Source organism: Mobula birostris, chromosome 6, assembly GCF_030028105.1.
Source record: "Mobula birostris isolate sMobBir1 chromosome 6, sMobBir1.hap1, whole genome shotgun sequence".
NCBI classification, from domain to species: Eukaryota; Metazoa; Chordata; class Chondrichthyes; order Myliobatiformes; family Myliobatidae; genus Mobula; species Mobula birostris.
Window position 1 is genome coordinate 186,125,844 of NC_092375.1, and position 72,089 is coordinate 186,197,932.

General features: G+C 43.0%; 2 protein-coding genes across 2 annotated transcripts in view; both read left to right on the forward strand.

The window, feature by feature from the left end:
- The window catches only part of LOC140198773 (dehydrogenase/reductase SDR family member 9-like), a 22,965-nt gene extending 20,133 nt beyond the window's left edge, over positions 1 to 2,832 (forward strand). Inside the window, exon 4 of the mRNA XM_072259783.1 lies at positions 2,339 to 2,832. Within this exon, the coding sequence (XP_072115884.1) occupies positions 2,339 to 2,562 (224 nt within the window). The 3' untranslated portion in view covers positions 2,563 to 2,832. The remainder of the gene's footprint in view (positions 1 to 2,338) is intronic.
- Positions 2,833 to 32,533: 29,701 nt separating this feature from the next.
- On the forward strand, positions 32,534 to 48,620 carry LOC140198666 (retinol dehydrogenase 7-like). Its single transcript, XM_072259684.1, has 5 exons — positions 32,534 to 32,591; positions 33,753 to 34,073; positions 42,173 to 42,431; positions 44,948 to 45,111; positions 48,114 to 48,620. Exons 2-5 carry the CDS (start codon positions 33,761 to 33,763, stop codon positions 48,335 to 48,337), a joined length of 960 nt encoding a protein of 319 aa, XP_072115785.1. The 5' UTR covers positions 32,534 to 32,591; positions 33,753 to 33,760; the 3' UTR covers positions 48,338 to 48,620.
- The last annotated feature ends 23,469 nt before the right edge of the window (positions 48,621 to 72,089 follow it).

The window sequence follows — 72,089 nt, forward strand, 5'->3', positions numbered from 1 at the left end:
GGGGGTGGAGGTTAGAGGATGAATCGAGTACAGGGGCCTTCTTCTGACAGCAGCACACACTGTTTGCCGTCCCAATATTTCAGTCTCCCATGACGTTTCCGTGGCGATATCAGGGAGGAACCTGGTCGTCTACGGGTCTGGACCCGAAGGTGCAAGTCTTGTAGGCAGCTCCTGGAGATAGGAAAGTGCCAGGCTGCACAGCCGGTTCAAAGGCCCACTGCTTGTGAAGAACCGTCGTTTGAGCAGTAGATCACAGGCTCTGACAGAACCCCAGACACCTCGAACAGAAAAGAAAGACACGAGAAGAAGCAAAAGCTATCTCCTGGACAAACTGGAAGGTCACCTGGGTCTGCAAAAACTGATGCTGCCATCTTTCCTGCTCATCCTCCCATACACAAAGCATGTATCTTTCAGCAGCACAACTGCAGTACTATATCTCTCCTTTGTAATCAACTATCTGTGTTAACCTTGTGAACCATGGTTTTCAATAAAAACTTGAAGGTACAAGATGCTAATTTTGAAGAAGGCCTCACATCCCACTTCAAGAATTTCATATTAGCATTTGCAGCTCAATAATTGCACAGTTGCCTACAACCTGTGGTCTCTTTTCCTCTTGCTCAGGAAGTTGTTCAAGTTCTAATCTCAAGTATGACCAACACAGCACTACAATCTCAAGCCAGGATCTGAAAGTTAAAAGATGAAAATACAAAATACTACCTGCATACAGATCCCATGTTTTGAATTTCATAATTAAATGAATCATAGAATTGTTACAGCAGAATTTTGCAAGAGAACTCAAATTGGCCCCATTTTGCTCTGTGCCCAGTACAACTGTGTAAGCCATACACAGATGTTGCCTCTGATTAACCAATTTCAATCGAGATCATATCAAATTGGTAAAAATATTAGAAAAATTTCAACATTTTTCCAAAGCATATTTTACTGTAACATACCAGAATCTAGCAACCTTATCAAAAGGTATAATTTTGTTGTATGTATTTTTCTTAAAAATTACTTGTGCTGACAGCTTGCTCCACACTTTTACAGCCCTCTGAGTGAAGAAGTTTCCCCTCAGGTTCCCTTTAAACTTTCCATCTTTCACTCTTAACCCATGACCTCTGGTTGCAAAGCCTGCTTGCATTTACCCGACCTATACCCCTCCTAATTTTGTATACCAAATCTCGTCTCAATCTTTTATGCTCCAAGGAATAAAGTCCTAACTCATTTAATACTTTCTTATAACTCAGGTCTTCGAAATCCAGCAACATCCTTGTAAATTTTCTCTGTACTCTTTCAACTTTATTTACTGCTGTGTCTGTAGACTTTAGACAACAGTAGATGTGTCTACAGTGACACTGATGTAAAATTTAATTTAAAAATCCCTTGCTTCCTGTATCATAGAAAATAGGCGACATTATCCCTTTTGGTGGTGTCAGTCAGGAATCTTGACTTTGAAAACTATCAAAGATTTCAGAGAATGGAACCACAATTTGGAGTGTTAATACACACAGTTTCAGTAATTCTATATATCATACTAATGCAAAATGAATGTGATAAGGAGTTCAGATGGTCCATTATTTCTAGATTGCATGGTTGCATCCCAGTTCCTCAGACCATCAGCCCACTAGCAGCAGCTCCATGCAGTCTCCTGGAAGAGAGGAAGCCGATATACCCAGCATCAATTGAAGAAAAAGAACACATTAAATTCTTCCTCAGTCATCTGGGTTACAAGAGACACGAGGAGTAATAAAATGGGATTCTATTTGTGGGGAGGGGTGGGAGATATAAAAATTGATGTCTGCTGGGGACTTCCTGTTTAACTTCAGGTAGCAAGAGCCATTACTTGGAGCAAGAGGCAGGAACTCCACCTGTTTTGTCTTCTGAGCGCATGCAGGTTGTGTATTTCAATAATATTTGAGTAATCTTATGTAAATATTGATTGATTGAACAGTTTTGTTCATTCATGAGGGGTAAAATGTAAAAATGTTAATTACAAATGTCATCATGCTACCATGTGATGCATGTGGGCCTTGCTGAAAGTAAACTCAAAGTTAAACCCTCATTTCGGATGTCCAGGTCTTCCTTTAAATCAATTAAATGGTTTGGAGTTACAAAACATAACACAAAGAGTGAGCCTCTATTGCACAAGTCAACAACTCGTCACAAAAATTAGCAGACTCCTAGGAAAATAAAATCAGCTTGAAAACTAACTTCACCTTTCCTTTGTGAAAACGATATATGTATCTCTAATACTCTGCTGTGTGTTATATATGGTGATTATCAATATCATAGATGAAAAACAATTTTCTTTAAATGTACTTTTCATATTGTTTTACAGTCTCTTTAAACATGACAACCAAAGTGGAGAAGCAATTCAACCCAGATTTGATGAAAGTGGTGTGGCGCATGAATCATGCTCTGACTTCTCTTCATCCTCGTACTCGGTACTCTGCTGGAATCGATGCAAAGATTTTTTGGATTCCTCTCTCCTACATGCCAACTGCTATCTCTGATTTTCTGTTCAGTATAGGTAAAATCAAGCCAGCAAAAGCTCTCTTTTAGCATTGTTTTGGGATTGAGTATGATGAAGAGGAATTAGTACTAGTGACACTAATGTGAAATATGATGTGATCCCTTTCTTTCTGTATCATAGAAAATAGTCAATGTTATTCCTTTCTCTGGTGTCAGTCAGTATCTTGACTTTCAAAACTATCAAAGACTTTGGAGAATCGAACCAAAATTTGGAGCAAATTTGAGGTGTGGATTTTGAGGTGTTATCAATTAAAAGGCTTTTATCACTGCTGAAGTTTCAATGTTCTGGTCAAGAATAAAAGGTCATAAATTGATTCATGCGTCTTTCTTGATTCTGTAGTTTGTTATATTGTATAAATATATATTTTGCAAATTTTGAGAAACGTTCCCCAGCCACCCAGTTGAATTTTTGGAAGGCAGTGAATGAATCCTTTCAAGGCTTTTTAGAGTTTACAGAGAATTGTGTAAAGAAAGCTCCCAGAAACATCCAGTAAGCAGCAGTTCTGTGGCTGAAAATGCCTGGTAATGAGCGAGGTCGGAGGAGAATGGCCAGACTGGTTCAAGTTTACAGGATGCTGACAGTAATTCAAGTTCAGCTGGAGGGGTAGCCAATCAGGACCGAGGCAAGCAATGGACTCCTACCTAAATGTGAGCAGTCCCAGAGAGAAACACCAAAAACTCTGCACTGAGAATGTTACCTCGACTGCTGATGAAATGCCTGCAGGCTAATTGCAAAGTGAAAACAGAACTCTACAAAACCAAAACTTCCAGGGTGGGCGAATACTTTTTATAGACCCTGTTTATGTGCCTAAGACCTTTGCACATTACTGTATGCTCATGGTATACTTCTACCAACATAACCTTTCTCTTTAAAGCATTATGTATTTCCTTCTTTTCATATTCTGATAGCAACCCAAAGTTCAGAAAATATTTGGTGCAAAGAAGACAGAGCAAATATTGATTTGTATCTTTGTAATTCAATGTTAAAACTAGTCAGAAGCAAATCCATAATGATGCTTTGTGATGTTCTCTGATGATCATTCCCGCTGAAAGGAAGTTTGTAGGCTCTGGAAAGTGATTGCACGCTGTAGCAAAAAAAAAGCAGCTCATTCGAATTTTAAACACAAGCGATTCTTTCTGCAGATGATGGATATCCAGAGTAGCACACACAAAATGCTGGAGGAACTCTGCAGGACAGGCAGCATCTATGGAAAAGGAATGAACGGTCAATTAACTTAACACTTTCAACATTCAAAATAATATGCAAAATTAAACATAGAAAAACCTGCAGTACAATAGAGGCCCTTTGGCCCACATTGCTGTGCCGAACATATCCTTACTTGAGAGATAACCTAGGGTTACCCATAGCCCTCTATTTTTCTGAGCTCCATATACCTGTCCAGGAGTCTCTTAAAGGACCCTATCGTATCCGCCCTCACCACTGTTGCCGACAGCCCATTCCACACACTCAGGACTCTCTGTGTAAAAAATTTACCCCTGACATCTCCTCTGTACCTACTTCTAAGCACCTTAAACCTGTGCCCTCTCATGCTAGCCATTTCAGCCCTGGGAAAAAGCTTCTGACTATCCACACGATAAATGCCTCTCATCATCTTATACACATTCAAAATTAAACGTTCAACATTAAAATACTGGGTCAGAACAATTTCACTAGAGATCACATTGATCCCACATTCACTGATGGCTTGTAATTCATCTCCAGTAAATCATTATAATGCCACTGTTAATAAGCACAATAAGGGTCTGTGATGGATGGAGAGACATGATCCAGAAACAAATGAAAACAGAAACAAATCCAAAGTTCAATGAGAGTATCCACCTCATCTTTTAGAGAACAAGATGAAAATAAATGTTTAAAAATCTGACATACTGAAGAGTTCAGGGATATGAAAAGAAAAGGCAACTGTTGGTCAGGAAAAGCAGAAAGCGGGAGAGTCAGTGTGGAGAGAAACACATTGGTATAGGTTGTGAGGAGAGAGAACGCAATGCAGAGAGTGGATAGTGATAACATAAAATACACAGAAGGCTGGGATATGGAGAGGAGGGAGAAATAGTTTAATTGACCAAAGGCGTAGATGAGATACAATATATTATAGGCATCCAGGAGTATTTCTTGAAACAGAATGTAGACAGTCCAACAAGGAAGAGCTAATACTAGACTTTGTATTTCAGAATCAGAATCAGATTTAATATCACTGGCATATAAGACCGAAGATGATAAGGTATAGGAGCAGAATTAGGCACATTTGGCCAATTGAGTCTGCTCCACCATTTCATCATGGCTGATCCATTTTCCTTCTAAGCTCCAGTCTTCTGCCTTCTCGCCGTATCCCATCATGCCCTGACCAATCAAGAAACTATCAACATATGCCTTAAATATACCCAATGACTTGATCTCCACAAACGTCTGTTGCAAGGAATTCCACAGATTCACCACTCTCAGGCTAAAGAAATTCCTCCTTATCTCAGTTCCAAAAGGACTCCTCACTATTCTTGAGCTGTGTCCTGTGGTCATAGGCTCTTCCACCATAGGAAATGTACTCTCCACATCCGCTCTATCTAGGCCTTTCGACATTCAATAGGCTTCAATTCCATCAGCCCTCATTCTTCTGAATTCCAGTGAATTCCTATGACAAGTCGTTCAATCCTGGAATCACTTTTGTAAATCTCCTTTGAACCCTCTCCAGTGTCAGCACCTCCTTTCCTAGATAAGGTACCCAAAACTACCCAACTCCAAATGAGGCCTCACCAGTGCTTCATAAAGCCTCAACATTACATCCTTGCTTTTATATTCTAGTCCTCTTGAAATGAATGCGAACATAACATTTGCCTTCCTCACCGAAGACTCAACCTGCAAATTAACCTCTGGGGCATCCTGACTGAGGACCCTCAAGTCCCTTTCTGCCTTTGATTTTTCTATTTTCTCTCCATTTAGAAAAGAGTCTCCTACCAAAGTGAATGACCATACACTTCCCAACACGATCCAATCTGCCACTTCTTTGTCCATTCTCTTAAATCTGTCCAAATCCTTCGGTAGCCTCTCATCTTCCTCAGAAGAACCTGCCCCTCCACCTGTCACCGATCAACAGTAAAAGACTCTTTTGTGTCAAAGTGAAAACAAATCTCTACAAGGTGATCTAAATTAATTACACTGCACAAATATAAACACAAACTGGATTGCAAATGTACGAGGGGTGATTGATAGGTTCGTGGCCTAAGGTAGAAGGAGTCAATTTTAGAAAACCTAGCACATTTATTTTTCAACATAGTCCCCTCCTACATTTACACACTTAGTCCAGCGGTCGTGGAGCATACGGATCTTGGACCTGTAGAAGGTGCCCACGGCAGGGATGATTGATAAGTTCATGGCCTAAGGTAGAAGGAAATGAGTTATACTACTCTCGTTATAGGCACAGGCAGTTTAACTCTTTGGGTGATTATGCAGAACGTTTGAAGTTAATAACTCATCTCCTTCCACTTTAGGCCACGAACTTATCAATCACCCCTGCTGTGGACCACTTTCTGGAGGTCCAAGACGCGACTTCTACAAAGAAGGGATCCGTATGCTCCACGACCACTGGACTAAGTGTGTAAATGTAGGAGGGGACTATGTTGAAAAATAAATGTGCTAGGTTTTCTAAAATTGACTCCTTCTACCTTAGGCCACGAACTTATCAATCACCCCTCATATTCAGTATCCTGGCAAAAACAACACCACGAAGACAAAAGGGACACTCCAAGCAAATCCACAAAAATATTATTGAAAAGTACAAGTCAGGAGATGGATACAAGAACATTTCAAAGTCACTTAATATCCCTTAGAGTACAGTTTAGTCAATCATCAGGAAATGGAAAGAATATGGCTCAGCTGTAAATCTGCCTAGAGCAGCCCATCCTCAAAAACTGAGTGACTGAGCAAGAAGGGGACCAGTGAGGGAGGCCACCAAGAGACCTACGGGAGCTCTGGAGGAGTTACAAGCTTCAATGCCTGAGATGGGTGAAATTGCACATACAACTGTTGCCTGGGTGCTTCACCAGTCACAGCTTTATGGGAAAGTGGTAAAGAGAAAGCCACTGTTGAAAAAAACTCACAAAATCTTGGCTAGAGTTTGTATGAAGGCATGTGGGAGACTCTGAAGTCTGCTGGAAGAAGGTGCTATTGGCTGATGAAACCAAAATTGAGCTTTTTGGCAATCAGACTAAGCGATATATTTGGGGTAAGCCAAACACCGCACATCATCAAAAACACACCATCCCTACCATGAAGCATGGCGGTGGCTGCATCATGCTGTGGGGATGCTTCACTGCAGCAGGCCCGGGAAGGCTGGTGAAAGTAAAGGGTAAAATGAATGCAGTAAATACAGGGAAATCCTGGAGGGAAACCTGATGCAGTCTGCAAGAGAACTGCGACTTGGGAGAAAATATGTTTCCCAGCAAGACAATAACCCCAAGCATAAAGGCAAAGCTACACTGGAATGGCTTAAAAACAACTAAGTTAATTTCCTGGAGTGGCCAAGTCAGAGTCCAGACCTCAGTCCAATTGACAATTTGTGGTTGTTCTTGAAAAGGGCTGTTCACTCACAATTTCCCTGCAATCTGACAGAGCTTGAACAGTTTTGTAAAGAAGAATGGGGAAAAATTGCAGTGTCCAGATGTGCAATGCAGATAGAGACCTATCCACACAGACTCGAGGCTGGAATTGGATGGACTAAATTCTGACGAAGGGTGCGAATTGAAGGGTGCAATCAATTATTTTGTTTTTAATATTTGTAATAAATTTAGACCAATTTGTTTTCACTTTGACACAAAAGAGTCTTTTCTGGTGCCCAGTGCCAAAAAAGCCCAATTTAAATCTACTGTCATTCAATCTTGTAAAACAATAAAAAGTGTAAACTAAGTTGTAAACCAGTCAAAAGGAAGGACAGTAAGTGTGGGGAGAGCCAGCCTTGGATAATTAAGGAAATAAAAGGTAGTATCAAATAAAAGGTCATGTGTACAAAGTCGCAAAGAGTAGTGGGAGACAGGAGAATTGGGAAAACTTTGAAAAGCAACAGAGGACAACTAAACAAGAAATAAGGAAAGGGAAGATAAAGTATGGAAGTAAATTAGAACAAAATAAAAAAACAGATAGCAAAAGTTTTTATAAATGTATAAAGCGGAAGAGGGTGGCTAAAGTCAATGTAGGTCCTTTGGAAGATGAGAAGGGAAAATTGTTATTGGGTGATAAGGAAGTGGCTGAGGCAGTGAACGGCTACTTTGTGTTGGTATTCACAGTGGAGGACACGTCTAGTATGCCAAAGAAGGATGTTATGGATGAAATGGGAGGTGAGGACCTCGATAAAATCACTGTCACTAATGAGACAGTGATGGGCAAACTAGAGGGCCTGAAGGTAGATAAGTCCCCTGGTCCTGATGGGATGCATCCCAGGGTGCTGAAGGAATTGGCGGAGGTTAAAGTAGTCGTGTTGGTAATCATTTATCAAAACTCTCTCGACTCTGGGCAGGTCCTGGCAGATTGGAAGATAGCAAATGTCTCACCATTTTTTAAAAAAGGATGTAGGCAGAAGACGGGCAACTATAGACCAGTTAGCTTAACGCCTGTAGTCAGGAAAATGCTTGAAGCTGTCATTAACGAAGAAATAGCGAAACATTTAGAAAGAAGTGGTTCCATTAGACAGACGCAGCATGGATTCAGAAAAGGCAGGTCCTGTTTGACAATTGTACTGGAGTTCTTTGAGGATATAGTGAGTGCAGTGGATTGAGGGGAACAGGTGGATGTCATATACTTGGATTTCCAGAAGGCGTTCGATAAGGTGCCACACAAGAGTTTTATAAATAAGATATGGATGCATGGAGTGGGAGGAAGTGTATTGGCATGTATAGTGGATTGGTTAACCAATAGAAGGCAGAGAGTTGGTATAAATGGGTGTTTCTTCGGTTGGCAGTCAGTGGTGAGTGGGGTGCCGCAGGGGTCAGTGCTGGGCGCGCAGCTGTTTACCATTTACATTGATGATCTGGAAGAGGGGACTGAGTGTAGCGTAGCAAAATTTGCTGATGACACTAAACTGAGTGGAAAAGCAAATTGTACAGAGGATGTGGAGGGTCTGCAGAGGGATATAGATAGGTTAAGTGAGTGGGCCAAGGTCTGGCAGATGGATTACAATGTTGGTAAATGCGAGATCATCCACTTTGGAAGGAATAATAGAAGAGCAGATTATTATTTAAATGGTGAAAGATTGCAGCATGCTGTTGTGCAGAGGGACTTGGGAGTGCTTGTTCATGAATTGCAAAAAGTTGGCTTGCAGGTACAACAGATTATTAAGAAGGCAAATGGAATGTTGGCCTTCATTGCTAGAGGGATTGAATTCAAGAGCAGGGAGGTCATGCTGCAACTATACAGGGTACTGGTGAGGCCGCACCTGGAGTACTGTGTGCAGTTCTGGTCTCCATACTTGAGGAAGGATATACTGGCTTTGGAGGCAGTGCAGAGGAGGTTCACCAGGTTGATTCCAGGGATGAAGGGGTTAACCTATGAGGAGAGATTGAGTTGCCTGGGACTATGCTCTCTGGAGTTCAGAAGAATGAGAGAGGATCTTATAGAAACATACAAAATTTTGAAAGGGATATATAACATAGAAGTAGGAAAGTACTTTCCATTGGTAGGCAAGACTAGAACTAGGGGACATTGCCTCAAGATTCAAGGGAGAAGATTTAGGATGGAGATGAGGAGAAACTGTTTTTCCCAGAGAGTGGTGAATCTGTGGAATTCTTTGCCCAGGGAAGCAGTTGAGGCTTCTTCACTAAATATATTTAAGAAACAGTTAGATAGGTTTTTACATAGTAGGGGAATTAAGGGTTATGGGGAAAAGGCAGGTAGATGGAGCTGAGTTTACAGATAGATCAGCTATGATCTTATTGAATGGCGGGGCAGGCTCAATAGGCCGGATGGCCTACTCCTGCTCCTATTCCTTATGTTCTTATGTTAGTTGGGAATGATGAGGGTGGAGCACCACGGGAGGTATGTATGGGACCAGTGGAAGAGAAGGACTGCCAGGGGCAGGTGCAGACACACCAGCCCAGAGACTCCAGGCAAAGTCATTTGAATTCAAACAATTGGTTTATTGATCATTACAGCGTGTCTCTCTGGTGTCTCTCCACTCCTCCTTTCCCTTTTCCCAACCATGATTCCCCTCTCCCTGCCCCTTCCCACTCTCAGTCTACAATATAGACCCATAGCAGAATCAGGTTTGTTCTCTGTCAATTATGTCAGGAAAATTGTTTCTTTTTTCAGTAGCATTGCAGTGCAATAAATAAAATAACTACAGTACCGTGCAAAAGCCTTGGGCACCCGATATATGTGTCTTCAGAGTTTTGCACAAAAGAACACTCCAAGCAACTCCGCAAAATTGTTATTGAAAGGTACAAGTCAGGAGATAGAAACAAGAAAATTTCCAAGTCATTGAATGTCCCTTGGATTACAGTTATGCCAATCAACAAGAAATGGAAAAAATATGGCAGAACTGTAAATCTACCTTTTGGAGGCCATCCTCAAAACCTGAGTGACTGAGCATGAAGGAGCCACCAAGTGGACTGCGACAACTCTGGAGGAGTTACAAGCTTCAGTGGCGGAGACGGGAGAGGCTGCACATACAACAACTGAAGTCTGCCGGAAGAAAGTTCTATTATTTGATGAAACCAAAAGCAAGCTCTTAGGGCCATCACACTAAATGCTGTGCTTGGCATAAGCACATCTTCAAAAACACAGCATCCCTCCCGTGAAGCATGGTGGTGGATGCATCATTTTGTGGGGATGCTTCATTGCAGCATGCCCTGGAAGGCTTGTGAAGGTAAAAGGTAAAATGAATACAGTAAAATACAAGGAAATTCCGGAGGAAAACCTGATGCAATCTGCAAGAGAACTGCGACTTGGGAGAAGATTTGTTTTCCCGCAAGACAACCACTCCAGGCTAAAAACAAAGCTACACAGGAATGGTTTAAAATCAACAAAGTTAATGTCCTGGAGTGGCCAAGTCAGAGTCCAGATCTCAATCCAATTGAGAATTTGTGGCTGGACTTGAAAGGGCTGTTCACTCATGATCCCCATGCCATCTGACAGAGCTTGAGCAGTTTTATAAAGAAGAATGGGGAAACATTGTATCATCCAGATGTGAAAAGCAGATATAGACCCATCCACATAGATTCAAGACTGCAATTGGATCGACTAAATACTGACTTGAAGGGGGTGAGTAATTATGCAATTATTTTGTGTTTAATAATTGTAATAAATTTAGACCAATTTGTTTTCACTTTGACACGAAAGAGTCTTTTTTGTTGAAGTGTCAAAAAAGCCAAATTTAAATCCCCTGTGATTCAATGTTGTAAAACAATAAAAAATGTAAACTTCCAAGAGGGAGTGAATACTTTTTATATGCACTGTTTATATAACTAGGGTGTCTAAGACTCTTGCATAGTACTGTATTTGTCAACATGGAGCACAGCGCGAATTTGTAAGTCGGAAGGGGCAAAAGAATTTGGGAATGGTGAGGGTGGAGCGCAATGGGAGGTGTGTTTGGGACAGGTGGAAGAGAAGGAGTGCCAGGAGCTGGGGGTGGCGCAGGTGCAGACACATCCAGCCCAGAGATACCAGACAAGGTCATTTGAATCCAAACAATTGGTTTAATGATCATTACAGAATGTCTCTCTGGTGCATCCTGCTCCCTCCCCTCTCCCTTTCCCTTTTCCCAACCATGATTCCTGTCTCCCTGCCCCTTCCCACTCTCGATCTACAATACAGACCCATAGCAGAATCAGGTTTGTCATCTCTGAATTATGTCAGGAAAATTGTTTTTTTTTTTGCAGTAGCATTGCAGTGCAATAAGTAAAATAACTACAGTACCGTGCAAAAGCCTTGGGCACCCGATATATGTGTCTTCAGAGTTTTAATCATAGTCATAGTCATACTTTATTGATCCCAGGGGGAAATTGGTTTTCGTTACAGTTGCACCATAAATAATAAATAGTAATAGAACCATAAATAGTTAAATAGTAATATGTAAATGATGCCAGTAAATTATGAAATAAGTCCAGGACCAGCCTATCGGCACAGGGTGTCTGACCCTCCAAGGGAGGAGTTGTAAAATTTGATGGCCACAGGCAGGAATGACTTCCTTTGCACAGTACTGTATGCTTACCGTGCTGCCTATCTTCACTTACATATGAACAGAGTAAAGACAGCACAGCCTATCTATCTACCTATCTGATATACCTGGCCTTCTGCACCCTCTAAGGATGAAAGGGCACAGATCTGAAATGTTACCTTTGGTTCCCTTTGCACAGAAGCTGCCTGTCCTATTGAATGTTTCCAGTATTTACTATTTTTATTTCATATTTTTATTATCTTGTCAGAAATTCTATTTCTGGTATATTCTGCTGCAGTACAGTTTACTAATGCTTTCACTTGTGATTCCCTGAATTCGTCCCTAAGTATGTTTTTGTAACCAGGAACATCACTGAATAAACCTTGTGCAATTGCTGATAGTTGTCACATCACCCTCTTTATGTTCATCCCTGTTACATTGCGCTTCTGCCAGCCGGTTTAGCGAGCAGAGAGGCGGACACCCCTGCTGAAATCTGGAGGAAAACACACAGAAGATGCAGAGGGGTATCACAAAGGTGAGGAAAGAGGACCGGGTCGAGACAACAGAGACTTATGGAGAAGAGGAGTTCGGTGGGTAATAAAATGGTCGAGTTGACGGCGCTAGCCAGGAGTCAGAGAATATTTCGGGAGAGCAGTGTCATGTGTTTCACTGAAACGTGGCTGCACGAGGACATACCCGACCAAACCTTTTCCGTGGAGGGCTTCCAGACCGCTCGGGCTGACCAGAAGTGCACTGAGAGCAGTAAGCGTAAAGGAGTTGGGGGCTTGCTGTTCTGGTTAACAACGGATGGTGCAATACTGGTCATATTACGATCGAGGAACGTGTTTGTAGCCCGGATATTGAACTTTTTCCTGTTGGACTCCGGCCATAACCACCAAGATACAACACTGGGCGTCACGGGAGGTCGTTCCTGCCTGTGGCCATCGAACTTTGCAGCTCCTCCTGTGGAGGGTCAGACACCCTGAGCCGATAGGCTGGCCCTGGACTTATTTCCATCTGGCATAGTTTGTATATTGTTGTTTGATTGTTTGTGGCTTTTGTATTGCTATATTTATGCTCCGTTCTTGGTTGGTGCAGCTGCAACAAAACTCAATTTCCCTTAATTTCCCGGGATCAATAAAGTATGTCTATCTATCTATCTATCTATCTATCTATTGATTCTTTGTCTTGCCCTGGCTTGTCACTGGTCCCACCATTGCCCGTACATTCCTGGAAGCATCTTACGATGAAAGAGCTTTCAACATTTCTGACTTTCTTGGTAAATTATTTTAGTTTCCTGCTTATTTTTCCTTTAAATCCTCTTGAATCAGGGTTTCCCAAACGTTTTTAAACCATTGTCCCTTACCATTAACTGAGGGAGTCTCTGGACCCCAGTTTGGGAATGCCAGTCTTAAATTCTTGTTGATTGCTTCTAAATTATAAACCACCAAGTCATCTTAGGAAAAGGAAATTAAAATTGCTTTAAAAAGGAATTTTTCATCTCCATAGGACAAGAGCAAAATACATCACAATTAAATTTTTCGACCTCCGGCTTCATTCGGGGCCAGTAAAACTGGTCTCTGAACGATTCATAGGTCTTTTCAACCCCCAGATGATGGGAATCCTCATGAAGTGACGTCAACACAATCCTCCGATACTTCTCAGGCAGGACCAGCTGGGAACGCCGAGGCCAGTCTGGAGCGACGTGACCCGGTATAGGTTCTGGTTCCTCAACTCCAATCTGGGCCATTCTCTCAGTATTAGAGACACCGCAAAATGTTTCATCTTGTCTGCTTGGGCCATGTCCGCTTTCACAACTGCTAACCACTCAGTACCAATACACGGGTCATCTCGCTAAGTGGCTGCCACCTCCCCAGGGCTCAATTCCAGCAATGGCTTTGTCTTCAGAGCAGTCAGGTTACAGTAAGCTTGTGGGATGGCACCATCAGAAACTCCGAAATCATCTACCGCTCGATTCTGTCCTTGCCTTTCCTCTGCCTTCCCCATGATGGAAAACTGGCATATGGCTTTCACTCCTGGGGCAGGAACGCTCTCCCACTCTCCGCCCCTGTCCAGCCCTTCACGTGCACGTCGGGACAAAGATCGGCATCAATGTTCCGACTCCCCAGCCGGTACTTCAGTAGGAAATCATAGGCCGACAACGCCGCCAAACGCAAGTGGCCTGTAGCATCCAGTTTTCCCAGCCTCACCTCAAACTTGGCACCATATAGATAGTCACTTAGCTTATTCACCACAACCCATTTCAATGCCAGAACTTCAATTTGTGCGTGGGGTAGTTTCACTCTGAGGGTGACAGACTCCGGCTGACAAATGTGACAGGTCTCAACCCTGTGCCCCAATCCTGATAAAGAACACCCCCTAAACCTTCTGTGCTGGCATCTGTACGCAATACTTATGGCAACTGGGGGTTCTGCAAAAGCCAGCACAGGCACTTTCATCAGCAGCTCCTTCAGTAACTGAAAGGCCTCTTCCACATTTCACATCCCATCTCGCTCCAAAAGGCCACAAAGGGCTAGGATAATCCTTACCATCCTCTCCTTTTGCCCTCTCTTCCTCAAGGGAGGGTAACCGCTCAGAAGCTGACTTAAAGGGTGACTCACTTTAGAGTATTCCTTCATGAACCTCCGGTGGTTCCCACAGAACCCAAGGAACAAGTGCAAGGCACTCACAGTCTGGGGCCTTGGCCATGCAGTCACCACGTCTATGTTAGATGGATCTGTAGATACTCCATGCCGTGAGACTATGTGTTCAACATAGTTGACAGATGTCTTGCAGAACTGGCACTTGTCCAGGAAAAGTTTTAGCCTTTCAGCTTTCAGACAACCTAGCAACTTCAGTAGCCTCTCTTCATGTTCCTTCAAGGTGGACCCTAACACTATGAGATCATTCAGTTACACCAATACCTCAAGCAAGTTGATATTCCCCACCGTTTTCTCCATGATATGTTGGAAAATTGTCGGGGCTCTTGATATATCTGGGGCATCCTATCGAACTGGAAGAATCCCAGTGAACGTATGAATGCCATCGTCTCTTTGTCAGCCTCATTCATATGGATCTGATAACACCCACTCCTCAAGTCCAGCACACTGAACCACTTCGAACCACTCAGGCAGGCCAGCGCATCCTCGATTCTCGGGACTGTATACTGGTTGGGGATTGTACACCTGCTCAGAGTAAAATCGTCCACACACATCCATACCTGTCCATTCTTGTTCCTGGCTACCACTATTGGAGACTCATAAGGGCTCCTGGACTCAGTGATGACCCTAGTTTCCTTCAGCTTTCGCAGATACTGCTGAATGTCCTCCACCTCTGCAGGTGCCAGTCGCTGCCACCTTTCTCTGAGCTGGGCGTCCTCTGTCACCTGGATGGTGTGGCAAGAGCTCTTGGAACAACCCACATCAAACTCGTCCATTGAAAAGACATTTTCCAGCTTCCATTTTTCACCTGTACAACCGAGGACTTCTGCAGCTCGGGCCTCACCAGTACCCCAGCAGGTACGCATGACTCCTGTTTGTGGTCTTCAGTAGCATCCGCCAAGAGGGCCTCAGCGTCAGGCATTCCGGGAAATTTGGGGATTCCCATCACTCTAGCTACTTTCCCCGGCTGTAACAAGACCGATTTGGACTGGGTGTACCACACAGTCCCTCGTTTATGCTCATCATGCAGCCCACTGCAGTAACGCACTTCCTCAAATGCAGCCTGGAACACAGGGGGAATGGACAATGTTTTCACAAAGTTCTCTCCAACTTTCTCCTTGCAGGATCCCACTAGCCTCCTCACAATATGAGTATTCATCCCCACAAGAATTGAAGCTTCATCGTTCTCGACTGGGTCCAGACAAACCAACACTAAAGTATCAAGGACCTCAGCTACTCCCTGTCTGCCTCTGAAAACTCCAGCTTCAACGACAAGTAACCATCGCCTGGATACTCATCCATATTAAGATCCCAAATGTCTAGCGCATTGAGTGGCGTCAATGGTCAATGTGTCAAATACCCAAATGTCCAGCGCGTTGAGCGGTGTCAATGGTCAATGAGTCAAATACTGGTTGTTAACTGAACAGTACAGAGTAACCTGGGAACCGCTGTCAAGTATGACTCCAGCCTCAATCTGTAGCGACACACAGGAGCTTGACCCCACTAAGCCTTCAGGAATAAGGTGTTTGCTTTAGGGTGTCCCTGGGAACTTGTTCCCCCATCCCCGCCCCCCGGGATGCCTGGCCGTTCCCTTACAGTGTCTCTCCATTTAGGTACCCAGGGGCTCACTCCTGAGGACATTCTCAGCTTTCGATAACTTGGACCCCTAGCCTGTGCACTTGGCCATCTATTTGCCAGAGAGCTAAGGGCTGATACAAACTCAAAACGCTCACCCCTCACTGGAAGATGCATTAGACCTCCCGAATCAGATCACTCCTTCCCCTCGGTCCGCAGAAATGAGAGCGACTTTTCTTTGAGGACTCTGGCCACGGCTATGGGAAACTCAACTTCCAATTCAACACACTTGCCTACGCTCCCCTCCTCCCAGAAAGCATGGAGGGCCCGTGCCCCCACCAACCTCTCACGGGACCCAATTGTACCAGGTTGTTCCACTGACATTATGTCAGCGCTAGTCTGAACTAAAACAAAGTCCTGGCCGACCAATTTGTCAAACCTCCGCTCCATGATCATGATGCTTTAATGGTATTTAAAGTTTGTCGTAACAATTTGTTGGGGATATGACTGTCTACCCCACTCAATACCCACACAGTCGTTACGGGAAGCCCCGTGAGTTTGCACCAGCACTCAAACCCTGCAGCATCCTTAACCACGTATCATAATCACTTTACTGGACAATAGTTTAACACAGGCTTAAACACACAACCCACTGGATCAATGTTCAGGGCAATTACACAGCATCCAATGAAATTGATCCCGGACGAGCCCCCACAATGAAACCCCACTGCTTCCTTTGGCTGCGTAAGTTTATGGAATATACTCTCCGGTCCAGTCAAACTCATGAGATTGAGGTGGCTCTCCCATCCGAAACCCCCATTTGTGTGAATGCTGTGTAATTTTCTACCCTGTAACAAATTAGTGCCATGAAATAACAGATAGTACACTGCATATGAATAAAGGAATTATGTTTATGAATCTTAATTTAAGCGTTAGTAAAGAAAAACAAAAAGAAAAGGGTCCATTTTAATTAAGCAGTCAAATGTGCACAAGTTGGAGCTCATCTTGAACTTCTCGGTCACTCACACGCTGGGTTGTTGGTTTGAGTGAAAGCTCACACCGCCTTTCAAATGTCGCTCGCAATCCATCTCCAACAGACGGTCTCCCACTGGTCCGTATCCTATGACTGGTCCTCCCCAGCATCTTTTCTCCTCATCTCCCACCGAACAAAAGCTCCGAGACCAACTGTAGTGTCCCTCACCAAAAAGACTTTGCCCCCCTGTTCCGGCATTCTAATTGGATGACACACATTCCTCATGTGAGGGGATCCAGGAGTGCCCCTACTAACTGTGTGAAGGGAGACAGAGAGAGACATTCATCATTGATGGTTTGTTTGGAAAGGAGAGAGAGACGAAAATTAATGGTTGGACTGTCACTTTAAGGCATTGGAAGTAACTTTGGATTTCTACTGAGTTGGGTTTGGAGACAGCACCCAGCAGCTCGAAGGTTGCTATGGTGACTGACAGGACATTATTGATGTTACTTTCAAGGACTTGCTGCCTGCTTGCATTTCTTTGCAGACAAAGGAGGGAGCGACTCTTTGAATGACAGTTGATGCTCAGCCTGGTGAGATAAATGGGAGGTCAGCTGATACAGACCTCAGACACATGATCTGGACACTGAATGAGCACTGTTGTGACCGCAGAGAAAGTGGGTCTTTGGAGGATCGATCAGGCCGATCGATCCAAATTGCTATTCCAGTTTGAGGAGAAGGGGTTGACTGGTGGGTAGTTGTCTATGTGTCCACCCTCGCCTGGGTGATAGCTCCATCACAGGAAGACCAGTCCCCGGTTAAAGTCACATCGGTGACTTGTAAAGGATTTCGGAGGACGACGAGGAGATCGACGGCATCAGCTCACCTGAAGACTCAACTCTCTCTCTCTCTCTCTCTCTCTCCCCATCACTACTCAACTAAATACCACGAACTGAACTGAACTGAACTTTACTCAACATCGTAAGACTGTATCTTTTTTTCACCCCTAGACTTAAAGAAGCTTGGTTTTTCATATATCTATTTCCACACTTACTGATTTACTTACTTATATATATAAAGTCATTGCTAACCTGTTTGATTTATCTACATTGATATTTACTGTATTGCATAGTTATTAATAAATAATAGTAGTTTATAGCGATACTAGACTCCAAAGCGGTTTCTATTTCTGCTGGTTTCTTTATCCCCGTCACGGGGTACGTGACATTAATTGGGGCCTGCGTCCGCAATATGAACAAATTGGTCAGGTGGCTGGTTTGAATTGACTGGGGAAATTTCCTTGTGATTTGGTTGTGTGGAATATCAGCAGAAATGGAGTTTGAAGTTAATCAGTTTATGGCAGAACCAAGCCCGGAAGCGTTGGAGGATGCTACGAGGGTCGTGCTGTGGGGAGTTGCTCAAAAGTTAAAACTAAGGGTGAATATGAAGATGCGGAAAATTCAGATACAGATGTTAAAAGCCCAGCATTATGTAGTTAAGGGAACGTTTGATGAGGAGGCGTTAGAGTTGTTCGTGGAAGGTGAACCTACTGAGGATGTGTTTCAGCTTCAGCTGGAAATATTAAGAAGGGAGCATGAACTGAAATTAAAACAGCTCAAGAGAGAGGCTGAGGCCGCAGAAAAGAGGTGGGTCCGTGAGGCTAGAAAGGCAGAGAAACAGAAAGAAGAGGCAGCAAGACAGAGAGAAGAGGCAGCACGAGAGGGAGAAATGACAACGTGAAGATCACGTGGCAGAAAGGCAGAGACGGTTTAAAAGTGAGAGGTTGTAGCAAAGAGGTTTAGAGTCGGACCCTGATGATTTTTACAGCTCGGAAGGGCTAGTTTTGTGTGATGAATTTAAAAGTTGTGTTCTTGATGAGGTCAGGGCATACCCAGTGGCAGAGGATGCCCCTACCCTGAGGGTGTCTGATAAGAAAGCAGACAAAGAAGTTTTAACCCACGAGGCTGAGTTAACTCCAGATGAGAGTTTCCCAGAGAGTAGCTGGAAGGATCAGGGTAACCTGGAATTTGAAACTGGGACTAGTGATGAAGGCCTAGAAGAGGCAGCTGTCCCGATTGCCTGTGTTCAGGTTGTTGAAGTACCTGTGGATTCACAGGGTACTGAACCTTGTGTTGAAACTCAGTTAAGGTCTGAGGTGTCTGACTTGGTTGAAAAGGAATGCAGTTTTTGTGTGTCAGATGGACTTGTTTCAGTGAGTACGGGGTTAAACTTGGTATCAGTGGAATGTGAGGATTCTCAGTTACTTGTAGTAGACCGTGTTTTAAAAGCTGGTGAGGTCAATGTCGCTGGAAGTAATGGGAAAAGTGCTGTTCCTGGACTTTTGAATAAAGTGATGGAAAAGGTTGGATTGGTTGCTTGCAGGACAAAGGCCTGCTGAGACAGGATGCTCTAGTTTGTTGGATTTTGTTTGGACATTTGGAAGTAAGCTCCTGCAAGTTCATGCTGTTACTCAGGGTGATGTTATGGAGAGGAAGAATAATTGTTGTGATTTTGGAGTGGAAATTGCTATGGATACAAGTCGAAGTATAGGTCGTAATCAGATGGGTAGTTTATTTGGTCTCTTTCATAATGAATACATGATTCTGATCAGCGTGATGATGGTGCTGAGTTTAATAAACAATGGAGGCATGTTGACAGCTCTCCAAGATAAGAGTGTTTCAGCAATTCAGCTGATGAGCAAAGTTGCTATTGAAACCTACAATAGAAAAACCAAAGGATTAAATTGTGATGTGTCACAGACTTTTCTACCTTCCCGATTTCAGCAGGACTTAGAGGGTAGTACAATTGATGAGGGTAAGGTGTATAAGAAAGGTTTGTCTTTATTGAGGAAGGAATTTACAGAGGAACAGAAGCGAGATTCTGGAATGGTGGCTTTAAGAGAGATAGTTCTCACAGGAGAGGAGGTTCAGAGAGAGTCAGTAGGATATTACCTTAAGGATAAGGTGTTGATGAGGAAGTGGAGACCAGCCACTGTGCCTGCAAGTCACGTGGTGGTTTTGAAAGGTTACAAGGCTGAAATTTTAAACATGGCTTACGGTATGCCTTTAGGTGGACGTCATTGTGTGAGAAATGGGAAAAATTGGGATGAGGGGGTTCCTCTCCTCTTATTTAGTGGTGGAGATTCGATTCAGAAGGCAGTGAAGGGTAATTTGTTGGAACCTGTGTTCAGTTACAGGCCAAAAAGACCTTTGACCCTACTCAGAGAACTCTGGAAGCGATTTAGTAAGCTTTGTGTCCTTAATAAGGGAAGTTTACAAAATGGTCGAGTCAAAATAAGACACTTGTTTGCCAGAATTGCAGCTGGGAGAATTGTCGTAGAACAAAATGGAGCCGTGAAATCTGATAATGGAATGGAAAGGCATGTTTGCCCACTGAATCTAGACTCACCAAGATGTCAGAATTCCATTGTTTTGGAAAATATTACCGATAAGGTCCATCAGTTGGACCCAAAGCCGAAAAAAAAAGTAAAAGGACTAATTGGTGTTTTGAAATGGTGCACAGCTGCAGTGAATGACATCATTATGAACTTAGCCCAGCCTATGAAATGGTATCTTCACAGAGTGAACTTTGAGGAAAGTAAAAGGGTTGAACAAGGAATTAGAAACAAGAAAGAACAAAGAAAGAGAATGAATGACTGTATTGATGGAGTGGGGAAGACTAAATACCTTATTAAGATTGACTTGTTAAAAGGATACCAGGGTGTTTCTTTAACAGAGAGGGTTAAAGAGATATCAACATTTGTGACACCGTCTAGACTGTATGAATACAATGCTTTACACTTCGGGATGAAAAATCCTCCAGAAACATTTCAAAGAATAATCAATTCTGTGATTGGAGGGTTAGAAAGCACAGGAGTTCATGTCAATAATTTAGTGGTCTGGAATAACACATGGGAAGAATATATTGCAGCTGTAGAAAAATGGTTTGACAGACCTTCCAAGGCCACTCTTACGGTGAACTTCACTAAAAGTGAGTCTGGCCATGTCATAGTTACATATCTGGGTTTTGTGGTGGGCCAAGGCCAACTGGCTTCTGTACAGGCCAAGGTTCGATCTATTGCTGAAGTTCCTGTTCTGACCAGCAAGAAAGCTTGGAGAAGGGTTTGAGGAATGGTTGGGTATTATCATAAGTTACATAAGAACTTTGCTGACATCGCTCTGCCCCTAACAAAACTCCTGGGGAAGAGTGAAAGATTTGAATGGAGTGACCTTTGCCAGGAGGCAGTTGAACAGTTGAAAACTATCCTCTGTTATCATCCTGTGCTCAAAGCACCGGATTTCTCGAAAGCATTCTCGGTCGCAACAAATGCTAGTGATGAAGCTGCTGGGGCAGTACTGTTACAGAAGGGAGTGGATGACATTGAACATCCAGTAGCTTATTTCTCAAAGAAATTTAATGTGAACCGGAAAAATTATTCAACTGTTGAGAAGGAGTTATTGTCACTTATTCTGGCCTTACAACATTTTGAGGTTTATACAGGTTTCCCCCGCCATCTGAAGGTAGAGCGTTCCTATGAAACGGTTCGTAAGCCGAAATGTCGTAAGGTGAAGAAGCAATTACCATTTATTTACATGGGAAAATTTTGTGAGCGTTCGCAGACCCAAAAATAACCTACTAAATCATGCCAAATTACATAAAACCTAAAATAACAGTAACATATAGTAAAAGCAGGAATGATATGATAAATACACAGCCTATATAAAGTAGAAATACTTTTCCACAATCATTACTGAACTGTTCTCTGGAGCAAAAATCTCACGCAAGCGCTGTCGGCAGAAAATCTCACGCAAGCGCTGTTGGCAAAAACACGGCGCAAGTGCTCTCCAGTAACCTTTAAGCTATGAAGCTGCCAAATCATACTAAATAACACGTAAAAATACACAGCCTATATATAGTAGAAATAATGTATGCACAGTGTAGTATCACTTACGGGAATCGGGACAGCGCCAAGCACACTGTTGATGGTATGTTAGACTGAGTCGTTGGAGTTAAGGGTGGTGCAGTAGCCCCCCACCTTCCAGGCTGCTGAGCGATACATTGCTGCGAAGAACGCAGGGGTCCAGCGGTAGCCAGGAGACAAACAGCACATCTTTAAGAGAAAAGTCAAAACAAACATGCTAATTAATTAGGTGCCACCTGTAATTGTCGGCCCAGATCAGAGCCGATTTCTGATTGCGTCGTCTCTGATCTGGGCCGACAATTACATGTCGGCGACACCTAATTAATTAGCATGTTTATTTTGGCTTTTTTCTTAAAGATGTGCTGTGTGCCTCCCGGCTACCTTTGCATTCTCCGCGAATCGGTATCTGTCCGTGGCCTGGGGGTTGGGGTTGGGGCGGTGGGACACTGGGGTGTCATCTCGTCGCTTGTTTCCATTAGAGCAGGCAGCTCATCTTCTCCTATGACTGCTCGCCTCAATGTCGAAGGTCGAGGTTCGTCGTCTGCTGTGGCTGATGTGGAAGGCTTGCTTGACTGCTGAGCCTCGCGTATTTTTCTATCACATATTTCTTTAATAAGGACTCAAGCCATCCTGCAAATATCCCCTAAACCGGCGTACCCTTTCAAAATTAAAGTCGTACTTTATCATTACTCATTTGGTTTCGATTGTTATCCTTTTTTCTTCCAATTGCATCAGCTCTTCATCTATCAGTTCTTGGTGATGGGATGCCAAAACCTCTTCAACATCATCTTCGTCAGCTTCCACAAGCCAAACTCACTTTGTCCTTACTTCATTCACCACGATCCAAACACTTAATTATGTCTAGTTTTGCTGTAAGTGTAACACCCTTATGAGCTCTTTCAGGCTGTTCCGATATCATGGAACTCATCTTGCAAATGGCTGCTCACAGGCTCGTGTTTAAGCAATGCCGGCGAGAATCCGGGGGAGAGCAGCTGCTCGGGGCGCGCTGCCTTTTATCGTGCGCTGATTTTTTATTTTTTACGGATTTTTTTTCGTAACAGTGAAAACACCTTCTGAAAGTGAAAATAGGGTACTAATGTAGGTCTTTTGTAACAGTGAGGTTTCGTAAAGCGAACGTTCGAAAAGCGGGGGACACCTGTACTTGTCCTGCTCAAAGACCTCTCGTGATTTACAATAATCAATCGGTGTTTTTAAATAAAACAAAGGATAACAATAGGAGGTTGTTAAATTGGAGTCTAGTACTGCAGGAATTTGATTTGATAATCAAACATGTAAGAGGTACTGATAACTTCATAGCTGATTGCTTATCCCGATGTTAAGTTGGAAACTATAACCATCTTTGTTTTGTCATCTGATGTTTTTTCCCTGTATTGTTTAAAACCATGTGATGGACTTTTTAAAAAAATCGTCTTTGACAATTTTTTTTTCCCTGAGGAAGGGGAGTGTGAGGGGATCCAGGAGTGCCCCTATTAGAACTGTTTGAAGAGAGACAGAGAGAGACATTCATCATTGATAGTTTGTTTGGAAAGTAGAGAGAGACGAAAATTAACGGTTGGACTGTCACTTTAAGGCATTGGAAGTAACTTTGGATTGCTACTGAGTTGGGTTTGGAGACAGCACCCAGCAGCTCGAAGGTTGCTATGGTGACCGACAGGACATTATTGATGTTACTTTCAAGGACTTGTTGCCTGCTTGCATTTCTTTGCAGACAAAGGAGGGAGCGACTCTTTGAATGACAGGTGATGTTCAGCCTGGTGAGATAAATGGGCGGTCAGATGATACAGACCTCAGACACATGATCTGGACACTGAATGAGCATTGTTGTGACCGCAGAGAAAGTGGGTCTTTGGAGGATCGATCAGGCGGATCGATCCAAATTGCTATTCCAGCGGTGAAAAAGGGGTTGACTGGTGGGGAGTTGTCTATGTGTCCACCCTCGCCTGGGTGATAGCTCCATCACAGGAAGACCGGTCCCCAGTTAAAGTCGCAGTCGGTGACTTGTAAAGGGTTTCAGAGGACGACGAGAAGATCGACGGCATCAGCTCACCTGAAGACTCAACTCACTCTCTCTCTCTCTCTCCATCACTACTCAACTAAATACCACCAACTGAACTGAACTGAACTTTACTCAACATCGTAAGACTGTATCTTTTTTTTACCCCTAGACTTAAAGAAGCTTGGTTTTTCATATATCTATTTCCACACTTACTCATTTACTTACTTATAGAAAGAAAATCATTGCTAACCTGTTTGATTTATCTACATTGATATTTACTGTATTGCATAGTTATTAATAAATATTAGTTGTTTATAGCAATACGAGACTCCAAGGTGGTTTCTATTTCTGCTGGTTTCATTATCCCCGTCACGGGGTACGTGACATTCATCATTCCATATCTTCAACAATAACCCAAACAGGCTGACAGCAGAACAGACTGCTCTCACAAATCTGCTAAATGAAATACCTACAGCACAGTAGTAACGATGTGAACCAGGGCATTAGATTAGTCTGATCAGAATTGGAATCTAGGCAGTCATATATATGAGCAGAATGGTCCATTTTCTAATCATATAGACATCATAAGCTGCCTTAAGAAAAGCATTGCATCCTACATATGTCACCTCAGAAACGATTTATCAAGTAAGCTACAAGCTATGGGTGACAGGGTGGAGATAGTTCTCTACCAAAGGAGGTGTAAGATTCTCCTTCCCTCCGCTAGCCCGCAGATCAGCCTTGGGCAAGGTGTAGCACCTGCTTAACCACACCCACCCCCTCGCAAACCAGGGTCACGTGAATCCATAGGAGCAGCTGGTGGATAGTCATATGAGCAGGTAGCACATATTACAAGTCCTGGTTATGCAACCACTGATACCAGGCAGACGATCTCTGGAGTATTGATAAAAGCTGGGGTCACCCATCTTGTCAGGACACTGCTCAGAAGAACAGAATGGCAAAACAGTTCTATGAAAAAAAGTTGCTAAGAACAAACATGGTCAAAGGCCATGAGTCGGAGGATGAAGAGAGGGTTTAAAATTTTTACTGTAGAACTCTGTCATAACTTTTTTGAACTTAGCACGTTCTGCCTTAACTTCTGATGAAAAATCTTGAACAATACGTATCTTTTGATCTTGGTAGTCAATCATACCTTTTCCAAGGGCAGCACGAATCAGACGATCCTTCATTTGAAATTATGGAAACATATTATGACTGATCTTGGTTCAGATTTTGAAGCTCCATAGATAGGTAACCTGTGAGCACAGTCAATCAAAAGCCGAGACTTCATAGTATCAGGGAATAATTCCATCAAAAGATTTGCAAAGAATTCTTTGGGATTATCTCCTTCCGCTTGTTCTTTAAATCCCAAGATTCGTAAGTTGTTCCTCCTGCTTCTGTTTTCCAAATCAATAATCTTCTGTCTCATCATTTCATTGGTCTTAAATTGTTTTTCATATAGCTTTTGCATATCATCCATTCTCCCGTCCAGTAAAGTAATAACATCTACATGTTCCTTTATCTTCTTATCATGTTCGGTTAGAATTGCTTGAATATCTTCTAGTTTCGTACCTATTTGTTTAATTTCAGCGCTGATTTCTTTTCTAAACTGTTGAAACTCCCCAGTAAGCTTTTGAATTGAACTTGTAATAGCTTCCAAAGCTGCTTTAGTAGTCATATTAAAATAATATCCCGTCTAAGAATAGTATTTCAAAAGGTTGGAAAGAGAGGTAAATAAGTTAGGAGCAGCAGTAAAAAGCTGTTACTCCCTCAGTGGCCAGCAGGCAGTCTCCTAAATTGTAATAATCTCCATAAAGTCACCCCAGAGCCTCCTTCGCTTGAGGGAAAACAGACCTAGCCTCCCCCACCCCTGTTTTCTCGTTATAACCAAACCCTCCAGTCCTGGAAAAACCTTTGTGCATCTTACCTGAACTTTCTTGAGATTAGTCTCTTCCTCATATGTGATTATCAGAACTGTACACAATAATCCTAGTTCAAAGTGCAAAGTAAATTTTATTTTCAAAGTACACATATGTCACCATATACAACTCTTGAGATTTATTTCCTTGCGGGCATACTCAATATATCTATCAAAAAATAACATAACAGAATCAGTGAAAGACTGCCCATCTTGGGCGTTCATCCAGAGTGCAGAAGACAACAAACTGTGCAAGTGAAAAAAGAGGAAACAATACTAATAAATAAATAAGCAATAAATATCGAGAACATGAGATGTGGAACCTTTAGGTTGTGGGAAGATTTCAATGATGGGGCAGTGACTTTGAGTGAAATTATCCCCTTTGATTCAATAGCCTGATGTTTGAGGGGTAGTAACTGTTCCTGGACATGGTGGTGTGAATCATGAGGCTCCTGTACCTTCTTCCTGATGGCAGCAGTGAGAAGAGAGCATGACCTAGGTGGTGGGGGTCCCTGAAGATGGATGCTGTTTCCTAGCGACATCGTTTCATGTAGATGTGCTCAATGGTGGGGAGGGCTTTACCCCTGCTGGACTGAGCCGCATCCATTAATTAATGGAGATGCAGCTTGTCAGGATGCTCTCAATATTCCCCTGTTATGGATGAAATTACCACTGACTGCATCATATGAATGCCAAGATATTACTCTGCAAATCTGATCTGTGAAATGGTATCATACTCGTAGTCTTACAATCAAATGGGTTAGGAGTGAACCCTGAGTACTGGTCCAGTAATTTACCCACTGCAGAAGCATACTAAATGCAATCAAAAAAAGATAAGCCTTTAGCCTTCCGTCCAACAGAGAATACTTTCAAAGATACAGCCACTCTCGTCAAAAAGGATTCAGAAGCGTGGAGGACAGTGATTGCTTTTTCTCTGACACAATATAGTTTTATACAGAGCCAGAATATTAGGATATGTCAGATATATTTGGGTACTAGAATCCCATTAAATAATTAGTGCAAACCAGTACCTTTTTGCTTATATGATATGCCAACTTTTATCATTTTTGGTTTTTGTCTGCGAAGTCTTTTTTTAATGCTGAGCTTTTAATTTATTTCTTTGCACTGGATGTGTATAAGTATGAGGTATGTAATGTTATAAATGTGTTTATATTTATCAATTTTTGAGAGATTATGTCAATAATTTTGCAATAGGTGAAGCTGACTTATAATCAAGGTTGAAATTTGTGGAAATCTGAAGGTTGAGCTTATGCCACTGATTTCAAGTTTAGAAAGGCGATTCTGAATGTGCAAACTACTGAACTTGCTCTCTGAAGGAATTTGATAAAATCAATGTGGCTAATCACATATAATAAATAACATGGGCACACTGGAGTTATTTCTGAATTATTAAAAAAGTGAAACCTATATTCAATGGTCTCTTACCAAACTGCTGATGATAGAAAGCTTAATGTGCGATCAAGATATACCCTGTTCACATTATCAAAACAGCCATTTATTTGAAAATAAAAGGTTCTGGGATTAGGAATAAAAGATTGATAAATGTATTCTGTTGCAATACTGGTTTATACTGTTACTTCTCCAAATTAATCCTCAGAAATGTTTACATTTTTTCTTTTTGTATTATAAGATCAAACTACAAAATCCAAAGATATTGAAGTAATCCCACAGGCGAAGACATCACAGCATTTTCTGAATAGAGATGATGTAAAAACGTTCCTACCACCTGGTTTCCTTTCACCTTCCCCTCCCCCACCTTTTTATTCTGGTGTCTTCCTCACCATTCCAGTCCCAAAGAAGTGTCTTGGCCCAAAACGTCAACTGTTTATTCATGTCCAGAGATGCTGCCTGACCTGCTGAGTTTCTCCAGCACTTTATGTTTGACACCTTAAATATATACTTCTATTGATAAAACTACTCCAGGTTTAATCTGTTATTTTAAATCACGAATAAAATATATGTCACAGGAGCAGGAGAATGCAAGTCAACCACTCTTAACTGCTTTGTCAGTTAATAAGAACATGACTGATCCCTTTGTAATTCCTAAAACAACCCTTCTGGGTATCAATAGAGTGAATATTGCAACAGAGTATTTATATCCTTTGACTCAAATGGAATCCTGCCCTCTATCAGTCAAATTAATATCAAGAAGTTATTTTTCTCTATTTATTGAGATCCAGCGCGCAAGAGGCCCTTCTGGCCCTTTGTGTCATAAGGTGCGGCGCTGGGTGCGGACCCAAATGCAAGAAACAGACACTAAAGTACTAGGAACTGGACGGGATTAGAGACTAGAGTTAGGGACGCGACTGGATGCAGACTAGGAGCTGGGACAAGAACACAGACTTGGGCTAGGACATTGGCTGGGAAAGCGGGACCAGGACTAGGAACTGGGAACCAGGAGCCTAGGCTTTGACCCCGAGCCAGAGACTGGACAAGGGCCCAGAACCTGGGTCTTGACTCGGGCTCGGACCCCGGAACTAAGCGAGGACATGACGTTGCTACAGGACGTGATGAGGCTTGGATTCCCTGAGGTGAGGACGTGACGAGGCTTGGGTTCCTAGAGGTGAGGACGTGACGAGGCTTGGGTTCCTCGAGGTGAGGACATGTTGAGGCTTGGGTTCCTCGAGGTGAGGACGTGACGAGGCTTGGGTTCCTCGAGCGAGGACGTGACGAGGCTTGGGTTCGTCGAGGTGAGGACATGTTGAGGCTTGGGTTCCTCGAGGTGAGGACGTGACGAGGCTTGGATTCCCTGAGGTGAGGACGTGACGAGTCTTGGGTTCCTCGAGGTGAGGACGTGTTGAGGCTTGGGTTCGGACTCTGGGCCAGAGAATGGACAAGGACCCAGAACCTGGGTCTTGACTCGGGCTTAGACTCTGGAACTAGGCGAAGACATGCCGTGGTCTTTGGAGACAGGAGTAGACCAGGCAGCTCCTGTACAGGACAAGGCGCCACATGGACAGGACAAGGCACATGGACAGGATGAGAACACGAAGCCTTGACTTGGTACTCAGGAACCACCAAGCCTCGGACTTGGGACGACAGGAACCTCAGAATCTTGGACTTGGGATGACAGGGATGCAGAACACAGAGCCTTGGTCTTAGGGAAGACAGGAACACAGAGCTTTGGTCGAGAGCACAGCAACACAGAGTCTTGGACTTCAGAGACAGGAACATGGAACACAGAGCCAGGACCCCTCCTTGGGAACAGGACGTAGGGCCGGGACTCATACACAGAATGCTGAACACGATGAGATGATTCCCAACACTAGGTAGCGGCAAATGGCCGGACCTATCTTGTGAAGGCATGGACACAGAGTCAGTTCAAAACAACGATAGACAGTTCCTTATCTTGCTCCGACAGTTGAACTTGACAGCAGTGTGGGCAAAGGTTACAGGTGAGGTAAGGCGAGGCGTCAGACACTGGCTTCAGGGCAAGGCTTTACCTTTCTTTATTGTCACCAAACAATTGATACTAGAGCGTACAATCATCATAGTGATATTTGATATCGCACTTTGCGCTCCCTGGAGTACAAATCGATAGTAAATAGTAAAAATTTTAATTGTAAATCATAAATAGAAAATGGAAAAGGGAAAGTAAGGTAGTGGAAAAAACCAAGAGGCAGGTCCGAATATTTGGAGGGTACGGCCCAGACCCGGGTCAGGATCCGTTCAGCAGTCTTATCACCGTTGGAAAGAAGCTGTTCCCAAATCTGGCCGTATGAGCCTTCAGGCTCCTGAGCCTTCTCCCGGAGGAAAGAGGGATAAAAAGTGTGTTGGCTGGGTGGGTCGTGTCCTTGATTATCCCGGCAGCACTGCCCCGACAGCGTGCGGTGTAAAGTGACTCCAAGGACAGAAGATTGGTTCGTGTGATGTGCTGCGCCATGTTCACCATCTTCTGCAGCTTCTTCCGGTCTTGGACAGGACAACTTCCATACCAGGTTGTGATGCACCCTAGAAGAATGCTTTCTACGGTGCATCTATAAAAATTAGTGAGGGTTTTAGGGGACGGGCCAAATTTCTTTAGCTTTCTCAGGGAGTAAAGGCGCTGGTGGGCCTTCTTGGCAGTGAACTCTGCGTGGTTGGACCAAATCAGGTCATTTGTGATATTGACCCCGAGGAACTTAAAGCTTTTGACCCGTTTCACTTGTGCACCATTGATGTAAATGGGGTCGTGCGGTCTGCTACTCCTTCTGAAGTCAACAACCAATTCCTTCGTCTTGCTGACGTTGAGGGATAGGTTATTGTCTTCGCACCATGCCACCAGGTTCTTAATTTCCTCTCTGTACTCAAACTCATCATTACCCGAGATACGGCCTACAATTGTGGTGTCATCTGCAAACTTATATACTGAGTTTGATGGAAACTTGGCTGAGTAGTGGGTGTACAGTGAGTACAGCAGGGGGCTGAGTACACAGTCTTGTGGGGCACCTGTGTTCAGCGTGATTGTAGAAGAGAGCTTGTCCCCTATTTTTACAGCCTGGGTCCTGTCTGTGAGGAAGTTGAATACCCAGCTGCAGATCTGAGTGCTAAGGCCCAGGTTCTGGAGCTTAGGAATCAGTTTATTTGGAATGATGGTATTAAAGGCAGAGCTGTAGTCAATGAAAAGGAGCCTTACGTATGTGTCTTTACTCTCCAGGTGTTCTAAGGAGGAATGTAGGGCCAGAGAGATGGCATCTGCCGTTGACCTGTTGCTCCAGTAGGCGAATTGCAAAGCATCGAGGATGACCGGTAGGCTGTGGTTGATGTGTGCCATAACCAATCGCTCAAAGCACTTCATAGCAATTGATGTCAGAGCTACAGGCCGATAGTCAGGAGGAAGGGGCAGAAAAGAGATTCAGACAGGGGGTTTATACAGGAACAATCCAGCAGCCAAGCCCTAGTCTCTTGAGATATTTATGTGTCTGCCCAAACAAGAATCATGTGCCTTAAATAGAATACCCAACAGAACAATGGGAAACGGATCGAAGGACCGGACCGTGGACTGGAATGCGGAGTTCTCGGACCGGACCATGACACTTAGAGCCGCACTGCCCAGCAACCACCGATTCAATGCTAGCCCAATCACGGAACAATTTACAATGACTAATTAACCTACCAACCAATACGTCTTTGCACTGTGGGAGGAAACTGGAACACCCGGAGGAAACTCATGCCGTCACAGTGAGGGGAATGTACAAACTGCAGATAGAAAGGGTGCAGAGGAGATTTACAAGGATGTTGCCTGGATTGGGGAGCATGCCGTATGAGAATCGGTTGAGTGAACTAGGCCCTTTTTCATTGGTGCAACGGAGGATGAGAGGTGACCTGATAGAGCTGTATAAGACGATGAGAGGCATCGATCATGCGGATAGTCAGAGGCTTTTTCCCAGGGCTGAAGCAGTTTTAAGGTGCTTGGAAGTAGGTACAGAGGAGATGTCAGGGGTAAATTTTTTACGCAGAGAGTGGTGAGTGCATGGAATGGGCTGCCAGCAAAGGTGATGGAGGCAGATATGATAGGGTCTTTTAAGAGACTCCTGGACAGGTACATGGAGCTCAGCTAGGTAATTTCTAAGGTAAGGACATGTTCGGCACAGCTTTGTGGGCTGAAGGGCCTGTATTGTGCTGTAGAAATTCTATGTTTCTAATCTATGGACTTACTGTTAAAGACTCTTCATCACAGGTTCTCAATATTTATTGCCTATTTATTTACATTTGCACTTGCAGAGTTTGTTGTCTTCTGCACTCCAGTTGATCTTTCATTGATCCTGTTCTAGTTACTGTTCTATAGATTTGCTGAGTATGCCCGCGGGAAAATGAATCTCAGGGTTGTATGTCGTAACATATGTGCATTTTGATAGTAATATTTACTTTAAACATTGACCTTTAAGTGTTATAGTATAACAACTCATGAAAAAAATTACAAGATTTGCAGCCCTGTGACAAGACAGTCAGCAACTCTGTACACTGCTCGGGTGCTGTGATTGAGTCATAGAACTTCAGAATTTAGGTTGTATTTAGGATTGCCTGCGTAGCATGGGTGAGTGACATTGACCGGGATTTAACAGCACATTGCTTCCAGGAAGCCTCGAGCACATTTTGAATCCTTTCCTTTATCCACCCGGAGAAGCTCTTCACATGACGGAATTTGGAGGAGAATGTCTGCTTAGGAGTCCAGTGTATCTGACTTGGTGATAAGCTGTGGACCTCAGTACCAGGGATGGCAATGCGAAAGCGGACACGAAATTTCGGTTCGCACATTCTTCGTTTGAAGTCTGAGATTTTCACTCTGGATTAGCTTGAGCGAAAACGGGAGCGAGTCGCGAGTACTTTTCACTTTGGAGTAGTGATGATGAAATCTGGGCGAGCCCAAGATGTAGGGTTCTTCTCCTGGTGCAGAGGAAAGGGCCGAAAGGGGAGGGAGTGGTGAGGAATCTCCTCAATTCTTGTAGTATTTAATATAAAACAGGAGAGCGCCATGCGACTGACAACAGCACCAGACCAATATGGAAATTATTAACCATGAATGTAAAGAATGAAAAGACGTGGAACGCTTTATTCTTGTGAATATTTTATTATGAATAGTTAATTTTGCTTTAGAGTTTCTGTGCGAGAGCGGAAACGGGCTGCGAGGATGATCCCTGCGAGAACATATGTAATTGAGAAGAGGAGATCTTGTTGCGTCGTGTTTCACTTGGGCCAATAAAAAGTGAAGTTTAAGCGGAACTCCCATTGTGGGAGGGGAAAGAGATAGGGTGGGGCCTCTGAACTTTTAGCTTCGGAGATTTCGGAGTCGACTTTGCAGTATCCGTTGTGTGAGTCTGTGGGACAGGTGAGTAGCAGGTAAGATCAGGTTCGTTTGGTACCGGGATACTAATGAAATTGCAACTAATGAAATGAAGTAAGGATACAGGATCAGGCGGTGTGTTGTAGCAGCTGATGTGGGAGCTGATGAGACCATTGCGATTCGTGATGACCACATCTGCAACAAGTTTGGGTAAATTTATTATCAAAGTACATATCGTCACCATATGCAATTCTGAGCTCCTCTCTGTATCGCACACATAATCCTGTATATTTCAATTAGGTCACCTCACAGCCTCCTATGCATCGATAAAACGTGCCCAACCTGGGTCGAGGTTTTTCTGTTCATCAACCCTGTCTAGTGCCTGACCACTTATTGTACATGTCAAACCATTATTTGACTTTTTAAACAACGTCATGTTGAAGTTATCAGCGTTAGGTTCTACGTGCCTGGCTCTAGAAGACTTGAGTGGTAGGGAAAGATTAAGTAGGTTAGAGATTTATTCCTTGTAATGTACAAGGTAGAGGGGAGATTTGATAGAGGCACATAAAACTATGAGGGGTATCGATAGGGTAAATGCAAGCAGGTTTTTTCCATTGAGGTTGGGTGGGACTACAATCAGAGGTCATGGGTTAAGGTTGAAAGATGAAAAGTTTAAGGGGAACATGAGGGGAAACTTCTTTGTTGAGATGGTTGTGAGAGTGTGGAACAAGCCGCCAGCACAACTGGTGCGTGCGAGCTGGATTTCAGTGTTTATGATGGTGGGGGTATGGCGGGCTATGGTCTGGGTTCAGGTCAATGGGGGTAGGCAGTTTAAATGGTTTCGGCATGGACTGGACGGATCGAAGGGCCGCTTTCTTACCTGTACTTTTCTGTGACTAAAGAATAAGCCAATTAAGCTTTTGTAGCTTTTGGTGTGCTAAAGACGATGAAACATCACATTTCACAATATTGTTTCCATCGGTCAGACACCTGTGCTTCATTCGCAAAAGTCTCTCGATCAGGCAAGACACTTCTTAGTTTGAGAATTCATCACCATATCTGTATTTCCCTTACAGTAGCATCTAATCTTACCAATAAACTACATCAAATTTTCTGGACTCTTGTGTTCCCAAGTGCACTTGTTGAACCTCAGAATTAGTTTTCAATGACTTCACACAATTGAAATAGTTTCTGAAATGCTGCATGTTTTTCTCTAGTTTCAGAAATGCTTGGCTATCTGATTCTATGGCTGGTACTTTGCTTCCTGTACTGGCGGTACAGAGACAGGAAACAGACAACAAATATATTTGACAAGCATGTGTACATCACAGGCTGTGACTCTGGTTTTGGAAATCTTCTGGCCCAGCATCTGGACCAGCAGGGATTCCATGTTCTGGCTGCCTGTTTTACTGAGAAGGGTGCTGAAGAACTGAAGAGCAGGACATCATCGAGACTCAAAACAATTCAACTTGATGTTACCAAGTCTGAGAGCATTGGGAAGGCAGCAGAATTTGTAAAATCAGAGGTAAAGGGAAAAGGTAATTTAAATTTAAACCTTCATCTTTGCCAAATAGAAATTGTCAATTCTTAGATCAGGGGTCGGCAACCTTTTTGCCTCTATGGGCTGGATCACGTATTAATGAGCGGACAGTGGGCCAGATAAATGCCATTTTAAAAAAAACTTGAAATTTTGGAATTATCCATTTAAATACATCTAGTTATGTTTTTCCTCAAATTAGTGAATAACACATGCTATAAAACCATTTGTGCTTAACCAAGGTTGCTAATCAGTAATCACAGAACTCAGTTTAGTTTTTTTGTCCCACCATTGCTGGTGCCCCATCAGTTGTGATGCCAATTAGTTTCGACATATTAAGTTTCATTTCTGACATCATTTTCAGCAAAGCTTCAAAAATGTCTGCTCCAGTAACCTTATCCTTCATAGGAATTAATTGAATAAACCCCTCAAAAATTTGAAAAGTTGAGGTCAGTCCTCGCACAAACACCACAAGTTGAGCTGCATCTCTCAAGTCTGTACTCTCATCAAGCGCAATTGAAAAAAAAATGCAATTCTTTGCAGGCATCCCTTAAACAACTTTTAACATCTGCTGACATTTCTAAAACTCGCCGGGTGATCATTCTTGCTGACAGGCTGATAGCTGCAAATAAAGATTTATTTTCAGGACAAACAATAGCCACCACTGCCAGTAAACATTCTTTGACAAACTCTCCATTTGTAAAAGGCTTCATCTTTTCTGCAATACGTTTTGAGACCTTGTAGCCGGCACGGGTATCTCCTTCATTTTCACTGCTCTTTCAGCACTCTTCCTGCGTTTTGCATTCATTGCCGTTGGAATTTTTTTGATTGTATTTCGAAACGCGAGTTATTCAACAAGTATCGTAGCACATGTAAATATCTGGATATTTAGCGTGGTTTTTTTGTTAAAACACAGTGACGTTGTTTCTGTTTACAAATTTGAATGATCCCATCTGAAAACCTGTGCATGCACGCACAGTATCTAATACATATTAATAAGGTAGTCTGCCTTCCCGTCATTCGTATATACCAGTGTTTGGTCTGGAACAAAAGGGAACCTGGGTCCAGTGTAAGAGGACGTCATGCATGTCCATCAGTTGGTTGTGTGAAACACTCAGAATAAGGAAAAACTGCTCGCGGGCCGGATAAGCATAGTATCTCAATATTTACTTGCGGGCCAGTCAAAATACCTTTGTGGGCCAGACCTGGCCCGCCGGCCGTAGGTTGCTACCCCTGTCTTAGATCATATTGCTTAATGTGAACTGTCCCTGTTTCTCAAATAAAGAGGGTCTAATCTGTTCTGTCGTGGGTTACTAAGAACAAACCATATTCTGGAAGAATTAAAACTAGAACGTTTATTTACAACAGCAAACAGCAAGTACATCTTTAACATACAGTTTCTAGATCATTCTCTCATTTTCGCGCATGTTCATAACTCTGTCCAATCACGTTCTTACACGTGACACGTGATATCACCACATCTTCCTTTCCTTAAAAAGAAAAACAATTAGCAATATTAAACAAACAGAAGCATCATTTAACATGTCTCTATCAGTCTCCCTGGGGGTTTAAGAACATAAGTAGACCTTCTAAGTGGTTCACACAGTACTTGTGTTTCGTTGTTATTTCCTTGTTTCGTCCGGTCTGCACCAGTTAACTGAAACTCTGAAGTTGGCTCTTTCTTAAAGTCTTTGAGAAGAAATCGCAATTCATCCATTAACTGTGTAATCTCTTTTTTATGCTGAGACTTCATCATTTCAATAAAACTTCTCAATTCCTTCACTTGTGCTTTCACTTCTTCAGTTGGATCCTGATTCTTGTCACTCTTTGGCTTCAGATCCGTATTGTACTGTACTGGCAAGTCTGGCTTCTGTCCACTGTACTCTGACTCTGTATCACTGTCCAGGACTAAGACTCTTTTTACCAAATTCAGTACATTTTTTGGCTCTACCACAAATGAAAGTATGTGCTCAATATTTTTGTGTGATACTTTTTCTGCACATGTTCCTTTAACTGGAATGTCTGCACCTGAATACCCAGTCACTTTTATATTTGTCTGATGTAACTTTGGTCTTGGCTTTAATGCATTAAACTCAGATTCTGCAAGAACATTTACTTGTACTCCAGTATCTAATTTAAACAGAATAATATTTCGGTTCACTTGCAATGGAAAAGTCCACTCATTCTTACTTGTTTGTTTTCACAAAGCACATCTATATAAAACTACTCACATTTATTTTCAAGCACAGCATTTACGTGTTTTATTTCCTTTTTACTTCTGCAACAGCATTAAAAATGATTACTCTTACCACAGTTGTTGCACATTTTCCAATAGGCTGGACACTTTTTAGGTCAGTGCTCCCGCCCACAGCGATCACAAAGTTTTTTCCTTTCAGATGACGTCTTGTTCTCTGTCGGTTTCGTTGCCGTTTTATTATTTTTTCTAATACGTTTGTGAGCAACGTTAAGGTTGCAATTCTCAATAAAAAGGTCTTTAGCCTGTGACGTCACCGACTCAGAAGCTTTGCAGAGTGCCACAGCTTTTTCCAAATTCAAATCTAGTTCTAATAGTCTTTCTCTCAGACCATTATCCAGAATGCCGCAAACAGTTCTGTCTTTAATGAGAGAGTCTGTAAACTCTGCAAACTTGCATCTTTTACTGTGGTTTCTCAACTCCCCAACAAATTGATCAATCGTTTGACCAGGTCTCTGCCGACATTAGAAAAAATTGTAGCAGTCATACGTCACATCACACTTCGGTATACAAAATGCTTCAAATTTGTCGATTAACACTTTTAGATTCAAATTATCTACATTTTCTCATCCCCTATTACATGGAGTAGGATCGCTGCTTTCATTTTTTCTGTTTTATTTTATGCTCCGATCACCGATAAATAAATTTCAAAATGCTGTTTAAGTCTTTTCCAATTTTCAGCTACCTTTCCAGTCAGCTGAAGCATTGATGTGGGTTGCAGAACTTCCATTTTTAAAGCTGTTAGCAAACAACGAAAAAGTTTGTGCTCTTTTTGTTCGATTATCTTCACTTCTGCCATGTTAGCGAAAGGAATTATTCTTCCAGACTGACTTCTGACACCATGTTGTGTTCTTTACACGTATCGTGGGTTACTAAGAACAAACCATATTCTGGAAGAATTAAAGCTAGAAATTTTATTTACAACAGCAAGTACGTCTTTAACATACAGTTTCTAGATCATTCTCTCATTTCTACGCATGCTCATAACTCTGTCCAATCATGTTCATACACATGACACGTGATATCACCATATGTTTAAAAAATGTAAAGCAGTAAATGCGTTTTGAAAATCTTCAGTAATCAAATCAGTTTTAATATCACTGGCTTTTGTTGATAAATTTGTCAATTTTCTGGCAGCAGTACAGTGCAACACCAAATAGAGAAGATAAAAAAGTGTTAAGGTGTTCTACAAAACAAAATGCACAAAATGCTGGAGGAACTCAGCAGGCCAAGCAGCATCTATGGAAATGAATAAACAGTTGGCATTTTGCCCCCAGATTCTTCTTCAGGACTGGAAAGGAAGGGGAGAATTCAGAGTAAGAAGATAGAAGGAAGGAAGACGTGCAAGGTGGCCGATGATAATTGAAACTGGGAGAGTGGGAGGGAGTGGGAAGTTGATTGGTAAAAGAGATAAAGGGTAGCCATCACATTTGCTTCAGAACTGAAAAGGCATACAGTAATACTCCATATTTGTAAATTCTCTATTTGAAGGGGCTTTTATATATAAATATAATATACACATAAGCATAGAGCCAGGGTGTATAAGACTTTTGCACAGTACTGTATTTCTCAACATGGAGCAGGGAGCAAGTATGTAAATCTGGCAAGAGCAAATAGGAATGGCGACAGTGGGGCGCCGAGGGAGGGGAGTGGGTCAGACAACAGAGAAATTATGCTGGGGTAGAGGTGGTCTGGGTGCAGACATATTCCACCCTGAGACATGAGACAAGGTCATTTGATTCCAAACAGTTTGCTTATTGATCATTACAGACTCTTTTTGGTGCTCATCTACGCTTGTCCATTAGTACCTCCCAAACACAGCCAGCACGCTTATAGGAACACCATTGACTGGAAATCACACACATTCTGCCTTGGAAATATGTTGCCACTTGCACATCATTGAATCTAAACCCTACAACTTGCAACCAACATACATATCTTCATCCGATATACAACAGTTCAAGCAGATGGTCCTCCATATCTTTATGAAGGGGTGATCAATTTGGAAGGCAAATGCTAGCCTTTCAAGTGAAACTCATGTGTCATAATAGCAACAAAAAAAGAAAAGTCACCTTAAAAGGCTTGGGACAGGCATGTTCATGGAATTAATCCTGTGTGTAAAATTCAACATGAATTCCATAAGACATAGGAGCAGAATTTGGCCATGTAGCCCACTGGGTCTGCTCTGTTATTCCATCAATGCTGATCCATTTCCCTCTCAGCCCCAACCTCCTGCCTTCTCCCCATAACCTTTCATGCCCTGACTAATCAAGAATGCATCAACCTTTGCCTTAACTATGTCCAACCACTTGGCCTTCACAGCTGCCCATGACAATGAATTCCACGGATTCACCACTCTCTGGCTAAAGAAATTCCTCCACACCTTCATCCTAAATGTATAGCGCTCTATTCTGAGGCTGTGCCTTCTGGCCCTAGGCTCCCCCACCATTGGACGAATTGAAGGTGTTGCATTTTAGAAGGTCAAACGCAAGAGGAAAGTAAATGGTAGGAGCATCAAGGACACAGGCTTTCAGTTGGATTTTGCGGTGCAGCTGCATAACTCCCTAAAAGTGGCAACATGGGTGGATGAGGTGGTAAAGATAGCAGAAGGGCATTGAGTGTACAAATTGGGAGTTCATGTTGAAGCATGTAAAACAGTAGTTGGGTCACATTTGGAGTATTAAGTGCAGCAACTATATTTCATTAGGAGGTCAAGGAGAATTTTATGTCACCCAGAACACTCACAAATGTACCATGGAAAGCATTCTAACTGGTTCCATCACTGTCTGGTATTGAGGTGGTGGTGGGGGGGGGAAGCGGTCTACTGCACAGGATTGAAACAAGCTGCAAAGAGTTGTGAACTTAGTCAACTCCATCATGGCACTAGACTCCGTAGTACCCAGGACACCTTCAGAGAGCATCCATCATTAAGGACTCCCACCACCCAGGTTATGCTTCATTCTCGTTCCTACCATAAGGGAGGACGTACAGAAGCCTGAAGGCACACAATCAATGATTCAGGAGCATGCAAATGTACAGATATTACTACTGCCAATTCCATGCCTTTCCAACCCTCTCTGCAACTGAAAACCAATTTATTTTCTCATTGACCTACTTCTGATGAAGGGTCTTTGATCTGAAGCATTAACTCTGTTACAGTTTGCACAGATGTTTTCATAAGACCATAAAGAATAGGAGCAGAATTAGGCCATTCATCCTATTGAGTCGAAGGGGATGTCATGTTATCCTCCTGTGCTCTGCCTCCAAAGGCAGGAGATCCACGGTGGTGTAGTGTTTAGCACAGCACTTTACAATACAGTTGACCCTGGTTCAGTTCCCGCCTCTGCTTGTAAGAGTTTCTACGTACTGGCCGTGTACATGTGGGTTTCTTCTGGGTGACTCCATTTCCTCTCACGGTCCAAAGAAGTACTGGTTGGTAGGTGAACTGGTCATTGTAAATTGTCCTGTGATTAGGCTAGAGTTAAATCGGGGGAGTTCTGAGTGGTGTGGGTTTAAGGGGCGCAAAGGACTGTTCACACTGTATCTCAATAAATGAATCCTTTGTTAGACATGGTTTCCATGCTCTTAAGAGTATTGCTGGCATTTCATGTAGGTTGATTGAATTCCGTGTTGTCTTTGGAATGACTGTTCTGATTTGATTTCTGGTTGGTTAGGACACATCAGGAACAGTACATTTTGGCTCAGGTAAGTGGGTACCACAATTAAGTCAAAGTTTCATGGAAATAGTTTAAAAGGTATACAAAGAAAGAGACAAACCATCAGTTAACTGACTCTAATTAGGAACAGCTCAGCAACAGTCTCCTGTCCCAATTAAATATCATGATGTTCCAAATAAAGGGCATCCTGGCTGTTTTCTCGATTTTCTGTTTTTATTCTTTGTGTCAAATAGGAGACTGATTAACCGATGGCTCAATTAATTGGAATCCACTGCCGTGATTAAATTTATTTCTTAGACTTTTGTATTGAATTGACGTTATTTCTTACATCCTTCATATACATGAGTAAAGATCTTTGTTATGTCTCCGTCTAAATGTGCAATTTATGGTAATTTATAATAAATAGTATATACAACAGGACAATCAGTGTAACATAGAAATAGGATTGTATCAGCATGAATTAATTCATCTGATTGCCTGGTGGAAGGAGCTGTCCCGGAGCCTGTTGGTCCTGGCTTTTATGCTACGGTACCGCTTCCCGGATGGTAGCAGCTGGAACCGTTTGTGAGTTGGGGTGACTCGGGTCCCCAGTGATCCTTCAGGCCCTCTTAACACACCTGTCTTTCTGATTCTGGAGGGTGGAGGTACTGTTATGTCCACCCCCTCCCACCCCACCCATTTAGTTTGCTGTTTTATTTCTAGCGACGAGCTCTCAATGCCTAATTGTAAGTTTGCAGCTGTTGTTGATTACTTTTATTTGTGTTGTTAGCAACGAACCGTCATCATCAGATTGACCATTCTGAAGCAGGAAGCACTTTGTTCGGAGTCAAAGGAGTTTTGATATATATTTGAATCCGTCTTTTGTGAGAATGCCTAAAATACTGTCTTTTCACTCAGCTGCTTGCATACTGTGATATATTGGTGATCATTAAAACAGTCTTCAAACTATAACTACACTGAGAATGGAGTCTACCTATCTGCCTAGCTTAAGGAAATGGGGAAAGCTCTTGAGTGAAGGCAGAAAAGGTGTCCCTGCATCTAGTGCGAGTCAGTTCCATTAAATTCCTGGCATCCTTTTGATCTGTGGCACTTGCAGTCTTTTGAGCGAGTGTAGTGGGTTTGGTTAATTAGACCCAAACAATCTGTGTTTCCAGGAGATGTGCTAACAAGCATACAAGAACAATAAAGTAATTTAAGCCTATTTATTTTCATAAAATAGAAAGCACAAATAAAGCACACAAAATACAAAGATTTCAGAGCTCACGATTCTTAGATACTACTTGTTGCTGTGTCAGGGGGAGCTCCGAATTTCGACTCACTCATGAAACCACCCCTGGGTCCAAGCTCTGATTGTGACTTCCAGACAGTGCAAAGTACAAAAAAGCAGTGAAAGGCACCCCAGTAAATACAAGTGTGATAAGCATAGAGAGACCCAGAAACAGTCAAACTCTTTGATCTTTTGTTCTAATGCCTGTTTTTTATTCAAACAATATGTGTTCATTAACACAGTGTTCAACTGATCCTTCTAAATCAATTATAATAGGCATCCGTTAGTCTCGTGAGACCATGGATTTGCGCCTTGGAAGGTTTCCGGGGCGCAGGCCTGGGCAAGGTTGTCTGCAAGACCGGCAGTTCCCCATGCTGCTAGTCTCCCCACTCCACGCCACAGATATTGTCCAAGGGAAGGGCACTAGTGCCGATACAGCTTGGCACCGGTGTCGTCGCAGAGCAATGTGTGGTTCAGTGTCTTGCTCAAGGACACAACATGCTGCCTCAGCTTAGGCTCAAATAGCGACCTTCAGATCACCAGACTGACACCTTAACCTCTTGGCCATGCACCAACACTTCTAAATTAATTAAACACTTTAATAGTTACTATTCATCCATTACTCCACCAAGAATTTAGATATAAGACAAGGAGCATGATGAACCTGTAACACTAGGGCAACAGCATTAACGTTTTGTATGTGGACTGCATATAAGTGCGTGTGTGTGTCTGTGTGTGTGTGTGTGTGTGTGTGTGTGTGTGTGTATATAAAAATATAATTTTCTTTTGGCTTCAATGTGGGTTTTATGTGTGAAATCACAAGACACTATTAGGGGCCAATCAATTATAATAAAGGGTAATCTGACATTAAATTTTTTTTTTGTTCATTTCAACAATTATAGGACTCTGGGGGCTGGTTAACAGTGCTGGCATCATGAACGCCACTGTACCTGTTGACTGGCTTATGATAGATGATTACAGAGCCGTGTTGAATGTCAACCTGGTTGGACTTATTGAGGTCACACTGAGTGTACTTCCACTGATAAAGCGGGCACGAGGCAGAATAGTGAATATTGCAAGTGTATTTGGAAGGATCAGCCCTGTAAGTGGACCATATTGCATCTCTAAATTTGGTGTAGAAGCCTTCAATGACAGTCTCAGGTGAGTTTGAAATTAAGATGCTCTCCTTGATACTTCTGTTTATGTATCAACATAATAGAGTAGAGTTCTTTTAATCTGGCATTTTGTTTTTCGGGAATCCTGGTGGTTCACTATCCGACTTGCTCCTGCTGCAGGATATCAGCCAGGAACTGAGAGTGAGCCCTGAGCCAAGATCTGGTACCAGGGCTTGGGGACCAGAGCACCAGGGGCCTGGAAATTTGTCATCTTTGTGGCTGGAGTCAGGGACCAGAGTGCTTGTATATTTCCTCTTCCATTTAGACTCTATGGTAGTGATGGGGGAAGAAGGAAATGGCTGATGAACTGAATGGGTATTTTGCATCAGTCTTCACTGTAGAAGACACTAGCAGTATGTCAGAGGTTTGAGAATGTCAGGGGATAGAAGTGAGTGAAGTTGTCGTTACTAAGGAGAAAGTTCTTGGGAAACTGAAAGGTCTGAAGGTAGCTGAGTTACCTGGACCAGATGGTATATACCCCAGCATTCTGAAAGAGGTAGCTGAAGAGATTCTGGAGGCATTACTAATGATCTTTCAGGAACCAATTGATTCTGGCATGGTTTTGGAGGAATGGAAAATTGCAAATGTCACTCCACTCTTCCAGAAGGGAGGAGGGAGAACAATGGAAACTGTAGGCCAGTTAGTCTGACCTCAGTGGTTGGGAAGATGTTGGAGTTGATTCTTAAGGATGTAGTTTCAGTGTACTTGGAAACACATGATAAAATAGGCTGAAGTCAGCATGGTGTCCTTAGGTGAAAAACTTCCCTGACAAATCTGTTGGAATTCTTTGAAGAAATAACAAGCAGGATAGATAAAGGAGAATTGGTGGATGTTGAATACTTGGATTTTCTGAAAGCCTTTAACAAGTTGCCACACATGTGGCTGCTTCAGAAGCTAAGAGCCCATGGTATTACAGGAAAGATACTCGTGTGGATAAAGCAGTGGTTGATTGGCAAGAGGGAAATAGTGGGAATAATGCAAGCTTTTTCCGGTTGTCTGCCAGTGACCAGTGGTGTATAACTGGAGAATGTGTTGGGACAGCTTTTTTACGTTATATATCTATGATTTGTATAACAGAATTGATGGCTTTGTGGCCAGGTTTGCAGACGATATGTAGATACATGGAGGGGCAGATAGTTTTGAGGAAGATGAGAGGCTACAGAAGGACTTAGACAGATGAAGAGAATGGGCAAAGAATTGGCAGATGGTATACAGTGTTGGGAAGTGAATCGTCATGCACTTTGGGAGAAGAAATAAAAGGGAAGACTATTTTCTAAATGGAGAGAAAATACAAAAATTTGAGGTGCAAAGGGATTTCATGCAAGATTCCATAAAGGTTAACAACAGGAATTCTGCAGATGCTGGAAATTCAAGCAACACACATCAAAGTTGCTGGTGAACGCAGCAGGCCAGGCAGCATCTGTGGGAAGAGATGCAGTCGACGTTTCAGGCCGAGACCCTTCGTCAGGACTAACTGCAGTCGACGTTTCAGGCCGAGACCCTTCGTCAGGACTAACGAAGTTTCAGGTCTCGGCCTGAAACGTCGACTGCACCTCTTCCTACAGATGCTGCCTGGCCTGCTGCGTTCACCAGCAACTTTGATGTGTGTTCCATAAAGGTTAATTTTTTATTTGAGTTTGTGGTGAGGATGGAAAATGTAATGTTCACATACATTTCGAGAGGACTAGAATACAAAGCAAGGATGTAATTGAGGTTTTATAAAACATTGGTGAGGCCTCACTTGGTGTACTGTGAGCAGCTTTAAGCCCCTTATCTAAGATAAAATTTGCTGATATTGGAGAGGGTTCAAAGAAGGATCACAAAAATGATTCTGGGATTGAAAGGTTTGTCATATGAGGAGTGTTTGCTGGCTCCAGATGTCTATTCACTGAAATTCAGAAGATTAAGGGGTGATCTCATTGAAATATTGATTGTTGAAGGGCCTGGACAGGAAGTATGCGGAGGCGTTTCCTGTGGTGGAGGAGTTTAAGACTAGAGGACACAGCCTCAGAATAGAGGAACGTCCATTTACAACAGAGATGAGGAGGAATTTCATTAGCCAGAGAGTGGTTAATCTGTGAAATTTATTGCCTCATATGGCTGTGGAGGTCAGATCGCTGGAAAAACTTAAGACAGAAATCTCAACCAGAAATAGCGACTGTACATCTTTCCATAGATGCTGGCTGACCTGCTGTGTTCCTTTGGCATTTTGTGTGTGTTACCTGTTTATTCAATCTTCTTTTTAATGAACATCATTTTGTATTTTATTTTCATTTTTAATCTTTACTCTTTGTAAGTCCCCTGGAATTACATCTGTAGGAAAAATGCTGTATAACTTTATTATTATTATTACTTCATAAAAGATTGACTGGGTCCCCTCATAGTCTATCATTTAAAGCAGCTTGAACATTATAATACATAAAATAAAAAAGGACTTAGAAAACAAAAGCCAATAGATAAAAGTTTGTAACAACATGATGGTTTTATTTTGTAATTTTGCAGGAGAAATATGAAGTGTTTTGGAGTGAAAGTAGCTTGTATTGAGCCAGGTTTTTTCAAAACACCCATGACTAATATCGATGACATAGGGCAGGAAATGAACAGGCTGTGGAGTAGGTTACCGCCAGATGTACAAGAAGAATATGGGCATGATTACATGGATAAAGGTTAGTTGTTTTTATCTTATATATATTTAGATGTTTTTAATTAAAGATATCCAATTATGAACTTGTGATCCAAATGGATACATTACCTAAAGGAAGCTTGTCTCAATAAATATTATTCATCCACTGCTATGCTTCACCTGTAGATAGCACAATAGTGTAGAAAATGCAAAATCCATCTTTATTAGTTTTTTATGTTTATATATAAATTGTTCAAATGAATTGGTCCAACTTAATATAGAGAATGTATACAGCCTGAAATCTTATCCTTCACAGATATTCACAAAACAATAAATCCCAAAGAATGACTGATAGAAACATCAGAAACGTGAAGCCCAGCCACTCCTTCACACCTTCCATGCACAAGTAGCAGCTGAGGCACTGATTTCCTCTCCCTCCCCACCCCACCACCCTCCCATCATGCAAGCAATAGCAAAAGCCCCCAGAAAGACCCTGATCTCGTCCCATGAAAACCTACAGTCCATAATCAGCACTTCGGTTTCTCAGGCAGGTTTTCTCTCTCCCTCCATCGAGGGAGGGAGGGAAGAGAGAGGGGCGAGAGGAAGAAAGAGAAGGGGGGGGGAGGAGAGAGAGAGAGAGAGAGAGAGAGAGAGAGAGAGAGAGAGAGAGAAAGAGATCCTGCAACAATGAGACCTGAGAATACCAGCTTACTGTTTCGATGTTGCAATGTGCCAAGTAACTTCTCCAAGCACCCTGACAACTCTGTACTCACCATGGAGGGGTGAGGTTAGAGGATGGATGGAGTACAGGATCCTTCTTCCGACAGCAGCACACGCTGTTCTCTGTTCCAATATTTCAGTCTCCCATGACGCTTCAGTTGGAGATATCAGGGAGGAACCGGGTCGTCTACAGGGCCATACCTGATGGCACAAGTCTTGCAGGCAGATCCTGGAGATAGCAAGGCGCCAGGCCGCACAGCCGGTTCGAAGACCCACTGCTTGCGATTTATTCATAATAGCATTCGCAGCTCAATAATTGCACAGTTGCCTGCAGCCTGTGGTCTCTTTTCCTCTTGCTCAGGAAGTTGTTCAAGTTCTAATCTCAAGTATGACCAACACAGCACTACAATCTCAAGCCAGGATCTGAAAGTTAAAAGATGAAAATACAAAATACTACCTGCATATTTTGAATGTTTTGAATTTCATAATCAAATGAATCATAGAATTGTTACAGCAGAATTTTGCAAGAGAACTCAAATTAGCCCCATTTCACTCTGTACCCAGTACAACTGTGTGAGTCATACACAGGTGTTGTCTTTGATTAACCAATTTCAATCAAAATCATATCAAATTAGCATAAATATTAGAAATATTTCAACATTTCCAATATGTTTCAAGCATATTTTACTGTAACATACCAGAAACAAGCAACGTTATCACTTGTGCTGACAGCTTGCTCCACACTTTTACAACCCTCAGGTTCCCTCTAAACTTTTCACTTTTCACTCTTAACCCATGACCTCTGGTTGCAGTCCCACCCAACCTCAGTGGGAAAAAGCCTGCTTGCATTTACCCGACATGTACCCCTCCTAATTTTGTATACCAAATCTGCTCTCAATCTTTTATGCTCCAAGGAATAAAGTCCTAACTCATTTAATACTTTCTTATAACTCAGGTCTTCCAAAGCTGGCAACATCCTTATAAATTTTCTCTGTACTCTTTCAACCTTATTTACTGCTGTGTCTGTAGACTTTAAACTATTGACACAATAGTAGATAGTCTATAGTGACACTGGTGTAAAATTTCATTTAAAAATTCCTTTCTTCCTGTATCATAGAAAATAGGCCACATTATCCCTTTCGGTGGTGTGAGTCAGGAATCTTGATTTTAAACTGTCAAAGATTTCAGAGAATGGAACCACAATTTGGGGCGTTAATACACACAGTTTCAGTAATTCTATATATCGTAATAATGCAAAATGAATGTGATAAGGAGTACAGATGGTCCATTCATTCTAGATTGCATGGTTGCATCCCAGTTCCTCAAACCGCCAGCCCACTAGCAGCAGCTGCATGCAGTCTCCCAGAAGGGAGGGGAAGCCGATATACCCAGCATCAATCGAAGAGAAAGAATCCATTAAATTCTTCCTCAGTCACCTGGGTTACAAGAGACATGAGGAGTAATAAAATGGGATTTTATTGGAGTGAGAGGCTGGAGAGATAAAAATTGAGGTCTGTCAGGGACTTCCTGTTTGATTTCAGGTAGCAAGAACCATTTCTTGGAGAAGAGGCAGGAACTCCACCTGTTTCCTCTTGTGAGAGCACACAGGTTGTTGTCTATTTCAACAATATTTGAGTAATCTTGTGTATATATTGATTGATTAAACCGTTTTGTAAAAATGTAAAACTATGGCAATTACAAATGTCATCACGCTACCACATGATGCACGTGCGCCTCGCTAAAAGTAAGCTCAGAGTCAGACCACATTTCACCAGTGTGGTGAATTTGTTACAATAGACAATAGGTGCAGGAGTAGGCCATTCGGCCCGTCGAGCCAGCACCGCCATTCACTGTAATCATGTTACCACTTGCAGCTATGGAGGCCAGGTTGCTGGGTGTATTTAAGGCAGAGATTGATAGGTTCTTGATTGGACATGGCATCAAAGGTTATAAGAAGGAGGCTGGGAACTGGGTTGAGGAGGAGAAAAAAGGATCCACCATGATTGAATGGCGGAGCAAACTGGATGGGCCAGACGGCCTCATTCTGCTCCTATGTCTTGTGGTCTTGTTTCGGACTCCCAGATCTTCCTGGTTTGGAGTTACAAAACATAACACCGAGAGTGAGCCTTTACTGCACAAGTCAACAACTCATCACAAAAATTAGCAGACTCCTAGGAAAATAAAATCTATCTGAAAACACTTCACCTTTCCTTTGTGCATACAATATGTATCTCTAATACTCTGCCGTCTGTTATATATGGTGCTTATCAATATCATAGTTGAAAAACAATTTTCTTTAAATGTACTTTTCATATTGTTTTACAGTCTATTTAAACCTGACAACCAAAGTGGAGAAGCAACTCAACCCAGATTTGATGAAAGTGGTGTGGTGCCTGAATCATGCTCTGACTTCTCTTCATCCTCGTACTCGGTACTCTGCTGGAATCGATGCAAAGATTTTTTGGATTCCTCTCTCCTACATGCCAACTGCTATCTCTGATTTTCTGCTCAGTTTTGGTAAAATCAAGCCAGCAAAAGCTCTCTTTTAGCATTGTTTTGGGATTGAGTATGATGAAGAGGAAATAGTACTAGTGACACTAATGTAAAATATGATGTGATCCCTTTCTTTCTGTATCATAGAAAACAGGCAATGTTATTGCTTTCTCCGGGTCAGTCAGTATCTTAACTTTCAAAACTATCAAAGATTTTGGAGAATAGAATCAAAATTTGGAGTAAATTTGAGGTGTGGATTTTGAGGTGTTATCAATTAAAAGGCATTTATCACTGCTGAAGTTTCAATGTTCTGGTCAAAAATAAAAGGTCACGAATTGATTTATGTGTCTTTCTTGATTTTGTAGTTTGTTGTATTGTATAAATATATATTTTACAAATGTTAAGAAATGTTCCTCAGCCACCCAGTTGAATTTTTGGAAGGCAGTGAATGAATCCTTTCAAGGCTTTTTAGAGTTTACAGAGAATTGTGTAAAGAAAGCTCCCAGAAACATCCAGTGAGCGACAGTAATGATTACAGTAATGCCTGGTAATGATTAGGTCAGAGGAGAATGGCCAGACTGGTTAAGTTTACAGGACGGTGACAGTAATTCAAGTTCAGCTGGAGGGGTAGCCAATCAGGACCGAGCAAGCAATGGACTCCTACCTAAATGTGAGCAGTCCCAGAGAGAAACACCAAAAACTCTGCACTGAGAATGTTACCTCGACTGCTGATGAAATGCCTGCAGGCTAATTGCAAAGTGAAAACAGATCGCTACAAAGTGATCTAAATTAATTACAAATATAAAACATAAATAACTGATTGTGTAAGTATTCACCCCTCCCCCTTAATGTGAGACACCAAGTAATCACTGGTGCTGTCAATTGGTTTTGGAAGTCACAGAGCTGGTTAAATGGAGATTTGTTTTTGGAGGCCTGTGTGCAGTCAAGGTGTTTCAATTGACTGTAGTGAAAATACACCGGTCTCTGGAAGGGTTAACTGCTGGTGAGTCAGTATCCTGGGGAAAAACTACACCATGAAGACAAAAGAACACTCTAAACAACTCTGTGAAAAGGTTATTGAAAAGCACAAGTCAGGAGTTGGATACAATAAAATTTTCAAGTCACTGAATATCAAAAAAAAGCCAAATTAAACCCACTGATTCAATGTTGTAAAACAATAAAAGATGAAAACTCCCGGTGCGGGGGGGAGGGGGCACTGTTTATGACCTTTGCAGATTACTGTATGCTCACGGTATACCTATGCCCACACAATCTTTCTCTTTAAAGAGTGATGTATTTCCTTCTTTTCATTTTCTGACAGGAACCCAAATTATAGACCATATTTGGTGTAAAAAAGGACAGAACAAATAACTATTTATATATCTGTAATTCAATGTTAAACCTAGTCAGAAGCAAATCCATAATAATGCTTTGTGATTATTCTCTGATGACCGTTCCCTCTGAAAGGAAGCTTGTAGGCTCTGGAAGTGTTTGAAATCTGTGGCCAAAAAAAACCAGCCCATTCAATTTTTGAAGATAAGTGATTGTTTCTGCAGATGATGGATATCCAGAGTAGTACACACAAAATGCTGGAGGAACTCAGCAGGACAGGCAGCATCCATGGAAAAGAAATGAAGGGTCAATTATCTTAACATTTTCAAAGTTCAAAATAATGTGCAAAATTAAACGTTAGAAATTAAAATATTTGGTCAGAACAATGTCACTAGAGATCACATTGATCCCCCATCCACTGATGGCTTGTAATTCATCTCCAGTAAATCATTATAATGCCACTGTTAATAAGTACAAGACCAGTAGGATTCTGTGCATAACATCACAGTGATGGGCACGTGGCCAAGTGGTTAAGGCATTGGACTAGTGACCTGAAGGTCAGGAGTTCGAGCCCCAGCCGAGGGAACCTGTTGTGTCCGTGAGCAAGGCACTTAATCACACATTGCTCTGCGACGACACCGGTGCCAAGCTGTATGGGTCCTAATGCCCTTCCCTTGGACAACATTGGTGTCATGGAGAGGGGAGACTTGCAGCATGGGCAACTGCTGGTCTTCCATTCAACCTCGCCCAGGCCTGTGCCCTGGAGAGTGAAGACTTTCCAGGCGCAGATCCATGGTCTCGCAAGACTAACGGATGCCTTTAAAATCACAGTGAAAACAGAAACAAATCCAAAGTTCGAAGAAACTATCCACCTCATCTTTTAGAGAACAAAGTGTTACGCTGAAGTGAAAATAAATGTTTAAAAATCTGACAGATATTGAAGGATTCAGGGATATGTTGACCAGGAAAAGCAGAAAGTGGTAGAGTCAGTGTGGAGAGAAACACATTGGTAAAAGTTGTAAGGAGATAGAACGCAATGCGGAGAGTGGATAGTGATAACATTAGCACTCAAATAGCTGGATGTGGAGAGGAGGGAGAAATGGTTTAATGAGAGGGAAAGATAAAAAGACTGTAAAAAATATCCAGTAATAAAAATTTTCCCGTCCCCTCACTGCTTCGGCCTGTCACTTTCCCACGGACCCCCCCCCCCCGCTTCCTTTCCTTCTACAGTCATCTCTTCGCTCCTGTTAGATTTCTTCATATCCAGTCCTTTCCATTCACCTAGCTTCACCTATCATTTTCTAGCAATCCTCCTTCCCCTCTATCTGCCTTTTTTATCCTAGTGTCTTCCCTCTTCCTTTCCAGTTCTGAAGAAGGGTGCCAGCCCAAAACGTCAACTGATTATTCATTTCCATAGATGCTGCCTGACCAGCTGAGTTCTTCAACCATTTTGTGTGTGTTGATTAAGAGTCTGTGCAGCTGAGAGCAGGAGAGAATGAGACTGAAGAGTGAAAGTGTGAGAGAGAGCAGTGTAAAGTGTGAGAGAGAGAGCAGTGTAAAGTGTGAGAGAGAGAGCAGTGTAAGGTGTGAGAGAGAGCAGTGTAAAGTGTGAGATAGAGAGCAGTGTAAAGTGTGTGAGAGAGAGCAGTGTAAAGTGAGAGAGAGAGAGCAGTGTAAAGTGTGAGAGAGAGAGCAGTGTAAAGTGTGAGAGAGAGCAGTGTAAAGTGTGTGAGAGAGAGCAGTGTAAAGTGTGAGAGAGAGCAGGATAAAGTGTGAGAGAGAGAGCAGTGTAAAGTGTGAGAGAGAGCAGTGTAAAGTGTGAGAGAGAGTGAGCAGTGTAAAGTGTGTGAGAGAGAGCTGTGTAAAGTGTGAGAGAGCAGTGTAAAGTGTGAGAGAGAGCAGTGTAAAGAGAGAGAGAGAGAGCAGTGTAAAGTGTGAGAGAGAGAGCAGTGTAAAGTGTGTGAGAGAGAGCAGTGTAAAGTGTGAGAGAGAGCAGGGTAAAGTGTGAGAGAGAGAGCAGTGTAAAGTGTGAGAGAGAGTGAGCAGTGTAAAGTGTGAGAGAGAGAGCTGTGTAAAGTGTGAGAGAGAGCAGTGTAAAGTGTGAGAGAGAGCAGTGTAAAGTGTCAGAGAGAGCAGTGTAAAGTGTGAGAGAGAGAGCAGTGTAAAGTATGAGAGAGAGCAGGGTAAAGTGTGAGAGAGAGCAGTGTAAAGTGTGAGAGAGAGCGCAGTGTAAAGTGTGAGAGAGAGAGCAGTGTAAAGTGTGTGAGAGAGAGCAGTGTAAAGTATGAGAGAGAGCAGGGTAAAGTGTGAGAGAGAGCAGTGTAAAGTGTGAGAGAGAGCGCAGTGTAAAGTGTGAGAGAGAGAGCAGTGTAAAGTGTGTGAGAGAGCAGTGTAAAGCAATGCTGGAAGACTGAGAGATGCCACAACATCCTTGCATGTGGTTTAACTAGAAAAGTAGTTTTCACTCTGTATTGCCTCGTAAAACTTTCTATGGCATAAACAGCAAGAGTTAGACATTCACAGCAAAGTTACAACTGCCTTTCAACCGGTCATTAATGCAAAGGATATGGATTGGATGCAAAGTTTTACTACCTAATGCTGCTGCCATTTAGGACAGTAATAAAGTTCCTCCATCTCTTGCTGGTGTTCAGGGTTTCCTTCATAATGTCAGTAGCTTCTTCTCGTTTCACGACTGTCAGCCATGCAAGTCCTGGGTGGAGACTCAGGAGTACTGTCGCACTCAGATGTAGAAGGATTCTTCATTGCTGGTTTTTTAACAATTGTAGGCCGTATCTCGGGTAATGATGAGTTTGAGTACAGAGAGGAAATTAAGAACCTGGTGGCATGGAGCGAAGACAATAACCTATCCCTCAACGTCAGCAAGACGAAGGAATTGGTTGTTGACTTCAGAAGGATTAGCGGACCGCACAACCCCATCTACATCGGTGGTGCGGAAGTGGAACAGGTCAAAAGCTTTAAGTTCCTCTGGGTCAATATCACAAATGACCTGACTTGGTCCAACCAAGCAGAGTCCACTGCCAGGAAGGCCCACCAGCGCCTCTACTTCCTGAGAAAGCTAAAGAAATTTGGCCTGTCCCCTAAAACCCTCCTAATTTTTATTGATGCACCATAGAAAGCATTCTTCTGGGGTGCATCTCAACCTGGTATGGAAGTTGTCCTGTCCAAGACCGGAAGAAGCTGCAGAAGATCGTGAGCACAGCCCAGCACATCACACAAACCAATCTTCTGTCCTTGGACTCACTTTACACCGCACGCTGCCGGAGCAGTGCTGCCAGGATAATCAAGGACACAACCCACCCAGCCAACACACTTTTCATCCCTCTTCACTCCAGGAGAAGGCTCAGGAGCTTGAAGACTCATACGGCCAGATTTGGGAACAGCTTCTTTCCAACTGTGATAAGACTGCTGAACGGATCCTGACCCGGATCTGGGCCGTACCCTCCAAATATTCATACCTGCCTCTCGGATTTTCTGCTCTACCTTACTTTCCCTTTTCTATTTTCTATTTATGATTTATAATTTAAATTTTTACTATTTACTATCGATTTGTACTTCAAGGAGCATGAAGCGCAGAATCAAATATCGCTGTGATGATTGTACGTTCTAGTATCAATTGTTTGGCGACAATAAAGTAAAGAAAGTATTTTGATTTAGCACTCAAGGTTGTTAGCCCTGAGCTGAACCCCTGAACCCGGAGGACCGGTGGACCACTCTTAGTCTGCCTTCTACCTTTGACCTCGTTTTTTTTGGACTATTCGGCACAAAGCCCCAACTCCAGCTAATGTTGCTCTCTGGGTCATTGAGGCACACAAGCCTCCAAACCCTCTGACAAAGTTGTAGTCCTCTTGGAAGTAGTTACAAATGACATTCCTATCAAACAGTTTGTAGGGCCAGTCTGCATAAACATTGTGTATAAGTGAACTACCTTCACCTCTGAGCTCTGAGAGAGCTACCCTGCCTTTCCTGGTGCATAAACTGCTACAGTCATCTATTCTTTATTTTCATTTTGCATTGGCCTTTTTCAGACCCTCAGTTTTGGGTTCTCTGATCCCAGAATACAGTCTATTGTTCAAAATACAGGAACAAACAATCAAGCATTGATCAAAATGTATAAAATCACTGAAAGCAGAAACAGGGACAGGCCAGTTGGCCCTTTGCATCTGTACCAGAACTCAATGCGATCACGGCTGATGCATCTTCACCCCATTCCCCTAATCCTTTGGCATTCAGTACTCTATCTACCTACTTATTGTATACGTTCAATGACGTGGCCTCCATAACCTTCTGTGGTAGACATTTGATCTGAGTGAAGAGATTGAAAGTGTACAGAGAAAATTTACAAGGATGTTGCCAGACTGGAGGACCTGAGTTAGAGCTTTAGTCTTAGAATGTAGAAGATGGAGATTTGACACAAAATTATGAAGGGTATAGATATGGTAAACGTAAGCAGGTCTTTTCTGCTGAGGTTAGATGAGACTACAACTGGAGGTCGTAGCCTAAATGTGAAAGGTGAAATGTTTAAAAGGAACATGAGGGGAAACTCCTTCACTCAGAGGGAGGTGAGAGTGTGGAACTAGATGTCTGCACAAGTGGTGGATGTGATTTTGATTTCAACATTTAAGAGAAGTTTGGATAGGTACTGTAAATGGATGGGAGGGCTGTGGAGGACTATTGTCTGGGTGCAGGTCAATGGAACTGGGCAATTTAAATGGTTCAGCATGGACTAGATGGGCTAAAGGGCCTGTTTCTGTGCTGTGGTTTTCTGTGACTCTACAACTCAATTTCAGTTCCAATTTGAACATCCAGCTGATGTTCCTCTATGTTGCATTATTGATTTCTTATATTTTTATTGTCATTTATCGTCATTTTTATATCTTGCAATGTACTGCCACAAAACAGCGCATCTCACAACATACGTCGGCGATAGTTAAGCCTGATTCCGGTTCTGATTCTTATCTCCCAGTCCAGATTAATCCACCCCAGGCCTTTAGTGTATGTCCTTAAGCACTCACTTACCTGCCAGTCCAGGTGGATCCAGAATTATCTACAGTTCAACATCAGTAAGACAAAGGAGATTGTGATAGACTTTAGGAAGAATAAGCCTGCACTGCTCCCTGATATTACTGATGGTGGGGATGTGGATGTGGTGAGGACCTACAAGTATCTTGTAGTACACCTGGATGACAGACTTGAGTGGAGCACCAACACAGAGGAAGTGTACAACAAGGGCCAGATTCGCCTCTACTTCCTGAGCAGAATGAGATCCTGTGGAGTATGCAGGCCTCTCCTTCACATGTTCTACCAGTCTGTTGTCACCAGTGCAATCTTCTATGTGGTGGTGTGCTGGGGCAATGGCATCAATACAGGCGATGCCAACAGGCTCAGTAAACTGATTAGAAAGGCTGGCTCTGGTAAAGGAGTCAAACAGGACACACTGGAGGCTGGGGTCAAACACAGCTGCCGGATGTGAGGCCTCCGCTGCCGACCTCGGAAATCGAGCACGGGGCTCGGCTGGAGCGGAGGCCTCCACAACTGTGACTCGGCTTAAGGACTTGTTTCAGCCAGGAGCCCGGCCCTCCGGGATTAAGTGTCGGCTTCGGGGCCCGACCCAATCGACATCCCGGGCCCCTGGCAGCTGGAAGTGGGAGCGGAGTCTCCCCTGACCCGAAGTGTCCGACAACGCAACCCGCCAATCGATCCCCGCGGGATGCGTCCACCAACCTCAGAGAGCTGACAACAACACACTGCATCGATGGAAACCTGGAAAGATGCACCATTTACCGAGAAAGCATGGGAAAAGAGCTGGGCTGCTGGTCAGATTGAAGCTGAGAGGCTTCAATGCACAGAGGACTGTGTGTCTCGCAAGACGATCCGAGTATTCCCTAACCGGAAACCTTGGATGAATTATGAGGTCAAGTCCCTTTTAAAGGCTAGAGCTGCGGCTTTTAGGTCCAGGGATACCAGTCACTACACGGAATCTAGGTGTGATCTCCGGAAAGCGATTAAGGGTGCCAAGAGGCAATATCGAGCCAAGTTGGAAGCCCAGGCTAACCAGAGGGATGCCAGTAGACCATGGCGGGGTCTAAATGAGATCACTGGGCGCAAAGAAAAGGCTGGGAATATCAATAACTGTGGTGCTTCTCTTCCTGACGAACTTAACGTATTCTAGGCAAGATTCAAACAGAAGAGGAGCAACCCGGTCCCTCTGGATGAACCGGACCTGGTGGCATCCAGATTCATCGTCACCGAGGAAGGGCCCTCCTGAAGATAAATCCAAGGAAGGCGACGGGCCCAGATGGCGTCCCAGGACAGGTTCTCCGGGCCTGTGCAAGCGAGCTAGCTGGAGTGCTTGCTGACATCTTCAACTGCTCGTTGCTTCAGTCTAAGATCCCTTCATGTTTTAAGAAGGCAACAATAATCCTGGTGTCGAAGGAGAGCAATGTGGCATGCTTGAATGACTATCGACCTGTGGCTCTGACATCAATTGCTATGAAGTGCTTCGAGAGATTGGTTATGGCACACATCAACCACAGCCTACCGGTCAACCTTTACGCTTTGCAATTCAGCTACCGGAGCAACAGGTCAACGGCAGATGCCATCTCTCTGGCCCTACATTCCTCCTTAGAACACCTGGAGAATAAAGATGTATACGTAAGGCTCCTTTTCATTGACTACAGCTCTGCCTTTAATACCATCATTCCAAATAAACTGATTCCTAAGCTCCGGAACCTGGGCCTTAGCACTCAGATCTGCAGCTGGATCTTCAACTTCCTCACAGACAGGACCCAGGCTGTAAAAATAGGGGACAAGCTCTCCTCTACAATAACTCTGAGCACCAGTGCCCCACAAGGCTGTGTAAAACTAAACAAATTTGGCCTGTCCCCTAAAACCCTCACTAATTTTTATAGATGCACCGTAGAAAGCATTCTTCTAGGGTGCATCACAACCTGGTATGGAATTTGTCCTGCCAAGACCGAAAGAAGCTGCAGAAGATCGTGAACACGGAGCAACACATCACACAAACCAATCTTCCGTCCTTGGACTCACTTTACACTGCACGCTGTCGGAGCAGTGTTGCCAGGATAATCAAGGACACGACCCACCCAGCCAACACACTTTTCATCCCCCTTCCCTCCGGGAGAAGACTCATACGGCCAAATTTGGGAACAGCTTCTTTCCAACTGTGATAAGACTGCTGAACGGATCCTGACCCGGATCTGGGCCGTACCCTCCAAATATTGGTACCTGCCTCTCATTACTTTTTGCTCAACCTTACTTTCCCTTTTTCTATTTTCTATTTATGATTTATAATTTAAATGTTTAATATTTACTAATTATTACTATTTTTAATAATTTAAATATTTTATATTTGTAATCCAGGGAGCAGGAAGCGCAGAGTCAAATATCGCTGTGATGATTGTACGTTCTAGTATCAATTGTTTGGTGACAATAAAGTATAAAGTATTTCAAGTATTTCAATCTGCTCCTCTGTATCTCAGCTGCTACCAGGGGGCCTATAGAATACTCCCAAAAGAGTAACTGCTCCCTTCCTGTTCCTGACTTCCACCCATACTGACTCAAAAGAGGATCCTGCTACATTACCCATCCTTTCTGTAGCTGTAATAGTATCCCTGACCAGTAATGCCACCCCTCTTCCCCTTTCTCCCCCCCTCTGTATCCCTTTTAAAGCACTGAAATCCAGGAATATTGAGAATCCATTCCTGCCCTGGTGCCAGCCAAGTCTCTGTAATGGCCACCGCATCATAATTCCATGTATGTATCCAAGCTGTCAGTTCATCACCTTTGTTCCTGATGCTTCTTGCATTGAAGTACACACATTTTAGCCCTTCTACCTTACTACCTTTACACCCTTCATTCTGTTTCTCTCTCCTCAAAGCCTCTTTATATGTTAGATCTGGCTTTACTCCATGAACTGTACCTGCAGTTCTCGCACGACCTATATCCTCCTCCACCTCACTATCTGCTCTAACACTCTGGTTCCCCTCCGCCCTGCAAATCTAGTTTAAACCCCCCTCCCCCCCGGAGCAGCACTAGCAAACCTTCCCGCAAGGATATTAGTCCCCCTTCAGTTCAGGTGCAACCCGTCCCGTCGGAACAGGTGCCACCTTCCCTGGAACAAGACCCAATTGTCCAGAAACATGAAGCCCTCCCTCCTGCACCAACTCCTTTGCTGCATTATCTTCCTATGTCTAACCTCACTAGCACGCGGCACAGGTAGCAATCCTGGGACCCTGCTTTGTGGATCCAGAATTGGCTTGCCCACAGAAGGCAAAGAGTGGTTGTAGACAGGTCCTATTCTGCATGGAGTTGGTGACTAGGGGTGTGCCTCAGGGATCTGTTCTGGGACCCCTTCTATTTGTGATTTTAATAAATGACCTGGATGATGAAGTGGAGGGATGGGTTAGTAAATTTGCTGATGACACAAAGGTTAGGGATGTTGTGAATAGTGTGGAGGGCTATCAGAGGTTACAGCGGGACATTGATAGGATGCAAAACTGGGCTGAGAAGTGGCAGATAGAGTTCAACCCAGATAAGTGTGTGGTTCATTTTGGTAGGTTAAATATGATGGCAGAATATAATACTAATGTTAAGACTCTTGGCAATGTGGAGGATCAGAGGGATCTTGGGGTCTGAGTCCATAGGACACTCAAAGCTGCTGTGCAGGTTGACTGTGTGGTCGAGAAAGCATAGGGTGCATTGACCTTCATCAACCGTGAGATTGAGCTTAAGAGCCGAGAGGTAATGTTTACAGCTACAGTTGAAGTCGGAGGTTTACATACACCTTAGCCAAATACATTTAAACCCGGTTTTTACACATTTCATGACATTTAATCCTAGAAAGCATTCCCTGTCCTGGGTCAGTTAGGATCACTACTTTATTTTAAGAATGTGAAATGTCAGAATAATAGTAGAGAGAATGATTTATTTCAGCTTTTATTTCTTTCATCACTTCCCCAGTGGGTCAGAAGTTTACATACACTTTGTTAGTATTTGGTAGCATTGCCTTTAAATTGTTTAACTTGGGTCAAACGTTTTGGGTTGCCTTCCACAAGCTTCTCACAGTAAGTTGCTGGAATTTTGTTCCATTCCTCCAGACAGAACTGGTGTAACTGAGTAAGGTTTGTAGGCTTCCTTGTTCACACACACTTTTTCAGTTCTGCCCACAAATTTTCTATTGGATTGTGGTCAGGGCTTTGTGATTGCCACTCCAATATCTTGACTTTGTTGTCCTTAAGCAATTTTGCCACAACTTTGGAGGTATGCTTGGGGTCATTGTCCATTTGGAAGACCCATTTTATGACCGAGCTTTAACTTCCTGGCTGATGTCTTGAGATGTTGCTTCGATATATCCACATAATTTCCTTCCTCAAGATGCCATCTATTTTGTGAAGTGCACCAGTCCCTCCTGCAGCAAAGCACCCCCACAACATGGTGCTGCCACCCCCATGCTTCACGGTTGGGATGATGTTCTTCAGCTTGCAAGCCTCACCCTTTTTCCTACAAACGTAATGATGGTCATTATGACCAAACAGTTCAATTTCTGTTTCATTAGACCAGAGGACATTTCTCCAAAACGTAAGATCTTTGTCCCCATGTGCACTTGCAAACTGTAGTCTGGCTTCTTTATGGTGGTTTTGGAGCAGTGGCTTCTTCCTTGCTGAGCAGCCTTTCAGGTTATGTCGATATAGGACTTGTTCTACTGTGGATATAGATACTTGTCTACCTGTTTCCTCCAGCATCTTCACAAGGTCCTTTGCTGTTGTTCTGAGATTGATTTGCACTTTTCGTGCCAAAGTACATTCACCTCTAGGAGACAGAATGCGTCTCCTTCCTGAACGGTATGATGGTTGCGTGGTGTTTATACCTGCGTACTATTGATTGTACAGATGAACATGGTACCTTCAGATGTTTGGAAATTTCTCCCAAGGATGAACCAGACTTGACATCAATTTTCTGACCTCAATCCGAAAGAAAATTTATGGGCAGAACTGAAAAAGCGTGTGCAAGCAAGGAGGCCTGCAAACCTTTCTCAGTTACGCCAGTTTCTGTCTGGAGGAATGGAGCAAACTTTCAGCAACATACTATAAGAAGCTTGTAGAAAGCTATCCAAGACATTTGACCCAAGTTAAACAACTTAAAGGCAATGCTACCAAATACTAACAAAGTGTATGTAAACTTCTGACCCACTGGGGAAGTGATGAAAGAAATAAAAGCTGAAATAAATCATTCTCTCTACTATTATTCTGACATTTCACATTCTTAAAATAGTGATCCTAACTGACCTAGGACAGGGAATGTTTTCTAGGATTAAATGTCATGAATCGTGAAAAACTGAGTTTAAATGTATTTGGCTAAGGTGTATGTAAACTTCTGACTTCAACTGTATATAGGATCCTGGTCAGACCACACTTGGAGTACTGTGCTGAGTTCTGGTAACCTCACTACTGAAAGATGTGGAAACTATAGAAAGGGTGCAGAGAAGATTTACAAAGATGTTGCCTGGATTAGGGAGCACATCTTATGAGAATAGGTTGAGTGAACTCAGCCTTTTCTCCTTGGAGCGGCAGAGGATGAGAGGTGACCTGATAAAGGTGTATAAGATGATGAGAGGCATTGATCATGTGGGTAGTCAGAGGCTTTTTCCCAGGGCTGAAATGGCTAACAACTGAGGGCACAGTTTTAAGGTGGTTGGAAGTAGGTACAGAGATGTCAGGGGTAAGTTTTTACGCAGAGAGTGGTGAGTGCATGGAATGGGCTGCCAGCAAAGGTGATGGAGGCAGATATGATAGGGTCTTTTAAGAGACTCCTGGACAGGTACATGGAGCGTAGAAATATAGAGGGCTATAGCTAACCCTAGGCAATTTCTAAAGTAAGTACATGTTCTGCACAGCATTGTGAACCGAAGGGTCTGTATTGTGTTGAAGGTTTTCTATATTTCTATGTTTCTCTTCCAATATTTATGAAACCCCGCTGGTCTCCTTGGCTGCGTAAGTCTGGTGAATACAAACTGGTCCCGCCAAACCTGTGAGATTGAGATGGCTCCCCCACGCCAAAACCTACTTGCTATGTAAATTGCTACCCTGTTACGAATTCAGTGCCAAGAAATAACTGACGGCACATTGCATACAATTAAAGGAATTATATTTATGAATCTTAACTAAAGGGTTAGCTAGGGAAAAAAAACAAAGATACTGGCACGTGGCTTTGACTCCAGGGGCTCTCCAACTCTTTGTCCCTGTCCAGTTCTTCACATGCACCTCGGGACAAAGCATTGGCATCAATGTTCCCACTCCCCGGCCAGTACTTCGGGCTGAAATCGTAGGTAGACAATGCCGTCAACCACTGATTTTGTCAACATCAGGATATAAGTTAATGGGTTGTTCTCCGTCCTCACCTCGAACTTGGCACCATGTAGATGGTCACTTAGTTTATCCACCACAGCCCATTTCAATGCCAGGAACTCCAATTTGTGCATGGGATAGTTTCGCTCAGAGGGTGACAGGCTCCGGCTGACAAATGCGACAGGTCTCAATCCTGTCCCCGATCCTGATTCAGAACACCGCCTAAGCCCTCTCTGCTGGCATCTGTATGCAATACATATGGCAACCATGGGGCTGCAAATTCAGCACAGCCGTTTTCATCAGAAGCTCCTTCAGCAACTTCACATTTTGCAGCCCATCTCACTCCAAAATGCTCCGAAGGGCTAAGGTAATCTTTACCATCCTCTCCTTTGTTCCTCTCTTTCTTCCCCAAGGGAGGGTAACTGCACAGAAGCTGATTTAAAGGATGACTCACTTTCACGTAGCCCTTCACAAACCTCCGATAGTACCCACAGAACCCAAGTAATGAGTACAAGATGCTCATAGTCGGGGTCCTTAGCCATGTGGTTATCTTAGACAGATTTGTAGCTACTCCATTTCCTGAGACTAGGTGCCCAACAGACATTTTGCAGAACTGGCATTTGTCCAGGGAAAGTTTTAACACTTCAGATTTTAGGCAGCCCAGCACCTTCAGTAGCCTCGCTTTGTGTTCCTCCAAAGTGGACCCAAACATTATGAGATCATCCAGGTACACCAACACCTCATGCAAGTTCATATCCCCCACTGTTTTCTCCATGACATGCTGGAAAGCCACCGGGGCTCCTGATCGGCCCTGGAACTGAATCCTATTGGACGTATGAATGCCTCACTCATGGGAATCTGGCAATATCCACTCCACAAGTTCAGCACACTGAACCACTTCGCACCACTCAGGCAGGCCAGCACGTCCTCCATTCTTAGGACATTATTCTGGTTGCGGACTGTATGCCTGTTCAGAGTCCGATTGTCCACACACATCCATACCTTCCCATTCTTCTTCCTGGCCACCACCATTGGAGGTGCATAAGGACTTCTGGACTCGGTGATGATCCCAGTTTCCTTCAGCTTTGCAGGTGCTCACCAATACCCCAGCAGGTATGCATGACTCCTCTTCATGGTCTTCCGGAGCATCCACCAAGGGGGCCTTGGCATCCAGTATTGCAGGAAATTTGGGGTTTTCCCTCACACTAGCGACTTCCCTAGGCTGTAACATGGCCAATTTTGACTGGATGAACCACACAGTCCCTCGTTTATGCTCATCATCCAGCCAAGGACTTCTGCAATTTGGGCCTCACCAGTACCCCAGCAGGTACACACGACTCCTGTTCGTGGTCTTCCAGGGCATCCACCAAGAGGGCCTCAGCATCAGGCGTTCCGGGAAAATTGGAGATTCCCATCACTCCAGCTACTTCCCCAGGCCATAACAAGACCGATTTGGACTGGGTGTACCACACAGTCCCTCGTTTATGCTCATCATCCAGCCCACTGCAGTCACGCACTTCCTCAAATGCAGCCTGGAACACAGGGTGAATGGACAATGTTTTCACAAAGTTCTCTCCAACTTTCTCCTTGCAGGATCCCACTAGCCTCCTCACAATACGAGTATTCATCCCCACAAGAGTTGAAGCTTCATCGTTCTCGACTGGGTCCAGACAAACCAACACTAATGTATCAAGGATCTCAGTTACTCCTAATTCTGCCTCTGAAAACTCCAGCTTCACTGACAAGTAACCTTTGTACAGCTAGTCACCTGTACTAAGACCCCAGATCTCTCGTGCACTGTGTGGCGTTAATGATAATTATGTCAAATTCTGGTTGTAAAATGAACGGTACTGCAGAGTAACCTGAGGGCCAGTGTCAAGTATGGTTCCTTCATAAGTGCCCTCAATCCGTAGCGATACACTGGAACTTGGCCCCACTAAGCGTTCAGGAAGAGGGTTTTTTGCTTTAGTGTGTTCCTTGATATATTGCTGGGATCTTGTTCCCCCGAGACCCCAGGCCATTCCCCTACTGGGTCTCTTTGCTTAGGTACCCAGGGGCTCACACTCCGAGGGTCTTCCCGTCCTTCACGCTCCCGCTTGAGGTGTTCCTCTTCACCAGAGTTATAACAGACTATACCAGTCGCTCCCCTTCTCGCAGGACCCCATTCACTAGCAGCCCACTGCTTAGTCCATCCCCTCAGGGGTCCTACTCCCTGTTGGCTTTGTCGTATAGGATGGCCACATCCGCCCCATAACAACCGGGACATCTCAGTCCTAGACTCTGACTGCAGAACCTTGCTCCATCGAATCATGATCCCCCACCACATCGAGTCCTATGACCGGTTCTCTCCAGCATTTTCCTTCTTCATCTCCCACGGAACAAAGGACCCAGCTCAAATTCCATAGCATCCATTATCTCTAACCATAACACAAACACTGCTTCTACAGAAAGACTATTATGTAAGCAGTGAAACCTTTCCCAGGGTGTTACATGTATTTATCTGTGCACTTGTAATGCTACTGTGTCACAGTAATTTCCTTTGGGATCAGTAAAGTAAGACTAACCTAGCAAAGTGAACTGAGAGATTGTTGTGTGCTATGTCTCACTGAAACTTGGCTCACACCTAGTTCACATCACTGTGCCATACAACCTGAGGGGGTTCTCAGTTCATAGGAGGAACCTTGTGGCATGCTCAGGCAAAGTTAGAGGTGGAAGGGTCTGCTTCCAAATCAACACCTTGTGGTGCTCCGATGTGACAGTCCTCATGAGATCCTGCTTACCCGGCTTGGAACATCTAACAGTGAAATATTTCTCAAACTAACTCACTTCTGCTATCCCAACGGCACCTATATCCCACTCCAAATGGACGTGAAGCCCACACTGTCCACCTACTCCCTTTTCCTTTCCTGGTGGTCAGCAAACTACATTCTAACTGGGGTTAGCTGAACTTATAGTTGGGTTAGGGCATCGAAGTAGTGGCCATTGCAGAGATTTGGTTGAAAGAAGTGCAGGATTGTCAGGTCTTCCAATCTGTGCCTTGTGAGGCATGAAAATGCCTGATGCAGGCCTCTCATGGTCTGAGTCGACGTTCCCCATTGTCAGCTCAATATTCCAGGACTTCTGTGTTTCTAGCATAACAGGGAAGTGGAAGTTACTTAGACAGGACATCCACTGAAGCGGATATGGGTAGAGCTCAGGTAAAAGAAATGTACAGTCCTATGATGCACTTATACCATAGGCCTCCCAATAACCAGCAGGAGATACCAGAACCCATATGTAGGCAGACCGCAGAAAGATGCAAAAATAACATTGTTGTTGTTAAAGTTTGGGAGACTTCAATTTCTTCAATATTCACTGGTACTTCCTTCATACCAAAGGCTTGGATAAGATATAATTTATAAAAGGCATCCAGGAGTATTTCTTGAAGCAGAATGTAGACAGTCCAACAAGGGAAGAGCTCAAACTATACTTTGTATTTCAGAATCAGAATCAGATTTAATATCACTGGCGTATAGGACCTGAAGACGATAAGGTATAGGAGTGGAATTAGGCACGTTTGGCCAACCGAGTCTGCTCCAGCATTTCATCATGGCTGATCCATTTTCCCTCTCAACCCCAGTCTTCTGCCTTCTCGCCGTATCCCTTCTTGCCCTGACCAATCAAGAAACTATCAACATATGCCGTAAATATACCCAATGACTTGATCTCCATAGCTGCCTGTGGCAAGGAATTCCACAGATTCTCCACTCTCTGGCTAAAGGAATTCCTCCTCATCTCAGTGCTAAAAAGACAGCTCATTATTCTGAGGCTAGTGTCTTCTGGTCTTAGGCTCTCCCACCATAGGAATCATACTCTCCACTTCCACTCTATCGAGGCCTTTCAACATTTGATAGGATTCAATTCGGTCAGCCCTCATTCTTCTGAATTCCGGTGAACTCATATGAAAAGTTGTTCAATCTTGGAATCACTTTTGTGAACCCCCTTTTGACATTCTCCACTGTCAGCACATTCTTTCTTAAATAAGAGGCCTAAAACTGCTCACTCCAAGTGAGGCCTCACCAGTGCTTTATAAAGCCTCAACATTACATTCCTGAGGCTTTATATTCTCATCCTCCTGAAACGAATGCTAACCTCACATTTGCCTTCTCACCACAGACTCAACCTGCAAATTAACCTCTAGGGAATCCTGCACGAGGACTCCCAAGTCCCTTTGTGCCTCAGATTTTTGTACTTTCTCTCCATTTAGAAAAGAGTCTTCTACCAAAGTGCATGACCATACTGTTCCAGACCCCGTATTCCATCTGATACTTCTTTCCCCATTTTCCCAAATCTGTCTTAAGTCCTTCTGTAGCATCTCACCTTCCTCAAAACTCCTTGCCCCTCCACCTGTCTTAACACAATCTGCAAACCTTGCAACAAAGCCATCAATTCTGTCATCCAAATCATTGACATATAACGTAAAAAGAAGCAGTCCTAATACAAACCCCTGTGGAACACTGGCAGGCAACCGGAAAAGGCTCTCTTTATTCCCACTCCCTGCCTCCTATCAATCAGCCACCACTTTATCTGTGCTAGTATCTTTGCTGTCATACCATGGGCTCATAACCTGTTAAGCAGCCTCAAGTGTGGCATCTTGTCAAAGGCTTGTGAAAATTCAAGTACACAACATTCACTGATTCTCCTTTCCCTATCCTGCTTATTTCCTCAGATTACCAAGAATTTCAACAGATTTATCAGGCAAGATTTTCCCTTGAGAAAAACTGACTTTGGCCTATCTTAACAAGAGCCTCCAAGTAGACCAAAGCCACGTCATTAACAATCGACTCCAGAACAGAATCGGGTTAATCATCACTCACATATTTCATGAAATGTTGTTTTGCAGCAGATGAATATTGAAATACATACAGTCTCTATAAAAAGTATTCGCCCACTTGTAAGTTTTCATGTTTTCTTGATTTACAACATTGAATCACAGTGGATTTAATCTGGCTTTTTTGACACAGCAAAAGACTCTTCTGTGTCAAAGTGAAAACAGATCTCTACAAAGTGATCTGAATTAATTACAAATATAAACAAAAAATAGATTGCTTAAGTATTCAGCCCCTCAAATATGACACATCAAATCACCACTGGTGCAGCCAATTGATTTTAGAAACCATGTAATTAGTTAAATGGAGATCACTCATGTACAGTCAAAGTGTTTCAACTGACTGTAGTAAAAATACTCCTGTATCTTTGGAGGGTCCAACTGCCGGTGGGTCAGTATCCTGGCAAAAATGACACCATGAAGACAAAAGAACACTCCAAGCAACTCCGCAATATTGTTATTGAAAGGTACAAGTCAGGAGATAGAAACAAGAAAATTTCCAAGTCATTGAATGTCCCTTGGAATACAGTTATACCAATCAACAAGAAATGGAAAAAATATGGCAGAACTGTAAATCTACCTTTTGGAGGCCATCCTCAAAACCTGAGTGACTGAGCATGAAGGAGCCACCAAGTGGACTGCGACAACTCTGGAGGAGTTACAAGCTTCAGTGGCGGAGACGGGAGAGGCTGCACATACAACAACTGAAGTCTGCCGGAAGAAAGTTCTATTATTTGATGAAACCAAAAGCAAGCTCTTAGGGCCATCACACTAAATGCTGTGCTTGGCATAAGCACATCTTCAAACACACAGCATCCCTCCCGTGAAGCATGGCGGTGGATGCATCATTTTGTGGGGATGCTTCATTGCAGCATGCCCTGGAAGGCTTGTGAAGGTAAAAGGTAAAATGAATACAGTAAAATACAAGGAAATTCCGGAGGAAAACCTGATGCAATCTGCAAGAGAACTGCGACTTGGGAGAAGATTTGTTTTCCCGCAAGACAACCACCCCAGGCTAAAAACAAAGCTACACAGGAATGGTTTAAAATCAACAAAGTTAATGTCCTGGAGTGGCCAAGTCAGAGTCCAGATCTCAATCCAATTGAGAATTTGTGGCTGGACTTGAAAGGGCTGTTCACTCATGATCCCCATGCCATCTGACAGAGCTTGAGCAGTTTTATAAAGAAGAATGGGGAAACATTGTATCATCCAGATGTGAAAAGCAGATATAGACCCATCCACATAGATTCAAGTCTGCAATTGGATCGACTAAATACTGACTTGAAGGGGGTGAGTAATTATGCAATTATTTTGTGTTTAATAATTGTAATAAATTTAGACCAATTTGTTTTCACTTTGACACGAAAGAGTCTTTTTTGTTGAAGTGTCAAAAAAGCCAAATTTAAATCCCCTGTGATTCAATGTTGTAAAACAATAAAAAATGTAAACTTCCAAGAGGGAGTGAATACTTTTTATATGCACTGTTTATATAACTAGGGTGTCTAAGACTCTTGCATAGTACTGTATTTGTCAACATGGAGCACAGCGCGAATTTGTAAGTCGGAAGGGGCAAAAGAATTTGGGAATGGTGAGGGTGGAGCGCAATGGGAGGTGTGTTTGGGACAGGTGGAAGAGAAGGAGTGCCAGGAGCTGGGGGTGGCGCAGGTGCAGACACATCCAGCCCAGAGACAAGGTCATTTGAATCCAAACAATTGGTTTAATGATCATTACAGAATGTCTCTCTGGTGCATCCTGCTCCCTCCCCTCTCCCTTTCCCTTTTCCCAACCATGATTCCTGTCTCCCTGCCCCTTCCCACTCTCGATCTACAATACAGACCCATAGCAGAATCAGGTTTGTCATCTCTGAATTATGTCAGGAAAATTGTTTTTTTTTTTGCAGTAGCATTGCAGTGCAATAAGTAAAATAACTACAGTACTGTGCAAAAGCCTTGGGCACCCGATGTATGTGTCTTCAGAGTTTTAATCATAGTCATAGTCATACTTTATTGATCCCAGGGGGAAATTGGTTTTCGTTACAGTTGCACCATAAATAATAAATAGTAATAGAACCATAAATAGTTAAATAGTAATATGTAAATGATGCCAGTAAATTATGAAATAAGTCCAGGACCAGCCTATCGGCACAGGGTGTCTGACCCTCCAAGGGAGGAGTTGTAAAATTTGATGGCCACAGGCAGGAATGACTTCCTTTGCACAGTACTGTATGCTTACCGTGCTGCCTATCTTCACTTACACATGAACAGAGTAAAGACAGCACAGCCTATCTATCTACCTATCTGATATACCTGGCCTTCTGCACCCTCTAAGGATGAAAGGGCACAGATCTGAAATGTTACCTTTGGTTCCCTTTGCACAGAAGCTGCCTGTCCTATTGAATGTTTCCAGTATTTACTATTTTTATTTCATATTTTTATTATCTTGTCAGAAATTCTATTTCTGGTATATTCTGCTGCAGTACAGTTTACTAATGCTTTCACTTGTGATTCCCTGAATTCGTCCCTAAGTATGTTTTTGTAACCAGGAACATCACTGAATAAACCTTGTGCAATTGCTGATAGTTGGCACATCACCCTTTTTATGTTCATCCCTGTCACATTGCTTCTTTGTCTTGCCCTGGCTTGTCACTGGTCCCACCACTGCCTGTACATTCCTAGAAGCGTTGTCTGCTGGGTGAAATAAAAAAAATGTTGAATAAATGTAGATATTCCTTTCTTCATTAACTACCCAAATGTAAGCCATCCTTGATTCAGCTCACATTTCTCAAAAACAGATTCTTTATCCACACATGATCAAAATCTAACTATAGATTATTGACGATATAAACACTTGCATTCTTGTAGCAGGACAAATAGAAACATAGAAAACCTACAGCACAATACAGGCCCTTCGGCCCACAAAGCTGTGCCAACGTGTCCTTACCTTAGAAATTACCTAGGGTTGCCCATAACCCTCTATTTTTTTAAGCTCCATGTACAAATATGTCACAAATTGTCTGCAATTTGGTCCAGAGCCTTCCAGTGTCAATGTTTCTGATAAACAATGTTCACACTGAAGATAGACTGAGAATCCTTTACACAGAACTTGGGTTTATTATCGTATCCGTAGTCAGCAGGTAATCTGCAATAAATGTTGGCAAATATGATAGGGGGATCCATAGTAGTTTTGCATCAATGCCGGCACTGTACCGAGTCCTTGGGTACTTGGTTGATAGAGCATGTTCCATACACCACACCACCAGGGAAAGATCTGTACTCGACAATAATTTCACTAGTTTCTCCCGTCTGACAACCGCTGTGAATATCCAAAGCAAAGTGTTAGTGGGGTAGACTTTAATGAATCACAAATAAACTAATTTGGGTGGTATATGTTTAAAATCTCATACAATAATGGAAAGTGCTTTATAATATGCAGGTCTATCATCTCTAATGAGAAAAGGATGGCTAACGTTGCTGTTACACCACAGCAGGATTGTTAATTTCCTCACTCCATCCCTCCCCACCATTGAGCATATCTACATGGAGCACTGTTGCAGCCTCAGGGACCCCACCACCCAGCCCATGCTCTGTTCTCACTACTGCCACTAGGAATGTGGTGCGGGAGTCTCAGGACTCACACAAGGTTCAGGTTCTATTACCCCTCGACTATGAGGCTCTTGAAACAACTTCACTTGCCCTGTCATTGAAATGTTCCCACAGTCAATGTACTGACTTTCAAGGATTCTTGATCTCATGTTCTCTATATTTATTGCTTATTTATATTTTATTATTATTTCTTTCATTTTGTATTTGCACAACTTGTTGTCTTCTGCACTCTGGTTGAATGCCCAAATTGAGTAGTCTTTCATTGATTCCATTATGGTTATTATTCTACAGATTTATTGAGTATGCCCATAGGACAATAAGGGTTGTATCTGGTGGCATATGGTGTATATACTTTGATAATGATATATTTTGAACTTTAATTAAATGGATTTGCTTACTGAAATTTCAGTCATAGTCATGGAGAGATACAACATGGAACCAAGGTCTTCGACCCACTGAGTCTCCATTGACCAAACATTACCCATTTACACTAAACCCTGAGGTGGTGGGGTGGAGATACATCTCTACCAAAGGAGGTTTAAGGCACTCCTTCCCTCTGCGAGCCTGCAGATCACCCTTGAGCAAGGTGTAGCACCCGTTTAGCCTCCCTGATCAGGGTCAAGTGAAGCCGTGGGTGCAGGTGGTGGATGGTCGTTTGAGCAGCTGGTGCAGATCACAAGTCCTGGTTATGCAACCAAGGACAATAGGCAGACAATCTCTGAAGAATATCGATAATGGCTGGGGTTACCTGTCTTATAAAGACACTGCCCAGAAGAAGGCAATGGCAAAACCACTTCCAAGAACAATCATGGTATTGGAAAGACCATGATTGCCCACACCATCTGACATGGTGCTTAACGAACAGTGGGTATATGAAATGAGTTCCCAGAGGAACCTGTAGAGGGCAGATGCAATTACAATGTTTAAAACATTTAGATAAGTACATGGAGGTAGAAAGCCTTGAGAGACAAGGGCCAAATTAGGCAAATGGGACTAACTGAGTTAGAGATCATGGTTGACATGATCTCCAAAGGGCCTGTTTCGATTGTGAATAACTCTGATTCTATGGATGATTGGGCCAAAGGATCTGTTTCGATGTTCTATAACTCTGACTCCATGAAGCTAGAACTGTTGTGAGAAAATACTGTATGCCTCCATCACTTTCTCAGCACTGAGCTCCAGATTGCAACCACACTCAGATGAAAATTTCTTTTCTCAGATCCCTTCTAACCCTCTTAGTTTTCACATTAAAACTGTGCCTTCTAGTTTTAGATACCTTTTCCTGCTGTCTACCCATATCTATAGCTAGGCCGCCTAAGACTTTTGCACAGTACAGTAGTTATTTTAAGTATTGCACGAATACTGCTGCCGCACAAAAAAATTCAAATTTCATGACGTGAATGATGATAAACCTGATTCTGATATGGGTCTCTATTGCAGACTGAGATAGGGTAGGAGGCAGGGAGAGGGGAATCATGGTTGGGAAAAGGGGAATGGAGAGGGGCGGGAGCATGCAGCACCAGACAGACATTCTGTAATGATCAATAAACCAATTGTTTGGAATCTAATGACCTTGCCTGCAGTCTCTGAGGTGGGGTGTCTGAAACTGCACCACCCTCCCACCCCGGCACTCCTTCTCGGCTACCTGTCCCACACCCCTCCCGTGGCACTCTGCCCTCTCCATTCCCAACACCCTTTGCTCCCACCAGATTTACAAACTTGTTCTCTACTCCATGTGGACCAATACAGTACGGTGCAAAAGCCTTGGGCACCTTAGCTATATATTTCTGCCTAAGCCTTTGCCCAGTACTGTACCTCTCACTGGCCTCCCCTTAGACTCCTCTGCTCCAAGGAAACCAAACCCGGGAAATTCAATTTCTCCTTCCAACTAAAATATTCCATTCAGACAACATTCTGGTAAATCCTTTCCGCACAGTTTTCAGTCTAATCACATCCTACCAATTTAGCATGTGACTAACTGCACGAGACAAGTGATCTAGTGACCCTCTGCAACAGAGTCATTAATATCCCTATTCAAATGTGCATACATGCAAACTTCAAAATTATTATTAATTCCATGGAGGAATGATGCTGAAAACTAATGGTTTCATGATCGCTAAACCTGCAAAAGCAAGTTCCAGAGTCCAGAACGGTTCTACCTCATTTGTACTTGCATAGATCGAGTCTATTTCGGATAGCAATTAATCATCAGAGGTGCCAAGGCATACCTTCTGATTTGCTACATGGTTAAATGAACTACAGTACTTAAACATGTGACCATTATGCAATATTGTTCTCATACAATTGCTCTTCAAAACTAGCCATCTAAGAAATGAAATGACTAAAACTGATTCAGAATCATAGTTATACAAAAGCACAGCACAGAATCAGGCCCATCGGCCCATCTAGTCAGTGTAGAACCATTTAATCTGCCTACCTCCATGGACCTGCACCAGAACCATAGCTCCCCATACCTCCACCATCCATGTACCTACCCAAACTTATCTTAAATGTTGAAATTCAGCTGGCATCCAACACTTGCACTGGCAGCTCGTTCCACACTCTCTGAGTGAAGAAGTTTCCCTTCACAACTCTATGAGTGAAGTAGTTTCCCTTCATGTTC

Coding starts and splice junctions, on each gene's coding strand:
- LOC140198666 (XM_072259684.1), top strand. CDS start 33,761: ATGCTTGGCTATCTGATTCTATGGCTGGTACTTTGCTTCCTGTACTGG. Junction 34,074..42,172: donor ATCAGAGGTAAAGGGAAAAG/GTAATTTAAATT, acceptor CAACAATTATAG/GACTCTGGGGGCTGGTTAAC. Junction 42,432..44,947: donor GCCTTCAATGACAGTCTCAG/GTGAGTTTGAAA, acceptor GTAATTTTGCAG/GAGAAATATGAAGTGTTTTG.